The sequence below is a fragment of the Martes martes genome (assembly GCF_963455335.1).
Source record: "Martes martes genome assembly, chromosome: 12".
Classification (NCBI taxonomy): domain Eukaryota; kingdom Metazoa; phylum Chordata; class Mammalia; order Carnivora; family Mustelidae; genus Martes; species Martes martes.
The window spans coordinates 23,543,237-23,615,325 of record NC_137900.1 but is presented as its reverse complement, the minus strand read 5'-3'; positions in this window follow the sequence as shown (position 1 = coordinate 23,615,325).

Sequence of the window (72,089 nt, the reverse complement as noted above, 5' to 3'; positions counted from 1 at the left end):
TAAGTATAATGATTTATTCTTTTTTTAACATTTTATTCTTAAGTAATCTCTACACCCAATGTGGAGTTTGAATTCATAGCCCCAAGATCAAGAGTCGCATGCTCCACTAACTGAGTCAGCCAGTCACCCCTGATTTATTCTTAATTAAACAAAATTAAGTCTGTGTTTCGGTGAAATGTGAACTATTTTACTAATTACAGCTCTTATTATGTGAACAAATAATAAAATTTGCTCTATGGATTCCCTTTTACTATCATGCTGATGAATTCTAGTTATGAGTATAAAGATAACATAGAATAATAGAATATTTGAGTTAGGGAGGAAATTTTAGAGCTCATTTATCCAACTCTCTCTTTCAAGGTGCATGAAAACAAGTCTGAGAGAAGTAAAGTGACTTACACAAGGCCTTAGTGCTATTAAAGTGAAGGAGAAATAAGCAAAGTAGGAGTGAACCACAGCTAGATGATAACCATTATCATATACTAATAAAGCAGCTAATTTTGTGAGGACTTACTATGGTTCTAGTATGTTTTCTGATCATAACGCAATTAAGGTAGAAATTCACTGCAAAAGGATAAGTTAAAAAAGTGACCACATATTTAGAACTTACACAGTATAGTTATAAATAACCTATTTGCCAAAGAAGAAGTCAGCTGAAAAGAGAATACTTTGAACTAAATGAAGCCTTTTTTAAAAGATGTTTGAAAACTTACAGAATTCAGCTAAAGCCTATGTTAAAAGAAAAAAAAAAAAAACACTTAACGATCTATTACCTAAATTACCTCCCCAAAAGCTATAAAAAGAATAATAAATTAAATACCTCAAAAAAGCAGAAGGAAGACAATAATAAGGATAAAAGAGGAAATGAAGTAGAAAATAAACATATAATAGAAAAGTCCAGAAAACCAATTGTTTGATTCTATAAAAAGAAAAATAAGATTTATAAATATCTTATCAAAAGTGAAGATAAAGAAAGAAGGTAGAAAAGAACCATTACCAGAAATGAAGAGTGGAGCATCATTACAGTCCCTACAGAATTAAAAAGAAAAAAAATATTATCAAAAATTTTATGCCAATAAATTTGAATATTTAGATGCAATCAAAAAATTCCCATGAAACAAAACACAGCTCTGACATATAAAAAAAGAAAATCTGGATAGTTCTATATTTATGCAAGAAATTGAATCTGTCATAAAAATTCTTCCTAATACTTATTTTTAAAAAACACCTATTTTATGAAAATTTTTCCAGAGACAAGAAAAAAAGGAAACATTTCCCACCCCAGGATAATTTGATTATCAAAATCTGAGAGGAACAAGACAATAAGCTTGCTCTCCAGTCTCTTTCTGGAGTATAGATACAAAATCCTAATCAAAATAATAGCAAATTAAGTCCAGTAATATAAAGATATATAATATATTACAATGAATTCAAGGTTGGTTAATATATATACATATATATATATAAAGACAGATCAGATAATTAATTTTTAAATTTTTTCTAAAGAATTTCATTAGGTACTTTACAAAAGATGATAGCCGATACACATATGAAAAGGTTCCTGACATAATTAGTTATTAGGGAAATGCAGATTAAAACCACATGAGTTATCTCAACACTCCCAGAACGGCAAAAACTAAAAGGAAATATGAAGAGCTGGTGAGAATATGGAGCAATTGGAACTCTTTTACACTGCTGGTAGAAGCATAAATTGTTACAAAAACGTTAGAAAACTGTTTAGCTGTATGTACTAAAGTAGAGCAAGTGCACACTCTGTGATCCAACAATTCCACTTCTAGGTATATATGCAAAGAAATTCATTATATTCACCAAAAAGGTACACAGCATTGTTCATAGAAGCATTACTCATAATAGCCCCAAACTGGAAACAACCCAAATACCCATCAGCAGTAGAAGAGATAAAGAAATGACAGTGTTTTTATACAATGGAATATGATGACTCAATAAACTTTTGAATATTACAAACATTATGTGGAACAAAGGAAGCCAAATGCTTAAAAAAATGTGCAATGCAATTTATACAAAGTTTAAAAATAGCTCAAACTCCTAGAACTGATAGAAGTGATAGAATTCAGAACAGAGATTATCTTTGGGTAAATGAAGGCAAGGCTCCAGAAGTGTTAATAATGTTACATGAGTGTGTTCACATTGTAAAAATTCATCGAATATACACTTGTAATTTATGTGCTTTTCACTGCATATATTATCCTTCAATTAAAAAAAAAAGGAAAGAAGAGGGGAGAAAATAACAAACTTTGGGAGGCTGGAGAAGAATTGGCTGAGTCATAATTAGAAAGACCTGAGATATAAGGGAATGATATAGAGTAAAAGTCAGCTGAGAATCTAGATAAAGATCACTTTCTTTAAAGACAGCAAAAAAAGGAAAGAGAGACAACCCTGACATAATGAAAGACTGATCATTTTAATTGTCTTTGTCTGTGGCTGAGCAAAATGAAGAAAACCCATGGAATTATCAGGAATTCATAGTTGAATTAGCATCTTTGCCCTTGGAGAGCACATTGTATGACTTTACACACTTCTTCATTCCCCAAGTCTGAAGCCATGTCTCTGCTTAGATGAAGCACGGACTTGGCATTGCAGCATCCTGTATTATGCTGTCTGAATATACACAGGCTATCAGACACTCGATCTGAGAGCCACAAAGCATCTAGACAGACCGAACACTTTCACCTGTTTCTAATCAAACCATTCCCAAATATCTAATCAAAACCATTTCATCTTTCAGCACAATCAGGCAAGCCTCTTGGCATTTAAAATTTGGGGTTTTTCCACATCAGCATAAATGGCACTACACCATCATTTTAGTTGGTATTATTATCATCCTCTCGCTTACAAATGGCTCATGTTATATATATTCTCAAAAAAAAAAAAAAATCCGACAGAAATAAAGAATGAGGTAAGGGGTCAGCAGGACTCAGAAGGAAAAAAGCAATGAGAAGGCTATGTTTGAGTGACCATGAAATTTGATCTGACCCTGTAGATGTTTCTCAGTTGTTATAAAAGAACTCACAGCAATCCTTGGGACTCCTAGGGGCCTTTTGATCTGTAATTACATTCCTCTAAACTACTATTATGCTTCTGCCTTGTGGGGCCATTCTTTTGATGGTTCTTATGAGAGGTCTGAGTCTTCACAGCACCCCATTTTGGAGAGGTTTTGGATTTCTAATATAAAATAACTGGAAACTAAAAACAAAAAAAACCCTGAGATAGAGCATTCTACACCATCAATGGAGAAAGCCAGGTCCAATAGGCCCAACAACTGGCAACATCATCGAAAGTTAGGGTGAGGAGCATGGTCTAATAAGAAGAAACCTACTACAACCTTATTGAAAGTTCTCTCTCTGGCCCCGTTCCATCTCCATTTTACACTATCCCACCTTGGGAGAAGACAGAAATTTATTTTCTGGAAAGATGTTGGGGCATGTCATTGAAAAAATGTGACTGCCAACTGACCTGTGAGCTGGACCTAGGCACTCTGAGGCTCCTCACTCTTTTCCTGTCCTAGAATGTGGGTTCCAGGTGGGTTCCACCTGCCTTTCCCACTCCTAGAGGTTGCTCCAGGGACACAGCCTTGAGATAGTGATGTGGTGTAGAGAACACCAATGTGGTGTTCTGAACTCAGTTAAGGTCTCTTCACCAACTTTTCAGATTTGATGGGCAGATGTGGGGATCCATCCCTCTTGCTGCTGGCCAAGTCAAGCCTCATATGGAAGTTCCTTTTGTTTATTAAAACTGCCCACTTACTAACCTGGAGTGGCCTGTGTCTTACTGAAAGACTTTCTTCAGTCTTTCTTGCCCTCTTGAACTTGAGACATTGTTTGCTGACTTCACAGTATGGAAGGTAAACATTTGGTTTTCCCCTGCTGCTATTCTACCCTCTGCTACTCATGGTATGAATGGCAAATGTTTATGGTGTCAGTGTGGTAAAATTATAGTTTGGGCTGGTAAATTTAGTATTTACATTTCTATTACATCATTCAGACGTGAGTCATATAGTGAACTATGATCATGTTTCCTTACCTATGCTGCCTTTTTTTTTTCTTGGATATAATAATTTCCCTTTTTTGTTTGTTAATTTTTAAATATACTTTATTTTTTTAAGATTTATTTTAAATCTTGTGTCTTACTGAAAGACTTTCTTCAGTCTTTCTTGCCCTCTGAGTACAGGGACCAGTTTCAAATTACACCAGGGGAAGTTGCCTGGAGGGTTGTAAGCCCACAAAAGGACAAAACAGATGGTATCTAGAACTAGGGGAACCAATTAGGGGCAGGTATGCTTTAGTAAAAATGAAAATTTAATACATACAAACTTTAGTCTGCTTCCTCCACTCAGCTTCCAAGTGTCGGCTGCTGGGCCTTCACCCTCCAGGCAGGAGATCGCAAGAGTCTCTTCTAGAGAAACTGTTCAGCCAATGAGAAGAGACAAAACAATACTGAAATCAGTTCTCCAACATCAACGTAACCAGCTCACCCTACAGTGATACTTCTGTCAACTAGTTCCATTCACTTGTAAGCAGACATCCAGGATTATTAAATATCCTAGGGCTATGAATAGAAAAAAGCACCTTGCAGGAAACAGAGATAATGTAAGAAAAAGAAAGTCTCGAAATATTTATCTTTAAAGCCTTCTGAGTAACATGAGAGGTTAATTCAACCTTGAAAACAAGAGTAAGGAGACTGACTACAGATCAGATGCAAAGAGCATCTCCAGGATGGTGGCAAATGGGAATCCAGAGTAACAACCGTGCACCAGGTCTAGAGGGCAAACTGTATACACAGGAGCAGGTCAGAATGCTCTGAGAGGGATCAGAGGACAAAACTATTAGAATAAGCATGTGAATGAAAGTACTGAAAGGAGATTAAGGCATCTGGCAGTGTTCATGGCTGGCCTCTTTAAAGTATATTAAAGGGGCACCTGGGTGGCTCAGTTGGTTAAGCAACTGCCCTCGGCTCAGGTCATGATCCCGGGGTCCTGGGATCGAGCCCCACATCAGACTCGATGTGGGAAGCCTGTTTCTTCCTCTGATCTCTTCTCTCTCATGCTCTCTCTCTTTCTCTCAAATAAATAAGATAAAATAAATCTTTTTTTAAACATTTTTTAAAGATTTTATTTATTTATTTGACAGAGAGAGAAATCACAAGTAGGCAGAGAGGCAGGCAGAGAGAGAGGAGGAAGCAGGCTCCCTGCTGAGCAGAGAGCCCAATGCAGGGCTCGATCCCAGGACCCTGAAATCATGACCTGAGCCGAAGGCAGAGGCTTTAACCCACTGAGACACCCAGGCGCCCCAAGATAAAATAAATCTTAAAAAAATAAAGTATGTTTAAAAATTAACAAACAAAAAAGGGAAATTCTTATATCCAAGAAAAAAAAAAGGCAGCATAGGTAAGGAAACATGATCATAGTTCACTATATGACTCACGTCTGAATGATGTAATAGAAATGTAAATACTAAATTTACCAGCCCAAACTATAATTTTACCACACTGACACCATAAACATTTGCCATTCATACCATGAGTAGCAGAGGGTAGAATAGCAGCAGGGGAAAACCAAATGTTTACCTTCCATACTGTGAAGTCAGCAAACAATGTCTCAAGTTCAAATACCAAAAAATAAGGCAAAAGAGTAGAAAGTGATTGCCTCTAGGTAGGGGACTCAGGAAAAGGAGACTCAGGGCTGTTAATGGCCTTAAAATACCTGGTGGAATTAGCTGACCTTTTGAAATAAGTACGTGTTGATTTGATAAAAATGAAAACTATCTTGAAACAACGAATGAGTAGGAGTTAGTTGCCATATTAAGTTAAGAGGAAGGGCGTTACTTTCAGAGGGTTGTCATGGACAAAGGCTACAAGGTGGGTAGCCACAGAATAACATAATAAGGGGCTACAAGCAGAAGCATGTTGCTAAAGCATCATGTTTGACTTACTGGGAGATCTCTAGGTTTCTTCTTATATATAACTTCCACTTCTTCATCCATCATGGAGGTGCTGGAAAGCGAGGAAGTGCCAAGCATGCTGACAAACAGGGTCACCAAGAGTGTGCATAGTGCTTCCCTAGCACGACTTGAATCAAAACTGGACTGTTCAACCTAGTAAGAAACCTCTAGTGTTTTGAATGAGGTGCAAGGTTTACAAAGTACTTATCAGTCGAGTTACAGAGAATCTGTGAGAATCTTGCTCAGACCAAGCAACCCCAGAACTAAGCAAGCCAGAGTAAGCCCTCAGAGAGAAGACTCCCAAGTATGTGGGAATGCTGTTTTTGGGAAAGCCAGGCAGGCAGCCAGCACACTCAGCATACTCAGGCTGGCAGAGATGAATGAGAAGGGAAAGAAGTTCCCCTAGCGCCTTGGAATTCTGTGCTTTTGCTGGTCACTTGGAAGGAGGCTTCCAAGGGGACTGAAATTAAGACAAAAACTGCTGAAGTTAAAATGAAATAGGAGAGGTGTTTTGTTCCTTTCATCTGGATATTGAATAAGTCATAGTGCAAGAGGTAAAAAAGCAAAACCTCAGTCATTAAGGTAAAAGGAGAAAGTCTGGCTTACAAAAGGGAAAACTGCAAGCAAGTAATCAAAAATTAAAGGATGAAAATTAAATAGTAAGCACTAGAAAAAGCAGAACATTTTAGCCAAGAATTAAAAAAAAAAAAAGTTTTGTAAGCACTATGGGTTTTTAAGAGGACGGACATCAAGGAAAGATTGTGTGCACTTATAATAATTAGAGACAATGCAAAAGGAAATAACAGAGACAGTAAACAATTACTTGCAGCTGTCTTTACAAATATAAAAGACTAGAGATTTGTCCCATTTATGGATCAGATTTCTTCCACTGAAAGCATGAGAATTTGGAAGTGGGTAGATAATAGTGATACTGCTGATAAAGATAGAATATCTGTCATCTGATAAATCCAGACAAGAAGTAGCAAAGGGCAATGGGGAAAAAAAAGAGCCAAGGTTTTTAAGAGATTCATTTTAAAATTTTGTTATTTTCATTAAAAGCAAGAGGTTTAGATAGTGACGACAATGTTTGCTTGGGATTATCCTCTGCTTTGAGAAAAGTATTAAACAAATAGGCAGTATAATTTTGGTGAAAGAAAAACATTCAGAAAAGATGTAATCAGAAAGGAAATATACGCACTGTGCCTTTTGATATATGAAATAAGCTTAGATTAGAATCTACTCCCAAATTCCTAACTGAAGATGGTGAAAACACACAGGCATAATTGCAACTGAGCAAAGATAAAGAGGATACTCCTGGCACTATCCCATAGTTCTGAAGCTTCAATTTGATTTACTTAAAATTTCTCTGATTTAATAATCTCTAAAGGATTCTTTTACCTGAAGATGAATGCTAGAAGTAAAATTAGACCATTTGGGGAGGCTTTGCTGAAGGTTTAACAGAGTCTCCCTATCAGCTGCAATCTCTAAATTTCTTTCCTTTAACAACAAGAAAAAATGAAAGCCAAACAAGTGTCCAGTCATGCTTTTCTCAATCAGAATATCTGTAGAGAGTACTCATCTCTTTGAGGCTTTGTTTCCAGTCCCTGTAGTAATTCATTTTTGGTTTTAATCAGATTTCCTTTTTACCTTTTTCCACTCATCTTTAAATAGGAACATGCAAGACTGGCTCACTGCACAAAATTTCAGGAGGTTCATGGTGTAAATTGCATTGACTTTGCTGTCTCCAGTTTATGAATGAAAATATTATCTATTTTTACAGAGTGGATATTACTTTTTATTTTTACTTTAATTTTTAGAACTACAGCAACCTGACAATAAAATTACCTATGTTGTTGAGAGCTAAGGCCTGGAATGTGTATGAATAATCAGTTTTACTATTCCTCCCTTTTTTTTTTTTTAAAGATTTTATTTATTTTTTTGACAGAGAGAAAGACACAGTGAGAGAGGGAACAGAAGCAGAGGTAGTGGGAGAGGGAGACACAGGCTTCCTGGAAGCAGTGAGCCCAAGGCGGGGCTCGATCCCAGGATGCCAGGATCATGACCCGAACTGAAGGCAGAGGCTCTAACCCACTGAGCCACTCAGGCACCCCATCCCTTCCTTTTAACTGCAAATGGTAAAGTCCTTATATAAATGAAATGACAATATCTTCTCTCTCTCCATGTTCCCCCAACCTCTCTCTCTCTCTCTCAGATACCTATATATGCATACGTGCATACAATTTCCTATTCCAATAATTATGCAAACATTTGAATAGTAAATTGGTAGGCTTAAAATTTTAATCTGAAAATAACGTATATAAAATATAGTTTATTCTATTAAAATGTTATTCCATTCCTGGGAAATCCAATCTAGGAAAATGACAAAAATTGCTATGAATTGGAATATACAAACTAATTGAAGAGAGAATTCTGATATAGAACCAAACACATATGGGAAATTAATTTAAATGTGACATTTTTCATCAATGGAGGAAAGCAGGATTACCTATAAGTGAGGTTAAAACAATCAGAACATTGTTAGAAAAAATCAAAGTTAAATCCCTCTTTTAGTCTTTTTACCAAAATAAATTCCAGCCATATCAAAGGTTTAAATGTGAAAAAAAAAAATCTTTAAACATTCTCAACAAAAGCACAAATAAAATTATTATTGTTTTGAAATAGAGATGGTCTTTTTGACTAGGACATATGATTAAGAACACCATAAAAATAAAAGGTTAATACATTCAGCAGTACAAAATTTTTAATTTCATTATGACAAAATTAAACAGATGAGGGGCGCCTGGGTGGCTCAGTGGGTTAAAGCCTCTGCCTTCAGCTTAGGTCATGATCCCAGGGTCCTGGGATCAAGCTCCACGTTGGGCTCTCTGCTCAGCAGGGAGCCTGCTTCCCCACCCCTCTCTCTCTCTGCCTGCCTCTCTGCCCACTTGTGATCTGTCTGTCAAATAAATAAATAAAATCTTTAAGAAAAATAAAATAAACAGATGATAGGAAAATAGGAAACATTTTTACAATGTGTATGATACAAAAGTGTTTACCTTCAGTTTACACATTAAAAATATGGATAACTTTCTTAATATACAAAGAGCTTATACAAATCAATAATTGTTTTTTGAGTAGTTCAATAGAAAAATGAGCAAAATGAGCACACAGAAGAGAATACATGCAAATGAACCATATCATACGAAGAGAAGCTAAACCTTATTCAAAACTCAAAATGTTGGGGGAGCCAGGTGGTGGGTATTAAGGAGGGCATGTATTACATGGAGCACTGGGTGTGGTGCAAAAACAATGAATTCTGTTATGTTGAAAAGAAATTAAAAAAAAAATTAAAAAAAACCTCAAAATGTAAATTCAAACAAATATGATGCCATTTTCATCCATTAGAATGGCAAAGACAGACAGATAGAAAAAGAGATAGATTACAGATTACTTTCTGTAAATAAGAGCATTACATTTTATATATAGAAACATACACATATATAGTCATATGCCCTGCCTGTATATTATATCTGAAAAAAAAAGGCAAGACTTGATTGCCTTTAAAAATGACCCCAATGTGGCAAAAGGAGACTTTTATTTTTTTAAATAGACTTTATTTTCATTTCACAGAAAAATTGAGTAGAAAACTAAGTTTCCAAATATATCCATTACCCCCATATGTATAGCCTTACCCACTATCCATATGTCATACCAGCTGATATTATGACTGAGGAATCCACAGTAACACATCATTATTACCCAAGTTTACATTAAGGTTCATTCCTGGTGTTGAAATTTTTATGGGTTTTGACAAATATTCAACATGATGTATCTACCATTATAGTATCATTCAGAATACTTTCACTGCCCTCAAAATCTTATGCTACATCAACCCTTCCTTCCTCCTCACTACCCCTGAAAACAGTGATCTTTTTATTATCTCCAAGTTTTGCCTTTTCCAGAATATCATATAGTGGCATTATATAGTATGTAGCCTTTTCAGAGTGCCTCTTTCAATGAGCAATATACATTTAAGACTCCTCCAAGTCTTTTCATGACTTGGTAGGTCATTTTTTTTTTTAAGCACTGAATAATATTCCATTGTCTACATATACCAGAATGTATCCATTCATCTGCTGTAGGATAACTTGGCTGCTTCTAATTTTTGACAATTACACAATTATGAATAAAGTTCCTAGGTACATCCATGTATAGGTTTCTGTGTGAACATAAGTTTTCAACTCCTCTGGGGGAAAAGAAAAAAACAACAACAACAAGGAGAATGAATGCCAGATGACATGGTAAGGATAGGTTTAGTTTTGTCAGAAACTACCAAACTCTCCTCCAACGTGACTGTGCCACTTTGCATTCTAAAATCAATGAAAAAGAATTCCTGTTGTTCCATATTTTGTCAGCACTTAGTATTGTCAGTAGTCTGGATTTTCATCATTCTAATTGGTACATACTGGGACTTTTGCTGTTTATATCTCATTTTCAATAGTACTTGAATTTCTTCATCATGAATTTTTTTAAACCCATGATTATCTACCCAGAAACCCACATAAATCCCCCCAGCTAAGGAACTACTCTGCACTGAATTCCTTTGCTCCATTTTCTTATTTTTAGAATAATTATATTCTAGGGAAAGTTGAAGTAATCACACTAGGATCAGAACCCAGGGTTGACGACCATAATTTGGCCTGAGGTCATAATTTGGAAATGATTAGATGATTGCATGGGATCAGCTATAACAAAATGCAATACTGTAATTCTCCCTGGTTCAAATTACCCTTCTTACAAATTATCTATATTTTCCGACATTGATAAACTTTTGAGGATTTGGCCATATCTGAGAAATTCAGATCAGCCATGTAATTCAAGCAGTCCCCAACTTGTCCTTATACTCAACTCTAACCCTAATATGCTCTCAGGTCCCACCCAAAGGTATCCGATACCTCTGTAGCAAAACAGAGAGCAAAAAAGAGGACAGAGAGGGAAGAGATCTGACCATTACTTTGAATTCCCTTGCTTGTGTGGGTTTTGGTCAGATAAAACTCCAATTATTTTTGACTGCATTAATTTCCTTTCCAGTAAAGCACGTAAAGAATAGTATACTTCTAGTTAAAGTTTTTAGGGTAGACCATTGCTCAAGCCATTTTCAACGTCATTGGACAAAGCATTTGAAAATATACTATGGGTAGAAATTCAGATATGGCTTTTAGGGAAAAGCAAGATGACTTAATAGGTCTCCCTATCAATCCCCCCAACTTCTATGATTGAATTAATACAGAGGATAATGGGGGAGGAGGGATGGAAATGTGAGTTGTAACCACAATTTGAGCTGTGTACAGTTACATCATGGCATTAGTTCTTCCACTCAAACTGGTAAATGACTACAACCAGAGATATGTGAGCCCTTTCTGATGAAATATAAATCAATCCAAACAGTCATCCAATTCTCTCTTACAATGAATTTAAACCATATCTTACCCCTTCTTTTAGTCTTGGGCTCTCATTTCATTTCTAGTTCATTGTGGTCTAAGCTCAGTTTTTTAAGGGATTTGATCTAGTTGCCTACCCCGAAACTTGAAAATTTTTTAAAAATAAGTCCAAACTAGCAAATCCTAAGATCTGTTGGAGTGGAATTTGCCACAGGATAAACGAGTGCAGGAGTAGATCTCACCTAAGTGGCTCATAGAAATTTAAAGACTATATTTACCATTAGCTATTGCAGCATACCAAAACACCCTACATTTAATGGCCCAAAACATTTTGCATTTTTATTGCCCAGAAGTATCTGGGAAGGTTGGCTTTTGGGCCTTCTTGTTGGGGTAGTTATGCTGGTTTTAGCTAGGATCTCTCATACATCTGTGGTCCACTATGTGTTGGATAGGCACTGTGCCAATCTTGATTGGCTCATTACTAGGTGGTATAGGATGGTCTCATCAGAGATATCTCATCTCTGCACAATGTGGTTTCTTACTCCCCTGCCAGCTAGTCCAGGAAGAGGCAGGGTCCAGAAGAAAACAAAAGCAAACAGGCCTCTTGACTTAGAATTGGCACACCATTACTTTAATTCACATTCTGTTAGCCAAAGTAAGTCATAAGGATAGCCCAGATTCAAAAGATGGAGGATAGAATTCACCTCGTAAGACAAGCTTCAGAGGGTATTGACATAGAGAGGGTGAGCAGTTGGAGGCGTCATTACAGTAATTTATAATAGTATTTGATCTCTTTCTCCTTCTAGCTGAAACTTCAGACATTCTGGCACATCCGGAGGGGATCCCAGAATCCAGAGCAAGGGTATTTTTAGGTTGTTATTGTTGGTGGTGGATTTTTTGTTGTTGTTGGTGGTGGTGGTTTTTTATTTGTTTGTTTGTTTTGTTTTGTTTTGGGGAGGTGAGCTTTTTAATATCATAAATCAGTGTCCAGCTTGGCCTCCCACTGCCAGTCACCTTTCTGGGCTTCCTATCTTCATATTGCCTGGAAGGCTGCCTGCAGCCAGGGCTCCTTCCATCTTCTAGGAAGGATCCTGCACCAGCCTGAGAGGGGAGGCAATAACAGCTAACAGGGTGGGAAGGGGGAGAGACAAGCTTGTGCAGGTGTGTGTGTGTATATACTTGTGTGTGTGAACACATGTGGTGTTAAAGGTTTACAGACCCTGGCTCAGAGACAGTCTAGAATGGGAGAAGAGGTAGGGCAAAGAGAAGCACATCTTTTCTCCCTGGTACCTCAGCCTCACCCTTCCCCAGGGACAGACTCACAGGGTAAGTAGGAAATCCATCCCTGGACTGGAGCCCTTTTGAGTCTGGTGGAGTCACAGACCCAGTCTGTGGGATCACTGAGTCTGTCTCCTTTTGAAAGCACTGGAAGGGTGGGAGGTAAGAAGTAAAAGGTCTCTGCTAGAAGAACTTGATGCCTTGGCCATGGCTGACAGTGGCAATCTCAGTCTTGTGCTCCTGCTGTAGGGCCTGTAGAGCCTGAAGTAGGGTTTCTTCATCCAGACCATGGAACTCATCCTCTGTGTCATCCCCATTTGTCAGTTCGTACAGGGTGAACATAGAACATGCCATCACACACATCTTCACCATTAGTAGTGCTCAACAACAGTGACTCCTCCTCAAATTATGCAAACTTCAGAAAGACAGGTAGGCTCCTACAGGCAAACACTGGCATGCACTCTCTCTCTCTCAATCTCTCTCTCTGTGTCTCTCCCCTCCGTTCCTCCCACTCACTCTCACTCCCATCTTATCATATACTATATTCCTGTATTTCTAGGACATTAAACAACGCCTAGCTCAAATGCTCAATAAATATTTGTGAATGAATAAATGAATGAGTGAAAGGAAGCATTATATAAGAGGCTCTATTAACAGAGTCAGATGGAGAAAGTGAACCAAACAATAGAGACTGGGGAAAGCAGTCATGGAGTGATGCAAAGCAGATAAGAGAAATCAACCCTAGAGAAGATTTCAGGACTGAAGTAAAATGACAGTGGTGACGGTGTTTTTGAAGTTCCTGCTGCTGCTGCGAGCTTGGCCATGCTGATCGTACTTAAACAGGCCACAGCACAGTAGACAGGGAGCAATGAATCTGCCTCAGGGATCAAGTGGAGCAGGAAAAACAGGAGATTACACAGCTCGTTGTCCTGGAAAGCTGATTTCAGGTAACTGAGGATGAAGGGAAAGGGTGACCCTCTCTGGAGTGGATCTGGGGTAGATTCTACTCACTGGCCTGGGAGGTCTGGGAAACCCACAATGACATGGACATCTGTCAGTAAATGTCAGGGACCCTCCCACCAGGTAGGGCTTAAAGACAGATCTGTGATAAACGACAACAGCCACTGGGAGGAAAGAAAGCTAAAATGACAAGATCTAGGCCCTGGGAATCTGAACATGGCAAAGAGAGAAGCTGATGGCATCCACCAAAGCAGGACCAAAGAGAAACAAGCGGTTAGTGCATCAGGGAATCCCCAGCTCCTCGAGGCCATGCACATATTTGACCTCGCTGTCCTCTAGCAAGCAGAGATGTGTTTTATCCCATCGGTAAAATCTGCATCGCTGGGATGACAGGACTCACTTTCTGCAGGGTGCATAACAACTTTCAGACATGTTGTCAGAATGTGTCAGGTCGAGTTACCGTGATTCTGTTTCGTGAGGATGTGATACACGGCACCATTGCTGGCGATTCAGACATTTCCTGTCAATGCCTGCCACTCACGAATGGATGTGTAATCAAATGCAAGTCACAGCTAGGCTTTTTGCATGAGAGTCACTTCCAAGTTTTACTTTTTTTTTTTTTAAGATTTATTTTATTTTATTTATTTGACAGAGAGAGACACAGAGAGAGACGGAACACAGCAGAGGGAGTGGGAGACGGAGAAGCAAGCTCCCTGTGGAGCAGTGAGCTGGATGTGGGGCTCGATCCCAGGACCCTGGGATCATGACCTGAGCCGAAGGCAGACGCTTAACGACTGAGCCACCCAGGCGCCCCAAGTTTTATTTTTAATACCTGAGGTTTTGTGTTACTGATATTAAATAAAAACTCTTTGCAATGAATTGTAAATGAGGTAAAAGCTCTTACCAGAGATTTGTTAAGAGCAGATGAACAGCTGTTCTCTCCCCCTCCCCCTTTTTAGTGGAAGGGCTTTAAATTATATATTAACCAAAAAGGTAAATAGAATAAAATGGGCAATTAAATATTAATGGAAGATGTAGTGGAATTGTCCTTGCTGCACTTAAAACAGCCTGAATGATTGAGCTGTGAATTGCTCTCCCCGAGGTATTGAAATATTCATCAGTGCTATTTAATAAATGTTCATATTCGAAGGCACTCATGTTTACACTACAGCACTTGCAAGAGAGTGCTTACTAAAGAAAACATGCTAATGGAAGGTGAACTTTCCTGTGCAGTGAGTCACCTTAAATTATAGAGTGTGCCGCTGAGGAGATGGGGAAATCTCTCCTCTGACAAACGAGAAGCTTGCATAAGAGAGAAACATCTTTTGTTAAGAGAAGGGCTGGGGATAGCATAGCGGTGTTGTGGCACCAAGACTCTTTTGAGGTTTTTAAAAATTTATCTGGTTTGCATTTTAAAAATGTTTAACCTTTCCTGCCTGAAGCAGAGCTTCATACCAGTGCTATTACTGCAAACAGCCTACCTTACAGGAAGGGATGTAAGAGATAGCAAAAAGAGACTGCGGCGGAAACCGTTCAGCAACCAAGGTACAAGCACTCTAGGTGACAGCAAAACCAACACGAATACACACACAGCATTTACAGGCAGAGGCAGACACTGCCACTTATCGCTTCTTCTCTGTGATATTTATTTAGTCATTCTTTCCCAAGAACTGCAGATACTATATCACCTCAAGTGGGAAGCCTGATTGTTCTCGTTAGTTAAACAGGATCAAGGCCAATCAATATCTTGGAATTGGCTGATCTCTAGGGAAGTCTTTAAGATTTACTAGAGCAGCGGAGGGAAGGGGCTGAAGCTGCGGCTGCTGGATTTCTGATGGGTAGTCTGACCTAAAAGGAACATGCCATCCAACTTAGATACCTGTTTACTGAAAAATACACAGTCACCTAAGTTCAGCAGCATCATGTTCACCTGTGCTAGAACAGGGTCTAATGGAGGCTTCCTTTGCGATGGCTCTTCATCATCTTTCACGATTAACCAGAAAAAATTTGAGTTAATATTTATTCAGGGAGAAAAAGGGATCTTGATTCCCAGAGTAACAAAAACAGCCATAGAGTATTTTAGATTGATTTTTTTTTTTTTTGGTCTCAATATTTCACTCATCTGTAATAGTATCATACCACCATACCTATGTCCTAGCTTAATAAGTGGTTAGAATATACTTCTCACTCCTTGAATGAGGGCTTAGCCAGGTAACTTGCTTTGGCTAATGAAATGGACAGGGCATGTAAAAATACCGAAATGTTGATGCACAACGGGCTCGCTCTCTTGAGCCCCAAACTTTGGCCATATGAAAATGCCTCCAGTAGCTGCTAGTCCAAGGAAGATGAGCCCAACTGAATCTACCTAGATCAGGCGAGCTCTACAATGCTAACATGATATGCCACTGAGTTTTGAGTTCATTATATAAAGTTCATACTTATGGCACTGTCAAGATCAGAGAGGATCATTCCAAGGCTTCCACAGACAGTGGCAACTACTGATTGTTGTTTTTCTCTTTATTAATATGCTTTAGAGAGAGTGTATTATATTACTAACACAACCTGTAAGTTCAGACATGAAGATGTGTTCCTTCAGGGAAGGACATCACCTTGCCTTATACCCACATTTGAAACACTGGAGGCTTCCTTGATTACTCTTTCTTCTTCAACATATTCCCTTCAAAAGGTCACCAAATCCTGTTGATTCAAATATATAAATGCATCTTCTTCTCTCCATTTGTACTGCCACTGCCTACTTCCGTGTTCTGTAATTTCGAATATCATAAATGGCCTATTCAGTTGTTTTCCAATGTTTACATTTCTATCAGTCATGTTTCTAACAGATCACGGACAACGTTCTATCTGAAGTTTCTATCTTCCTTCTTTAAATCACTTTAATAAACAAACCCCTATTAATGGTTGTCCATAGGTTCTAAATGCTTCAGAATGATTCTCTATGATCTTAAAAATCTGTTTCTAATTACCCTTCCATTTATAATGCTGTTCATCTCTCTTCACTTTCTCCTAGAATATGGCACCCCCACATAATTTTTACTCCCATGGCTTTTTTTATGTTGTCCCTTTTGCCTGGGATAATCTCCTCTCTGAATCTGTCTAGCATGCCCCAAGTTCCAATGTAATCATATGCTACTCTTTCCTCTAAACATCTGTAAGACTTTAAAGACCATTTTTCCCATTCTATTATAAACTTTCATTGCCAAATACATGTCTCCCATTATACTAGAAGTTATTTTAAAATAGAAGGAAATAAAAGGGCCTACTACAAAGTAGGTGTTTAATGAATGACTAAATTCAAATACTACAGCCAAGCAGCACTTCTTACACTAATTTTTTTGAATAGGAAATGCCTGAGAGTGGAGGAACATTTTTAACAATATAATAGATGAATAGGGAATTGCTTAGGGATAGGATAGAAATAAGTAAGTTCTTTGGAGTTTAAGATACATATACAAAGCAGTAAATAAGAGACTGGTTCTGCTTTTATATTTGTAGAAACGACCTGAGAAAAAGTGAACATAGTAAAATTTTGAAGTTTGCAGATATAATTTAAGTTCTTCTGGTCACAGGATTTCAAGCTGATAGGGATAAGTAGCACAAAGCACCATAAGCCTATTTGAGTAGGTATAAAAATTTCATGTGCAAGATGGAAACAATCCAACTGTTTATCAACTGATGAGTGGATAAACAAGATGTTTCCATTTTATATATCCACACAGTGGAATATTATTCACCCGTTTAAAAAATGTAGTGATAAATGCTACAATATGGGTAAACTTTGAAAGATTATGCAAAGCATTTTTAAAAAGTTGGTCATAAAGGACAATGTATTATAGGAGTCCATTTATATGAAATGTCCAAAATAAGTGAATATATGGAGACAAAAAGCAGATTAGTGGTTTCTTAAAGCTGGGAAAATAGGAATATTGACAGATGATAGTTCGGGAGTATAGGGTTACTTTTCTGAGGTAATGACTATCCACCAAAATTGACTATGGTAATGGTTTCACAACTGTGTGAATATACTAAGAAGTATACATGGAACACTGTAAATGGGTGAATTGTACGGTATGTGAATATATCTCAATAAAACCGTTACCCAAAAAAATTGTCTCTGAATGTCTTTAAAAAATAATTCAAATTTGGGGCACCTGGGTGGCTCAGTTGGTTACATAGCTGCCTACGGCTCAGGTCATGATCACAGGGCCTTGGGATCAAGCCCCACATCTGGCTCCCTGCTCATCAGGAAGTTTGCTTCTCCCTCTCCCTCTGTTCCCACCCTCCCCTCCAATTTATGCTCTGTCTCGCTCTCAAATAAATAAAATCTTCAAAAAAAGTAATAATTCCAATTTTATTTGTAAGAGAGTAGGCTCTAAGTTCCATTACAGCCTGATAAAAGGACTTCAATGGCGTAATTAGACATGGATTGGACCTTAGATGGGTTCTGAAATACTGCAATGAACAGCTACAGACCAAAAGTCCCACAAAATACTAAAGATAACCAGGAAGTGAACTGAAAGCCAAACCTAACACATTAAATGATTTATTGTGCTTCCATGGCTGCCATGATCACTCTAGTTGTCACACTAAAATCAACTGTTAACCACAGAGAATCTACTATGAGTTCAACTCTGAATAAAAATTTTAGGAACTATAAAATATAATTAAGACATAATTTCTACCCCCAATAAACATAACTTTAGTTGGAAAGACAAGAAAACACACATGAAATAATTGGCAAAGTGATATCATGAACTACTGTTTTAGTATTTAAAAGACATAAAGGAGATTACATGAGTTACTCATTAAGAATCTTTGAGCTATTTAATAATTTTTTTAAAGGAAACCTGGCTAGGATTTTTATAAGATCATTTATAAAATTGGATCCCTTGAAATGGCCCCCAAATCACAATTATGGCATTTCCACTCCATGAACAGTTTCATGCTACCATGTAAATTTTCTCTCCCCCCCCCCAGATTTTGGTAAGTTGAGTATATAGAAACTGACTCACTCTTGAGTGCAAGAACATAAGAAGAATTTTGAATTTTAGTAAGACCACCAGACAGTAGCCTGGTTAAGACTTTGGAGCATAATACAAACAGGGAGGGCTCTGACTTAATTCATAGATTCAGAATGAATTAAAGAAAGCACTACTACCACCAGGAGGAATCCCAGTTCAGTTAAAAAGTACTAAATTATATCTAAACATTTGTTTCCTTAATAGTTTCTTCTAGAACCCTTCTTAAATATATTTTTAGAACTAGGATGAGACTTAGTGGCTTATAAAAAGTTGTTTTTCTATAAAAGCAAAATTAGGGGGAGCCTAGGTGGTTCAGTCATTTAAGTGTCTGCTTTCAGCTCAGGTCGATCCCAGGGTCCTGGGATCAAGCCCCACATCAGGCTCCCTCTGATATGGGAGCCTGCTTCTCCCTCTCCTCCCTGCTCATGCTCTGTCTTGCTATCTCTGCCTCTGTATCTGTCTCTCTCTCTCTTGAATAGATAAATAAAATCTTTTTTTAAAAAAGCAAGATTAAATTTAAAATGTGCTTTATTTTAGGTGTGTCTGGGTGGCTCAGTTGGTTAAGCATCTTACTCTTGATTTTGATCAGGTCATGATCTCAGGATCATGACCCCGTGTTGGGCTCTGAGGTTAGTGGGGAGTCTGCTTGGGCTTCTCCCTCTTGCTCTGCCCCTCCCTACAATCCTTACAAATGCTATCTCTCTATATATAAGATAAATAAATAAATCTTTAAAAAAAAACAAAATGTGCCTTATGTATGTTGAGAAACTTCTAAGAATCCTTGTTTGTTAGATCACGAGACAATTGTCCAACTATTGCCAAAATATCCCAAGGAAGAATATCATGAGTATAAATTTACAAGGTAACAGCAAATATGACAGCCACACATAAGAATTTAACCTCTGACATTTGATCTAATGAGAACAAAGCCACCAATCAACACAGAAGAATTGGTACCTCCAATTTACTTTTATTTGCTGATTTCCTCCTAATATGCTTGTAGAAAACTTGGATACTGTGCGAAGACTGTTTTCAAAACCATTCTATAGATAAAAACATGTATGTTGAGTGTGATAACTCACCGAATGTCAATGTAAGTTCCGACAGTAAGGCAAAACTCTCAGGCCAATCATTCTACTGATTAAGCACCGAAGGCAAGATGATTACATTCTAGAGATGACACATTGAACTTTAGAAAGAACTATCTATTTTGAGTCTATTTGAGTTCTTGCTAAAACCAAGTGGAAGTATAAGGTAAAGGACAAGAGAAATGATGACAGAGAGAGAAAACAAGAATTGTAGGACCTTTAGCCCCTACCCCACAATACAACTAACTTGCCCTGCATGCACTATTTGTGCCTTGAAAATGTATCCAACATTTGACAGAGCTAGTCTGAAACCATAAGAGACTCTTAATCTCATGAAACAAACTGTGGGTTGCTGGGGGGTGGAGGGGTAGGGATAGGGTGGTTGGGTTACCGACATTGGGGAGGGTATGTGTTATGGTGAGTGCTGTGAAATGTGTAAGCCTGATGATTCACAGACCTGTACCCCTGGGGCAAATAATACAGTATATGTTAATTAAAAGAAAGAAAGAAAGAAAGAAAGAAAGAACGAGCGAGCTAGTCTGTCTTCTATATTTCACCCTAGGCCTTTGAACCAATCCAGACATCTAAACAAAAATACCTACTTCTAATAAAGTAGGATCTACCAAGCCTTATCCTATACAGAAGAGAAATTTATGGTCTTATTCAGGGGAGGAGAATGACCTTGTTAGCACAAGTACACTAATATGAATACATTGAGCAAAAGTATCAGTGTGAGTGCTGTAAAGCATCCAAGAGGAAATTAGCTGTTTTAAACCATGGAACTAATGTGAACCATTGCTAATAACTACTTATTTATCACCAGCATAAAAAGATAATTTGGCTCAGCTAATGAAGTAATTCTAAGCTTTTAAGTGAATGCCAGTTATTAATTGAATGTTACTGAAAAAAAAAAGGCAGGAAAACTATACGAAGGAATGAGTACAACCAGCTTCCATCTAGTATTTTGTATTTTCTTGATGTGTTTGGATAATATTCCAGCTGCCTACATTTAGGGGTATCAAACTATTTAAGCAGATGCCCATGAAGAGAAAACCTAGATTCAGCACTTTATCAGAATAACTTAAAATGGGTTGAGCAGAAGGAAGTGTGTGTGTGTGTGTGTGTGTGTGTGTGTGTGTGTGTGTGTTTTCCTTTGGTTTGTCCTTCCATCTCACTGCAGGTCAGAAAAGTATAAACATTGAACCTAGCCAGAGCAATATTTAATTCTGGCTAATACTTTCTATGGTATGACCTTAAATTTATTATTTAACTTTCTAAGCCATAACGTCAACCTTCTCTAAAATGGAATAATATCTAGTTTAAAAGTAAACTGGTTTAGAACGCCTGGGTGGCTCAGTCAATTAAGTGTCTGCCTTTGGCTCAGGTCATGATTCCAGAGTCCCAGGATCAAGTCCTGCATCGGGCTCAGCAGAGAATCTGCTTCTCCCTCTGCTTCACCCCACTCAAGCTCTCTCTCTCTCTAATAAATAAATAAAATCGTTTTTTTAAAAAATGAACTGGTTTAAAAATAAAAATAAAAAAAGTAAACTGGTTTATTGAGTTGTATTAATTTTCTGAGGTATTAACAATAAACAATTTTATGTTTTTTTCAATACATTCTTCCATAGCAAGTCAGCTATGGAGAACTAACCCTTCCTTCTGTGTAATGACTTCCTTCATAAAACTGTGGCAGATTTCATGAATTTTCAGTGAATTTTGATTATTAGAACAATCTTATTTCAGTACTGGAAGATACTGTTCTGATTCAACGTTCTCTCGGCCTCCAGGGTAGGACAGACTATGACTCAAGCAGTCTAGAGTTGAGTAGAGCTTTTCATGTGCACATCTACTCATTCACCCACCTTCATGAACTCTTCCCCTTTCTTGTGCTGATCTCTTAGGAGGTGTGCAAGGGTAAGAGAAAGAGGAGTAATAAATGTTCCCTTTTTGGCTATCAAGATTGTATTCCTCTCCTTGGCTGCAGTGACTGTTGCTTAGGTTAGTTTATGGACTCTTTGGGATAAGGACAACCACAGAAGGCTGCTGAGGAGTGAACTCTCCATCATACCACATCTCCCTGATAGGCATTGCACTCAGCCTCCTCATACTATGGCAAGACCGTGGCATCCAATCTCATTTACTCTCCATCGCCAACTCTCTGGCCTGAGTTCTCATGAAGCATTCAGGTAACCAAGTGTTTACTGAGTTCCTTCTATGTGCTCTCTTCTAAGCCTTCTTCTAAGCCCTGAAGATACATCAGGGATTAAAACAGGAAAAATACTTGCCCTCATGTAGTCTGAAATACCCTAGAGTCTAGTAGAGAAAGAAAGAAAAGAAAACACACTAAATAAAGAGAAATATACTTCTTTAGATGGGGATAAGTGATACAGAGAAAAATAAAGCAAGTAAGGAAGATGTGGCATGCAGAAGGATGGTAACAATTTTAAATGGTATGATAGGCCTGGATGAAATGGTGATGGTTGAGCAAAGAGTTAAAGAGGATGAGGAAGTGAATCATTTAGATATCTGGGGGAACTGGTTTCCATGTAGGGGGAAGAAGCAGTAAAAAGTTCTTGAGGTTGAACGGCGCTTTAAGATTCCAAAGGATAGTTAGGAGACTAGTGTGCTTAGAGTGGAGCAAACAAGTGCAGCCATGACATAAGGCAGTCCAGTTTACTAAGGGTTGGAGTGTATGCATACAAGCAGGCACCTATGTTTGTATGCACACACACACATGCATACACATCTGAGGCAAGGGTAGAAGTAGCAAATCCTAAGGAGCAGCATTCTTGATTTAAATTTAGTTATACATAAGACCATAATTTATATAACCTAACCAGAGACTATAGTGGAATATTTAAGATTGTAGATATTGAAATCAAACTGAGTGCAAATCCTGATTTTTCTACTTAATATTTTTGTGAATCTTGTAAACATAACATAACCTCCCTCCACCTCAGTTTCTTTTTCTATAAAATAAAGATGAAGGTTAAATCTTATCACTGCTGTGAGATAATAAAGTTGATGCCGAGAGCATACAGTACGCTGTCTGTCTATGGTGATTTTAATGGACAGCAAGGGTTAAGAATCACTATTTACAACTATGTTTGGTTCATTCTTGCTGGTCAAGCTGAACTATACTGTCACCTCCTCAGAAAAGCAATTTCTGATACTCGTTAGGAATGTTCATAAATATTCCAGTGATCCTTCTGGACACTTGGTATAATTGGATTTTCTTACCTCCTTTGAAGTTAGGCATGGCAACATGACTTGCTGTGCCAATGAAATTTAAGCAGAAGTTGCATGTAGAATGTTTACACAGAAGTGACACAGGTCAATTCCAGACAGAAGCTTTTAAGAGCCAGTGTTTGATTCACCACATGTCCTCTACCCTGCTATGATGATCATGAATATATATATATATATATATGTGCATGTGTATATATATATGTGTGTGTGTGTGTGTGTATGTACATATACACACACATATATAAATGGAGCCTCTGACATCCTGTGTTGCTCCAGACTTTGATGATCAGAGCACAACTTTCCTGCCACCTGACTATCTGCTCTAGAGAATCTTGATTGATATTATTTGACCACATTATATAAAGTAGTTTCCTCATCCCCCAGTCACACTTTAGCACATCTTCAGATTTAATTTTCATTATAGTACTATACCATTTTTTGAAATCACCTCATTCATGAATTGTATAAAAGAATGGAGTTTGTTTAAGTCATTTTCAACTGTATCCTCAGCACACAATAATGGCACCTAAAGGTTATTCAGAACTCAATAGATATTTGTTGAATTATTAAAATGCACAGCATATAAATCCTTTCATTTGGAGCTTTAAGGTGGACTAACTTTATGCTAACTTCTACTTTATATGGAATAATTGCAGTATATTGATATCAAAATTTAAAAATACATGATGTTCATTTTATTTAAGTCTAAGTCCTAGGATATAGACACAACTTTATTGTTTCACAGTCAAACTCTTCTCATGAATAAAGTTAAAATGTATTATCAGTGGTCTAAACACACCAATTAAAAAACAGAAATTGTCAGAGCAGATCAAAAAACACAACCCAACTATACTTCGTCTACAAGAAACTCACTTTAAACATTAACACACATATAAATTAAAAGTAAATGGATAGAGAAAATATACCATAGTAATATGAACCAAAAGAAAGCAGGAATAGCTGTATTAATTTCAGAGAAAGAAAACTTCAAATAAAGAAAGTTATCCATGATAAGGAAGGCATTACATAAGGATGAAGTAGTCAATTCTCCAAAAAGATGTAATAATGCTTAACATGTATACCCCTAACAACAGAGTCAAACTATGTAAGGCAAAAACTGATAGAAATGCAAGGAAAAATAGATGAATCCACTATCATAACTGGAGACATCAACATCTCTCTCAGATCAAGCAGACTAAATATCAGTAAGAACATAACACCATCAATCAACTGGATACAATGGGCATCTGTAGACTATTTCATCCAACAAAACCAGAATTCACATTTTTCTCAAGTTTCCATGGTACATTTGCTAAGATAGACCACATTCTGTGCCATAAAATACCCCTTAACAAATTTTTAAAAAATATCATACAATGTCTGCTCATAGACCACAGTGGAATTAAACTAGAAATCAGTGACAGAAAGACAGCTAAAAATCCCAAACTACACAGAGATTAGACAACACACTTACAAATAACACATGGGTTTAAAGAGGAAATCTCCAGAGGAATTTTAAAATATTTTGAACTATGGGGTGCCTGGGTGACTATTCCTTTCAACTTGGGTCATGAGATTGAGCCCTGAATTGGGCTCCACACTCAGCAGGGAGTCTCCTTGAGGATTCTCTCCCTATGCCCCTCCTCCCACTCTTTCTCTCTCTAAAATGAATAAATAAATCTTTAAAAAATAAAATATTTTGAACTAATGAAATTAAAAATACAACTCATCAAAAATTTGTGGGATACAGCAAAAGCAGTACATAGAGGGAAATCTATAACAGTGATTGCATATATTAGAAAAGAAGAAATATCTATAATAAGCAATTTAAGTTTCTACCTTAGGAAACTAGACAAGAAGAGCAAATTAAATCCAAACAAAAAAGAAGAAACTACTAAGAATTAGAGCAGAAATCAATGCAATTGAGAATAGGAAATCAATAGAGAAAAGCAAGCGGACCAAAAGCTGGTTCTTTGAAGAGATCAATAAAATTGGTAAGCCTCTAGCCAGGCAAACTAAGAAAATAAGAGAGAGGACACATACTACCAATATCAAAAATGAAAGAGAGAAATCACTATAGATTCCATGGAAATTTAAAAAATAAAAATAATAAAATACTATGAATAATTCCATGCCCACAATTTTGATAACCTAGATGAAATGAACCAATTCCTAGAAAGACACAATCTGCCGGAAGTCAAACAAAAATAAACAGATGATCTAAATAGGTCTATATGTATTAAAGAAATTGAATCAATAATTGATAATCTTACAAAACAGAAAGAACAAAGCAGATAGGTTAGGTTCACCAGTGAATTCTTTCAACCATTTAAGGAAGGAATTATACCAGTTCTCTATAATCTGTTTCAGAAGACAGAACAGAGGGAATACTCCCTAACTCATTCTATGGAGTTGCCATTACCCCAACACTAAAAACCAGATTAAAAAAAAAAAAAACACACAAAAAGAAAAGAAAATTATAGACCAATATCTTAAGAACATGGATGCAAAAATTCTCAAAAATATATTAGCAATTTGAACTCCCAAAAATAATAAAAAGAATTATATATCATGACCAAGGAGAGGTTATCCCTTATATACAAAGTTGGTTCAACATTTGAAAATCAAGTAATGTAATCTATTACATCATCAGACCAAAAAAGAAAAATCACAGGATCATATCATTTGAAAAAGCTGAAGAAGTATTTGACATACCCAACACCTACTCATGATAAAAACTTAGTAAACTAGGAATAGAGGGGAATGTCCTCATAGATAAAGACTATCTACAAAAAACCTACAGCTAACATCATACTTATTCATGAGAAACTCTAACCTTTTCCACTAAGATCAGGTACAAGGTAGAGACGTCCATCTCACCACTCTTTTTCAACACCATGTATGAAATCCTTGTTAATGAAATCAGGCAAGTAAAAGAATAAAAATGTATTCAGATTGGGAAGAACACAAAACTGACTTTAGCAGATGACATGATAGGTTGTATAGAAAATACAAAATGACAAAAATACTCCTGGAACTGATAAGCAATTATAGCAAGGTTGCAGGATATAAGGTTAATATACAAAAGTCAATGGTCTTCCTACAGACGAACAATGAACAAGTGGAATTTGAAATTAAAACACAATACCATTTACAATAGCACCCCCAAAACAAAATATTTAGGTATAAATATATCAAAATATGTATAAGATCTTTCTGAGGAAAACCACAAAACTCTGATGAATAAAATCAAAGAAGAACTAGATAGAAGGACAGATATTCCATGCTCATAGATAAAAGGACTTAACATTGTCAAGATGTTGGATCTTCCAAAATTAATCTATAGATTCAATGCAACCCCCCAAAAAACTCCAGCATGTTATTTTATGGATGTTGACAAACTGATACTGAAGTTTCTATGGAGAGAAAAAGACCCAGAAGAGTCAACACAATATTGAAAAAAAATTGGAGGGCTGACACTACCCAACTTTAGGATCTACTACAATGCTACAGTAATCAAGAAGAGTAATCAAGACAGTGTAGTAGAACACACTGAGAAAGAACAGACAAGTAGAACTTGTAGAACACAATACAGAGCCCAGAAATACACTCCTATAAATATAGTCTACTTATTTTTGACAAAGGAACAAAGGCAATTAAATGGAGCAAAGATAGTCTCTTCAACAAATGGTGCTGGAACAAGTAGATATCCATATACAAAAGTAAATAAATAAATAAATTTAGACACAGACTATACAACCTCACAAAAATTAACTGAAAATGAGTAAAAGACCTAAGGGTGAAATGCAAAGCTATAAACCTCCTAGAAGATAACAGGAGAAAACCCAGATGACCTTGGATATGGTGATGCCCTCTTAGATACAAATATGATCCATAAAAGAAATAATTGATAAGCTGGAATTCACTAAAATTAAAAATTCCTGCTCCGTGAAAGACAATGTCAAGAGAATTAGAAGACAAGCCATAGAGTAGGAGACAATATTTGCAAAAGACACACCTGATACAGCACTGTTATCCAAAATATACAAAGAAGTCTTAAAACTCTACAGTAAGAAAACACCCTGATTTTTAAGAATGGGCCAAAGACCTTAACAGACACCTTACCAAAGAAGATAACATATGGCAAAGAAGCATATGAAAAGATGCTCCACATCTTATGTCATCAGAAAAATGCATATTAACACAATGAAACACCACTGCATGTCCATTAGAATATCCAAAATCCAGAACACAGGCAATACCAAATGCTGGTGAGATGTGGAGCCAAAGTAATTCTTCATTGCTGGTGGAAATAAAAAATGGTACAACTACAATGGAAGACAGTTTGGCAGTTTCTTACAAAACAAAACATACTTTTACCATATAATTCAGCAATTTTGCTCCTTGATATATACCCAAAGGAGTTAAAAACTTACATCCATACAAAAACTTACATATAGATGTTTAGATGTTTATAGCAACTTTCTTCACAATTGCCAACACTTGGAAGCAACTGAGAAGTCTTTCAGTATGTGAATGGATAAATACACTGTGGTGCAGCAAGACAATGGAATATTAATCAATGTTGAAAAGAAATAGCAACTATGAAAAGGAATGCAGGAAACTTAAATGCATATTTCTAAGTAAAAGAAGCCAATCTGAAAAGGCTACATACTGTATGATTCCAACTAAATGATATTTTGGAAGAAGCAAAACTAGGGACACAATAAAAAGATTACTAAGGGCAGAGAGAGGGGGGAAGCGAAGAATATCCAGTACACAGAGGATAATTAAGGCAGTGAAAGTATTCTGTATGATGTTATAATGATAGATATATATCATCATACTTTTTTCTAAACCTACAAAATTCACATTAGTGAATAAGAGCAAACCCTAAGGTAAACTTCGGAGTTTGGGTGATTTTGATATCGATTAAATGTAGGTTCTTTCTTGATTTAAAAAAAAAAAAAAAAAAGGTACCAATCTGGTGACTGATGTTGATAATGCGGGAAGTAATGCATGTATAGGGTCAAGAAGTGTATAAGAAATCTCTATATCCTCCTTTCAATTTTGCTATAAACCTAAAACTGCTCCAAAAAATAAAATTTTAATTAAGAGAAAGTTAAAATTGATTAAATCACATGAGAAAAAGAAAGAAGACATCTATAACAATAATCATATATCTCTTGTTCACAACAGTAAAAGAGGCTTCTGGGGTTTTAAAGATGATATTGTTCACATTCTTCGATCCCATCTAAATTTCAAACCAATTGAGAAACTGAGAAATAAAAAGTCAGACTGATGGAAAGAAAGACATGATCTTTATTACTTAGACATGGGACCAAACTCTGGCCTCCTAATTTTCTTTCCTCATTCTCATCCCCATCCCGAGGTCTGGACCTTCAGAGATCTATTTAAAGAAGAACATAGGTCTAATTAGGGTAAAACTACTTAATCAGAATTGCAGTCCCACACCCTGGAACCATGAGAGGAGAGACAGAGATAGGTGTGGGCTCTGATTCACTCAATGAGACCCCAGACATGGAGGCAGGAGCAAGTATAGAATCCAAGCTCCCAGAACCATGCAGCTCTAAACCAGAGAAACACAATGTGTCTCCATATTATCACCCATCAGGGAAACTGCTCCTCCTAAAAGAAATACACAAGGGTGTGTAGGAACAGAGGCCATAAAACTACCTTCCATTCTCATCACTTCGGGACAGTGAAAATTTCAAACTTCATTGGAAATGTTAAAGAGTGTAGGAGAAGAGTAGAGAAGAGACAAGTGCACCTCAATCTATAGCCAAGGCAAATCTTAAGGGCCAAGAATTTCTTCTTTCTAAATGCCAAAGTCAAATTGACCACTTTCTTTTAACGGTAGTGGAGCACCGCTGGCTCTCTTCTCAAACACCCTTTCATATAAAGATACCTAATAAATAACAACATTGCTCTCTCTCCCCTTTTTCTTTCATAGCTCTCATTAGAATTCATTTATGGACATTCAACCAGTAGCTTACAATTATGATTAGAGGGACTTACCAATGAAATCTCTTCTCATTACAATAGTACTTCACTATCAATTCCACCAAAAAAAAAAAAAAAAAAGAAGAAGAAGAAAAGAAAAAGAAAAAGAAAAAAAAAAGAAAAAAGAAATCCTTTTTAAAAATGCAACTTAAAATACTGGCTAAAATAAACCTTTAATGAAAGGTTATAATGTCTTCTTACACCTTTCCTATAAATGCATATAAATGGAAAAGATTTTCAATGCTAATTCAGGCAGTGAATAAGTTATATCTTGTAGCTGATTCAGGCTGAGAATTTAGCTATATAGATCCCAAACTGCTCTATAGAGAGGCATCCTTAAGGCTGACTTCTGATGTCTGTATCTGACACACTAAAGAGAAAAATAAGTTATTTGTAATACAACAAAATGTGGCTTAACAACAGAAGCATCTGCCTGACAAGAGCACTGATCATTCTTAGATGAAAGTAATAGGAAATATAAGTGCTTGCCTAAAAAGATTGCATTGAACTCCTGAAGTTGGGGCACACAGAATTTGACTTCTGAGTGACCTTAGAGACAATCTAGTGATTCTCAACCTGGCAGGGATAGGGAGCACTTCCATTAAGAATCACTATATGGAATAAGAGATAATACTGAATGGAGACTGTTAGAAACAAGAAGGGCATCATCAGTGAAGAAAGAAAAACAATAAAAAATCCAATCCCCCATTTTTGAGATTAAAAGCCAAAGCACAGAGAAGTTAAGTTGCTGCTTCAAGACACAGAGCAAGCTAACTAAAGTCAGAACTAGCCTTATTCTCCATTAGGCCAATGATCTTTCCTCATGAGTCATTTATATTAAACACCAGCCATCCTATTATTGTGTGTTTTGGTAATATCTTTGCTTTGTCCAAACTAGTAAAGCTATGCATTTTTCATGAGAATAACTAAGAGTAAATCTTTTTAGAAGTATAATTCATATACAATATTATATTAGTTTCTGGTATACAACATAGTACTTCAACATTTACATACATTATGAAGTGATTACCATGATAAATCTAGCTACCATCTGTCACCATACAAAATTGTTACAATATTATTTTTTTATTTTTTTAAAGATTTTACTTATTTATTTGACAGACAGAGATCACAAGTAGGCAGAGAGGCAGGCAGAGAGGAGGAAGCAGGCTCCCTGCTGAGCAGAGAACCTGATGCGGGATTGGATCCCAGGACCCCGGGATCATGACCTGAGCCGAAGGCAGAGGCTTTAACCCACTGAGCCACCCAGGTGCCCCTGTTACAATATTATTAACTATGTTCTCTATGCTGTACATTATATCCCTTTGATTTATTTATGTTTTAACTGAAACTTTGTACCTTTTAATCCCCTTCCCCTATTTTGCCCATCCTTCCAACCCCCATCTGATTTTTCTCTGTATTTATGAGCCTCTTGCTGTTTTGTTTTGTTTATTCATTTGTTAGAATGAATTTTGATTAAAGAATTATGCCAAAGCCCCTTACAATGCCCAGGAGAGTCTTGGACTTGAAGAGAGAAAATTTCTCCAGATTTGTGCTCATCCCAATGTGATGGCAATATCTGTGTCTATTAATTCTAATTAAATTATTCCCATGGCATTTCTAGTATCTTGTCCTTTGAGAAACAGAGTTTTAATTTTTTTAAAGATTATTTATTTATTTATTTATTTATTTATTTGACAGACAGAGATCACAAGTAGGCAGAGAAGCAGGCAGAGAGAGAGGAAGGGAAGCAGGCTCCCCGCTGAGCAGAGAGCCCAACATGGGGCTCGATCCCAGGACCCTGAGACCATGACCTGAGCCGAAGGCAGAGGCTTTAACCCACTGAGCCACCCAGGCGCCCCCAGAGTTTTAATTTTATCTGAATTTCCCATCAGTGCACTTCTGTGAGGAAGACAGTAGATTCAATAGCAAGGCTATGATTTACAGCAAGGCCTTTGCATCAGGTAGTTTGTAGGGGAATCAAACATTTTAGTTTCTTGAATTCTTTTTTTTTTTTTTTTTTAACTTTTATCTGTAGATCGGATGTTTATGAAAAAAATAGGGCACCCAAGAAAACACCAAAATTTTTACAATTACAGTATAAGGATAGTGTTCATAATTCATTATTAAAAATAAAGATTACAGTTACCCTCTAGCCAAATCAAGAAGACACATTAGGCCAAGTTCAGCTGAAGACTGCAGTTATCTTTTGAAAGAGCACTTTCCTGTTTATATAAATTACAATTAAATGAATTAATTAAAAGAGACACCAAAACATTTTTCGATGAGGGAAACATGAGAGATTGTTTTTCTATGCCTTCCTCCGTCATTCTTCCTAAATTTAATAATTGAATAGGAGACCCATGATTAACTTGAATACGGCAGACTTTTACTTGAAATTTCTCATTCTATGGGAGTCTCCTTTTCTAATGTCTTTTCTTCGCCTCTCTTCAGCTTAAAGAATGATACAGAAGTACCTATTTAAGGATTAAAATAAATAAGTCACTCCAAAATTCATAGTACCAAACTGGTATTACAGTTGTTGGTATACTTTCTTTTGTTATTTATGTAGCAGTTAATCATTTATGAAATGCTTCCGTATATATTAACTTACCATGCAACACCTTCAAGAGCATTCATGTATAGGAACAACAGGTATTTATTATACACAATAGAGAAGGAAACTAAGACGTTGAAAGATCATAATGACTTGTCCAGAATCACCAAAGTGGTAACCAGTAATTCCTTACCTCCCATTCTTAAACATGAGGCTTTATGTACAACTTCCATAAATGACCCTATAATGTTAGCATTTTGCCAAATAAATCTTAGTAAAGACAGGAGAAGTTTTTCAGAGGTTAGGCAATGCCTTTACATTTCTCTTTTGTGGCCTATTCTAGACAAATGAAATCAACTCATAGAAGAATATTAGAAGTAATCAGTCACTCTGGAACTCCCAGGAGGAGTAATCACTCGGAGCTCTTCCTTGGACAATGCCAAACAAACACTCATGCTTGAACCTTCACAATGGTCTCTTTTGTTACATTTATGATTAGACTAATATTTGAAGCTTCAGAGCTATCACACAGTCTGATGCAGCTAATTTTAATCAACCAAAAATGGAAAGCTGAACAACGTTTATACATACAATTTACATCTGAAGGGCTAGCAGCTGATAACTTCCACACTTGGAGAAGAGGCATAGCATCATCCAGGAGAAAACCGTGAACATCACAGTTAAAACCTCATACACACACAAATCTCATTTAAAATGCCAGGAAAATGGCATCTAGTTTTTTAATAACACACTAAAGAATATTTTTAAGACCAAACTAACATATTATAAACTGAGACTTGAATATTAGGTTCTTGTTTTTTTTTTCACCACTTGATGGAGACCCTGACACTATGGAAGGAAGGAGCCTGCAGTTCAAGCAAGGGCTCTGCTCTGCCACATGCTAAACAGCCTTAGATAAGTCACTTCATTCACTTCTCCCAGTTTAGCTTCTTCTGTATAAATCAGAAATAAGAATCCTTGGGGCACCTGGGTGGCTCAGTGGGTTAAAACCTCTGCCTTCAGCTCAGGTCATGATCCCAGGGTCCTGGGATCAAGCCCCGCATTGGGTTCTCTGCTCAACAGGGAGCCTGCTTCCTCTTCTCTCTGCCTGCCTCTCTGCCTACTTGTAATCTCTGTCTGTCAAATAAAAGAAATAAAATCTTAAAAAAAAAAAAAAAGAAATAAGAATCCTTCATAAAAAATATATATACGGAAGAACATAAACTGCAGAAGTTAGGAGGTTGGTGTTAAGGAGGAGATTGTCTGAGGGTGCATTTTGGCTCTGCCACTTATAAGTCATATGATCTTAAATATATTACATAACTTCAGTGTGCTTTGGTTTTATCATGTGTAATATGGCAGTTGTTTTAACTAAAATAATATAGAGGTTATTTTGTCAAGTTCTAACATTTATATTTATGGTTATTATTTCTATGTAGCACCATGCCTCAATAAACACTTACTTGCTCTTTAACTTGAGATTTTACTCAGTAGAAAAAAGAAAAACTAATCATGTATGAGACTTTCTTGGCATTTATTGGCATTGCAAAAAATAATATGGTTTTGTGCATCTGGGGACCACTATACAATAGAAGATAATGGTATTCTGAAAAATAAGTTTTCTTTTTTGAAATGCAAAAGAGTTATTCATAAGAGTACTCTGAATGCACAATGTCACTTTCTAGGTGGGAAATCAAACTGCTAAAAGCAATTTCAATACATTGTGAATATTGGAACTAACAAAGTTAGGTAGGAACACCTTTTTAAACTAAGGTTTATTCTGAATACTGTTAGAAGACAGACATGTAGGGGCACCTGGCTGGCTTAGCCAGCAGAGCACGCAACGGTTGTAAGTTTGAGCCCCATGTTGGCTGTACAGATTACTTAAAAATAAAATCTTTTAAAAAATATAATATAATTATATTTTAAAAAGAGAACAGACAGGTAGAATGGTCATTCTGGTTATGATGAGTCAAATTCTAACTTTCTCTAGGGCTAGGAATGATATGAATCTAAAGGAACCCACAATGACCTACCTAATTTTTCCTAGATAATTGCATATGTTTTAATTTGTATTCTGTGTGCATGTGTAATTATTTTGTGTCAAGATACTATTGAACTTTCCACCACAACCAGAAAATCAAAACAAGTTTTTTGAAATGTACATTTTGCAAGTCCCAACATAGTATCTGCTCTAGAATTACTCAGATATCATTAAAATATTCTTAATTCCCCCAAAAAGAGAAAAAAATACAGAATTTAGTAAACTAGTAAGCAAATAAATATTTTTAAATACAATCTGGAGGCTAAACTTATGCTCAGTCTTCTACACAGATGGCACACTAGTGAGAATTTATAAAAGCAACCAAGTTTTTGGATGGAAAATCTATAGACGATGCTATTAGTTTCTGCTAACAACTCATTACAGAGCTAGTGGGTAAGATTTAGAAAATTTGTATATTTTTAAACATAAGGCAAGTACTCCTCTATTTCCAGAGTTTTCTTAGCAAGAGGATCTATCTTCAACTACACAGCTTGTCTTAAATGTTTGTTTACTATGGAGATTTATGTTTATTTCCATTGATCCATTTTAACAACCAACACTTTTAAGAGAAACTATTATTTTCAACATCCTCATATTGTTATTTTATAAGCATAACATATTTTACCTGATTATCTCTTTATATCTGTGTGATTCATAGAAGAATTGTTCAAAACATTGATTTGGGAATATATAGAATTAACCATATTTAGTTTTACAATAATTTATGAAAACCCAATATTTGTCAGGCAGGCCAGTACTTAGTGCTTCAACCTCCATAATCTCATTTAAGTCTCACAAAACCCTGACAGGGAAGTATATATTATAGAAACAGACATGGAACTCGCCCAAGACTGGATCAAATGGTCAAGCCAATGGGACAGTAAATGGCAGAGCTGATGATGTGTATGTCTTCAATCTTGAATTATCCTTTTACATCTCTTAAAAATTGGTCTTGTAAAGATTTTGATTTTTAAACATGGTAGACTAGACCCTCTTATATGAAAATAACAAAAATGCTGGGAAAAATGCAGAAGGCAAAAATAAGACAGTTGGCAAGGAAGTTAGGGAAACTTCAAAGATCAATAATAAAGTAAAATGTGTATCTGGAAAGACAAAAAAAAAAAAAAATCAAAGCAATTTTCACCCTGAGGACATGTACCCAACCCCAGGCACACTGAGTTTCTGTTCTGATAATTAAGTAGAGTGCTAGGAACAGGAGACAAATGGCAAGACCAATTCAAAATGGGAGTTCTACTAAGACACATCTACATAAACTAATTCTCTCAAAGGGCTATTAGACTCATGGTATAGGAGTGGGTCAGAAATAAATAAGTCCCTTAGAAAAAGTCAAGAAAGGAGCACTGGGTGGCTAAGTCGTTGGGCATCTGCCTTCAGCTCAGATCATGATCCAATGATCCCATCATCCCTGGTCCTGGGATCCAGTCCCACATTGGGCTCTCTGCTGGGTGGGAAGCCTGCTTCTCCCTCTCCCACTCCCCCTGCTTGTATTCCCTCTCTCACTGTCTCTCTGTCAAATAAATAAATAAAAATCTTAAAAAAAAAAAAAAAGTCAAGGGGATGCCTGGGTGACTCAGTGGGTTAAGCCTCTGCCTTAGGCTCAGGTGATGATCTCAGGGTCCTGGGATTGAGCCCTGCATGGGGCTCTCAGCTCAGCAGGGAGACTGCTTCCCCTCTCTCTCTGCCTGCCTCTCTGCCTACTTGTGATCTCTCTCTCTCTCTCTCTCTTTCAAATAAATAAAATCTTAAACAAAAAAAAAAGTCAAGAAAAATTTTCATTCTCAACCTTGGCATTGGATGGAGTAAATATCTCCTTTGAGAATTCATAATCATGAATCAGCCATATTTCAGGATAAACCCAAAGACCTTAGGCCAAGATTTATAATAATTTTGTCCTGAATTACTGGTCTACCTGGGCATCTGGCAGAAGAAATCCTCTGGATTTAACATATCTTCAAAAACACCTCTTAGAATTGATGTAAATGGAGTTCCACTGAATGGGAGCTCAGAGTCAAAAATATCTCAACAGATACAAGGAAGGAAGGCACAAAAAGAGAAAGCCAGCATAAAGAACAAAACTTAAAAAAAAAAAAGAACAAAACTTAGAAATGGAAAATATCAGGCTCATACTATAAAACCAAGTATATTCAACACATTTAAAGAAATAAGAGAGAAGAATGAGATATAAGAAAGTAATCTCATAAAATGACTAAGGTGATTTATTAAAGAAAGAGAGAACTTTTAGAAATACTACTGAAGAAGAAAAACATGGTGAAAGGACTAGAACTCCCCAGGTATCTAGAATCATAATAAATTATAATAATTAAATAAATGTATAATAATATAAGTTATAATAAAGTAAAAATTAAACATTTGTTATTAGTGCAAGATTAATCAAACAGATCAATGGGAAAGACCAAATATTCCAGAAAGGAGCTAGTATTATAAATAATTGGGAGGAAAGAGGAACTATTCAATAAATGTCACTAAAACAATTGGTAATCTATGGGGAAAAAATCAGATCCTTGGCTTAAATTAAAATTAAAATAAATTATAAGTGAATTAAATAATTAAATGTAAAAGATAAAACTATAAATCCTTTCAGAAGACCATAAAGAAGTATATTTTTAGGAACTCAGGGTGATGATTTTCTTAAATAGAACACAGACTGAACAAACCATAAAGGAAAGAAATTTATAAAATTAATTACATTAAAATTAATAACTGCTGTTCATCCAGCAATATTATAAAGAAAATGAATTATGGGGGTGCCTGGGTGGCTCAGTGGGTTAAAGCCTCTGCCTTCAGCTCAGGTGATGATCCCAGGGTCCTGGGATCGAGCCCCACATCAGGCTCTCTGCTCAGCAGGGAGCCTGCTTCCTCCTCTCTCTCTGCCTGCTTCTCTGCTTACTTGTGATCTCTGTCTGTCAAATAAATAAATAAAATCTTAAAAAAAAAAAAGAAAATGAATTATGAACCACAAACTAGAAGGAAATCACTATAACTAATCAACTGCTTTACTGTGCTTTACTGTTGTCTCTGGCTCATGGATCCTTTGCTGATATTCACTTTCTAGGAACTCCTTCTCAATGAATACTAATAATTTTTGCATTTTAATTGTCCCTAACACATTCTGAGAGTTACACTGAAAAGTTCTCCACTTTGTGGATCCACTGTAACGATTAACAGCACTAAAAGACATAAATTACACAACCAGTGTAGAGAGTGACTATAAAACCTACTGCCAAGATCCAAATTCATGAGTTTTATAAAAGGGATAGAAAAGTTGAAAATAAAGATATAGTGAAAGATACACGAGAAAGAAAGGAAGGAAGCAAAGAAAGAAGGAAGCAAGAGGGAGCTAGAAAGAGGGGGAAAAAGAAGACATGGCTAAGTAGAGCTCTGGGAAAAGAAGGCAAAGCCTAAGACCAGCCCAAAATAAGGGGTATCTTCACAGAAAACAACTCTGTACAAAGGTATTTCAAAGGACTTTACCCACAGAGCATTTCCTTTCACTGTCAGTGTGGCCATCAGCAGTGGCAGCAACTAGAGCATCTCAGGTGGAAAAGAGCCCGAGCTATTGGATCCATGAATAATAACCTCCATCTCTGACACAATGTTTCCTCTGTAGATGATCTTACTGTGCGACCATGGAGGGTGCCAAAGAGAGAGGCTGGTTTACTTTCTCAGAACATTGTTGAGACTCTCCTCTTTGGGAGTGGTTCTATGGTGCCACATGCTTTACACCCAAGCCCATGGTTCATCTTTTCCTAGTTGATTCCAGTAGCAGGAACTGGTTCCACTTTACACTTTTTCCACACAAGTACAGCTAGCTTTATCATGTTCTTTCAGAGTTAACAGCACTTCAGCTGGGGTCCCTTCCTCATGGTCTAAATCCCAGCTCCACAGGGTCCATCCACTGGGCTCATACAGCACTTATACCAGCCAAGCAGGACCCTCCACAGGAGCTGAGTCCCACCTTCACCAGGGCCCTTATTCAAGTCTCTAGATTTTAGTAATTCCAATATTTTCCCTTTTACACCCAACACTAGGAGGAATAAATGCTTCCTGTAGTTACTACTTTCTTTCCTTTCTGTCTTTTTGTTCCTTTCTGCCTTTCAGTTCTCTTATACCAGGTTAACAATTTTCTATATTAATATATCTGTGAAGTAATTGCTATGGTTTCTGTCTCATGAAGGGACAGTGACTGATAAATGATCAAAGCCCCTTATAACAGACAGCAGGAGAGTTAGTGAGACCTAAGGACAACAGTGCCAGTTTGTCACTGTCCTTACAATACAAAGATGAACTTATGTAATTCTTCGTACTGACTGCAATTCAGAACAAAGTGTCACCAAATCAACAGCCACATACTATATAATAGGGGCAGTGTTGATCTGATTCAGAAAAGAGACCACATTTAGCAAGGCAGCTTCAATTAGGGCACTACCTGGTTAAGTTTACAGTAGTCCCTTATCTGTTGTCATGAGCATTTTGTAGAGTTCAGGAAGGAAACAAAACAAGGAGCACCACTGCTACATCCTTCACACCTTTGATAGTGGTACTAATTTCCACAATTCTTTACAAAAGAGGTATTATTTCTGATTTATTATTGTGGCTGTGTGCCAGTTGTTGGGACAAGGGGCGTCTACAATGCTTTCTACCATAATGGGTCTTACTTTACAGATCAGGAAACGAATGTTAGTGTTCTGCCAGTTTTTTTGTATAGTATACATAATTATACCCTCTTGGACTGAGGAAATAATCATAGAATGGATCCTCAAACCCACTGGATCCACATAATGCCATTTATCATGAGGTTTCTATAAGTCTCAACTGTAATCAGACTGTAATAACATTTCTGGTGTCCTGGTATCAGTGTCCCCACAAACCTCACACTTGAGAATCCATGAGAGGTCTAGTATCATCTTTCCCCAGGGAGAAGTACTTTTTGGGGAATAATCAAAGAAATGTTTTTCCACATATACTTTTGGCAAAATTGTAGAGTCCTTTTAAAAGAGGCCCACTTTTCCCTTGAGTCAATGACCTATGAGTCAGCAAATTAATATAGATCTGAAAATAGAATGAAGAGCCACAGTTTTCCATTGTGGTGGTGGGTGTCGGCCTTGTACTCAACATTTTCAGGATTATTATTATTACCATTACTATTATTATAAAAATTGTGTAGTATTCTAGTCACTATCCATATGTCAAGGATACCACCATGGTCAATTACTCATTACCAAAGATTTCTTGTGGGTGAAGGCACCATGACTGCCACTCTGCATTTGCTGTCCATTACAGTAAGTACATATACTCTGCATGTGACAGTAAAGGATTGCCACTTGGACTATTTTGTTTTAGAATCTTATAATTCCCATTGATATTAGGGAGCCCAGGGCCATGGCAGCATTCTCCAACTAACATGCCTACCCTGCAGAGGACACCATCACTAGACGTCTCAAAATTCTGGTACCCTCCATCCTAGTACATTCTTTATTGCCTAAGTGAAGGTAATGTCCTCTGCCCCATTTCCAGGGTACATAGTCATGTGATGGATTATCAGATACTTTACAATAATACAGAAATATAGTCTCATTTTTCTGAGTTTTCTGATTCTCTTCTTCATATCATGCCAAGAAAGCTCCAGAAAGTTAACTCTGTTTAATGTAGCCATTATAAGATTCAGGAACCATCTTACTTACAAGATTCAAAGAAACACCTCAACAAATTATCACAACCAGCTCCAGGTATCCTAGCACACTGAATTCCAAGTCAAAGGTGAATCTCATGACAATGACTTTTCCCCATCTAGCTTTATATTCTTTCCCCTACCCCTGCAGGTGTAACACCCAGATGGCCACAACTTTTCAAGAAAACACAGCTGGTTTGCTCAGTTGCACAGGATATTTGCTATATGAAACCACTGCATCTTAAAAATCCACCTGGGGGAAAATGGGCCAGAAATTTGTTTATCATTTCCTGTCTCTCACTGGTTAAAGTTTAGTCCATGTTGAATTAACACTCTCTCATTTCTAGGTTGTGTTATTTCCTCCTCTGAGAGCTATTGGGATGGGAAGCCAGAGTTTCAATGGGTATAGAGAACTCACTGCAATCTACTTCCCCATCCCTCACCCTCATTCCTTCCTTGTAAATATCAGCTATAGAAATGACTTTGTGGGGGTGCCTGGGTGGCTCAGTGGGTTAAAGCCTCTGCCTTCGGCTCGGGTCATGGTCCCAGGATCCTGGGATCGAGCCCTGCATCGGGCTCTCTGCTCTGTGGAGAGCCTGCTTTCTCCTCTCTCTCTGCCTGCCTCTCTGCCTACTTGTGATCTCTGTCTGTCAAATAAATAAATAAATAAAATCTTAAAAAAAAAAAAAAAAAGAAATGACTTTGTGTATCACTTAAATGGGGGCAGCAGTGACGGAGAGTGAGAACAGACATCATCTTGCTAGATAACCGTTTTATATAAAACCACTGCAGTCTACAGACACTGTGGGGCCATTCTCCTCTAGAAAGAGAAAAGGGACTGTTTCTGATGGCCAGCAAGAGTCAGGGGAATGGAAGGGTTCAAGTTTCTTCAGCTTATCCACTTAAATTCTAGTCTCACTGTCTTACCCTTTCCTGTTCAGGACTCTGATTTTGACATGAAAGATCTAACAGATGTTTATTTTGTCTCCTTTACAGGTGTGTGTCACCTTTATAATCAGATCCTAAGCTTGATTTTTGTTTTGTTTTGTTCTGTTTTATTTTTTTTATTATTATTTTTTTTTAGCCTTCTTTAGGGCTGCTATAGAAGTCTTCTGGCATTCACAGCATACCTTATGTAAATAATTATTTCATCTATATATATCATGTTCTTTTTGGAAGCCCTCCAATGCCATTAAAAGCATCCACGTCATGCCACAATTCTTATATTATTTTTCTGTCATTCCAATCAAGTACAGTAGCCATTTCATTTCCAGTGACTTGCCTTTATCTGTACCTCATCTTAATTCATCACCAATGAAAACTTTAGTAATTATGAGGTCATGCATATCAGAGATGATTGCCACTCCTCACATTAGCAGTAATTAGCAGGTCTCTATTACTCTCTGTTAGTCACGCAATCCAACATCCTGAGGGTCTGCTTTCTATGGCCTCTCTTGGTATCAGGGTTCTAAGGAAATCTTTAGCCTGGGTTTCCTAGAAGAGAGAACCTAAGGCAAGTTTACTTGTTTAACTTTTGTGGGGGTTAGGAGTATTATTCCAGGGAAGTAAGAGTGAGGGGAAAATGGAATGAAGCACAGGAGGAAGACAATCGTTACAAGGTAGTACGTTACCCAGCAGACCACAGCCTTATAAAAACACAACCAGTTTGCTTAATCATGCAGGATGTTTGCTACATGGAACCACTACATCTCCAAATAGTCCACAGATTGGGGACTACATCTCTATGTAGTCCACAGTGATCTTTAGCTCCTTTTCATCTTTTGTCTAGCACCTACGTGGATTGTGTTAGTAGCCCCTCTAGGCAGCTACAGGGGAGGAAAGTCAGAGCGGTTAAGCGGGTCCAGTTGGGTTGAACCTGCATACTGGAGTTCCAGACATGGAAAACAACAGAATCTTTGCCACAGTTTAGCCCTTACTCTGGCCAAGAATCAGGGCAATGGTTGACACAGGCAGACAGGGCTGAACAGATCTGGGAGGTACAGAAATTGGTCCAGTACAGTATTGAGAACTTTTACTACCCTATATAAAAGGTTTCCAAAAGTAGGTCAGGTTCTAGGACTATTTAACTTAGCACTTCAAAACATTCATCAGGGTCCCAGACAGATTCTGTCTCTCCATTCTTACACACAGGCTTCCTTTCCTCCACTCAAGCTTGGTTCTCCTCATAGTAAGGAGATGGCTATCATCTGCCTAGAGAAAAAAATGCTTCCTTATGTGCATGAAACAGAAGACAGAAAAACTCTTCCCCATTCTTTAAGCTTTGGGAGATAAGAAAATAATATATTCTGTTAATAGAGAAGTATTTCTAGTTCAGTATAGTACAAAAATTATATACATAAAAATTTGTAATAATACTTAGACTGATTTCATTGGAGGGGGAGACAAACCATGAGAGACTGTGGACTATGAGAAACAAACTGAGGGTTTTGGAGGGGAGGGGGGTGGGGGGTTGGGTGAGCCTGGTGGTAGGCACATATTGGCACATATGTGCCACATTATGGCACATTATGGAGGGCAAATATTGCATGGAGCACTGGGTGCAGTGCTTAAACAATGAATTCTGGAACACCGAAAAGAAATAAAATAAAATGAAAAAAAAAAAAAGTAATACTCCTCTATTTTTAAACCTTGCACTAGGGAGTCAGAAGAAATAAGTGTATGGTGCAGAAAAACAAAGTTCACAGCTTTTCAACCTTGTCATTCTCCAATAACACTGAGCGCTCCTAGGCCTCTACAAGTGCAATATCACAAGCTATTTCATGAATCCCACTCATACTCCAAAATAATTCATTGACTTCCTTCCCACAGAAATAACTAGGACCTTCCTTTGGAGACTCTAAATACCCCAAATATCTAAAGAACAAGTTAGATATGAAAAATATGATTAACCTTTATATTTATGAAAAGGAGTTCTAACTCTAATATGCAATAAACTCAAGAGGAGACATAGGAGTAGTTTTCAAGTGGCATTGATAATCTAGAATTGAAATCTCAGCATCCTAGGGCTTATCCCCAAACTGTCAATCAGCCTCCTGACCTTTGACCAATCAGTCACCTTTCCAAGTCTGTTTTTTTCATCTATTAATTGGCTAACCTAGATGATCAGGAAAAATTCCTTTGTAACAAAAGAAAAACTTTGACTAACTTAAAATGTTGAAGGTACTGACTTGTTTATTGGCATCTGAAATCTGGAAATCTCAAAGCTCAATACTGATTAGATGTTACACTGGTTCTTCAAATAAACACCGACGTCAAGAAAGACATTAAATACCCCAAAATAAGACCATTGGTTTTATTTTGTCTTTGTTTTGTTTTTGTACATATTGAAAGTGAGGGATGAAATTAACTATAATTTCAAACTTTTCTTCCAAGAGAGAAGAAAGATATTTTAGTGGTAAAAATAAATTCTGAATGCTTAGAGCCTGCTTTGCACACTAATAAAAAATCAAATAAAAAAAAGCAATTTGATTAAATTATGTGTGCCTTTTCCTATGCCAATGGAGCTTAACTAAGCAAACAGAAGCAGTGAAGTAAATCAATGTTGGTTTATTAAAGATCAGAATTCAATATTACAATGGTTGAGGGGCTTATGCACCAGAGTGCTCACTGTTTAGCCTTTCTGTGCTGAGAAAGTAAACATGGCAGCACCAAGGAGAAACTTGTTGAGAGAATGACACTGTCAAGCTATGTTTCTCAAGGAGCTTACCCTGTAGGTTTCAGCAGATATTTTGTAAATAATAAATAAATTTTATCCTAGTGTTTCACATGTTTCAACTTCTCTTCAGAAGTATTTATTTGAACATTTTTTTGTAATTATTATTTCTTAGATATTTGTATTTTTCACCAGGGAAAGCACTTCCATCTCCCAATTAAGAAATGAAAGCTGAATGCCTTCACCTGTTCCATTATGACTCACCAAATATTTGTGAAGAAATCAGAGATTAATTTCTTATTTGGATCCATCCTACAATGAAGTCATAAATAATAGCAAATTTGTAACATCACATTAATATCCATGGCAACAGGCTTACTGCACAAACAGAGGATTATGACTTCATGAGAGAATGAAACAGAGTGGGTTGCAAGGAAGAAAGCTCATTTTCGAACTCACGTAATCTGCAGTAATTGTACTGGAAATACAGGCAAAACCTGGCAAAGCAAATTGCTTTTCATAGAAATATTTTGTTTTGTTTTTTTCAAGTTTGTGCCACAATGAAAATCTTTCTCTAAATTGCATGGAGTGTGTGACATAGGCAATTTTAATACACAACCAATGTGTGATAAACAATCTGAGATATAAAGGTTTGAACTGGGACTGACAGTATTGAGAGAGAAACACTATGCATCCAGAACAGCACTATGTATGACTGAAGAAACACAAAACACAAAATTGCTACTGATGTGTTTACTATCCAACCATCTAACATTTATAAAAGAATCAGACTCTTCATCTTTCCTTTTGTATTTTACTTTCTCTCAAACACAATTTATAAAAATTACAGTTCCCTTTTTTGGATTCACTTCTATTTTGGAGAGGTTGCAATACTCTTAAACCTAACTACCATCCTTGGGGATTATTCATATGCAAATTCTTTTAAAAGATTTCTCCAACTATTCTTTTTCTCCAACTGGTATTCTTTCCTATAATCTCCTTTCCTCTGTAAAAGAAAAATCCATTTGTATGTCTTCATTGGCGAAATGTCTGTTCATGTCTTCTGCCCGTTTTTTAATATGATTGTCTGTTTTGTGTGTGTTGAGTTTGAGGAGTTCTTTATAGATCCTGGATATCAACCTTTTGTCTGTACTGTCATTTGCAAATATCTTCTCCCATTCTGTGGGTTGCCTCTTTGTTTTGTTGACTGTTTCCTTTGCTGTGCAGAAGCTTTTGATCTTGATGAAGTCCCAAAAGTTCATTTTCGCTTTTGTTTCCTTCGCCTTGGAGACATATCTTGAAAGAAGTTGCTGTGGCTGATATCAAAGAGGTTACTGCCTATGTTCTCCTTGAGGATTCTGATGGATTCCTGTCTCACGTTGAGGTCTTTTATCCATTTCGAGTTTATCTTTGTGTACGGTGTAAGAGAATGGTCGAGTTTCATTCTTCTACATAAGGCTGTCCAGTTTTCCCAGCACCATTTATTGAAGAGACTGTCTTTTTTCCACTGGATATTTTTTCCTGTTTTGTCGAAGATTATTTGACCATGGAGTTGAGGGTCCATATCTGGGCTCTCTACTCTGTTCCACTCGTCCATGTGTCTGTTTTTATGCCAGTACCATGCTGTCTTGGTGATCACAGGTTTGTAGTAAAGCTTGAAATCAGGTAACGTGATATTCATATTCTCATTTACAATCTACAAATAATAATTTTATTTAGTGGTAAATTTACTTAGTTTTATTTTTATTTTTTAAAAGATTTTATTTATTTTTTGACAGAGAGACACAGCAAGAGAGTGACCACAAGCAGGGAGAGTGGGAAAGGGAGAATCAGGCTTCCCGCTGAGCAGGGAGCCCGACGAGGGGCTCAATCACAGGACCCTGGGATCATGACCTGAGTGGAAGGCAGACACTTAACGACTAAGCCACCCAGTGCCCCACATTTACCTAGTTTTAAATTTACTGCTGCTTTTCCTCAAAGTTGTTCATTTTCAATTCATCTTTCAGCTTTTGTTTCAGGAGGGGCTTCCACTGGTCAGAATCATTTTCATCTTTCCAGATATTATCTGTTACTCTGATCTATCTGTCATCTTTATAGATATTTTTGCTTTTTAAACCTGTCCTTCTGTATTCTAGTTGAGTTTACCAAGTTTGTTTTCCAAGCTGCTCATTTGATTTTCTGAAAACATTAATTCCAGTATGATACTTTATTTTCTCACCTTTCTAAAACTAATCTTACTAGCTCCTACTTAATTCTCCCTATCTCTTCTTCCCAATTCTTCATGCTAGTATGTTATCTCTCTTTTTAAACTTTATTACAAGTGCAAAGCAAGTGCCCACAATTACAACTGCAGGCAATATTTTTAAGGTATACTCCCTTCCTTTTCATTCAGGATGTCATGTTTTACTGCTCCTAAGCTGAAGAAAAATCTTTCCATAAACACTTATCCCTAGTTTCTAGGTGCATTTTATTTTTCTCTGGTCAATTTCATTTGGGAGTTTAGGTAAGAGAAAAAGATAGAAGAAATATCTTACTGAAAATTTTAGAACAAAAAAAAAAAAACAAAAATAATCACATCTATAAAAAGTATATAAATTCTATGCTAAATTAGGTTGTACTCTTATATTTTCACTGAGTGAACTGGTACAGAACTGGTTTTCAATGAGAAGCTTAGAATATATTATGTAAAATCAGTAAAAATTTGTTAAATTTAATAGACTTTGACTTCCTGAAATTTGGGGATACTGACATTGTCTTACGTGTAAAACCAACATGTTAAGTTCACAACATCATTAGGACATGGAGGGATAGCTCCATTCAAACTACAGATGGATAAAGGGAGGCTCAACTGACCAGTTGCTCAAGACATCATAAGTCAATAGAAAAGCTGGGTTCAGCGGGATGCCTGGGTGGCTCAGTTGGTTAAGTAGCTGCCTTCGGCTCAGGTCATGATCCCAGCGTCCTGGGATCGAGTCCCACATTGGGCTCCTTGCTCGGCAGGGAGCCTGCTTCTCACTCTGTCTGCCTGTGCTCGCTCTCGCTCTCTCGCTCTCTCTCTCTGACAAATAAATAAATAAATAAATCTTTAAAAAAAAAAAAAAGAAAGAAAAAGAAAAGCTGGGTTCAGAATCACAAAGCCTACCAATTCATGCAGTTAAAAAACAAAAGTCAATGAAGAAATTTAGTGATTTGAAAATTCGAACACCATGGTGTTATTTTTAAGAGCCGAAAGCAAAATATTGATTCAAGGATTTCCCTTTCTTTTGTACTCCTGTCAAATTGTTCCTTGTCCTAGTAACAACACATTCAGAAATGGAAAATGCTGAACTGCATTAGTCAAGAAAACCCAACTGAAAAGCACACGTTAATTTTGTGAATTTGTTCGAAATAATAATGATTTTGAGCATCACACATCATGTAAAATCAGACTTGTCTCTAAAGTCTGACATGTGCAAGAAGTCCCCTCAGAGTTCACTAATGAACAAAGCACCATGTAGTAACAGTAATTCTAGCGATAAATGGAGTAATTAGAATGTGCTTGGTAATAGCTGACACATAATTACGGCAATCACATCAAAACTGAATGAAAATAAGGGGAAAGAGAGCAGAGGTCTGATCTTCATATTAAAAAGAAATAAAATAATAACTTAAATCAAATGAGGCAGAAACTCTCCTCGTTCCAAATGCATACAGGCAGGCAGCTCAGACCAGCCCACTCACAGCTGTTTGTGGCTGGTTAACCACTTGACTGTCCTGGATAGAAAACCTTTTGCTTCCCAGCTCTGGGGAGATACAAGTCTTGGGGGACAAGGTTGGCTGTTTGGCTTCCTGCTTATTAACAGAATTTTCCTTCTCTGAGGCACATGGTCTGTCCAGGCTAATTTGGGATACATTACTTCCACAGGTGATCAGCTGTTCTTCATCTCCTCTGAGACCGGAGAAAGAAAGAAGAGCTTAACCATGAACATGTGGAATCTAAAGGGACTAAGAACCACTCTGCCAGGGAGCTGTCTGATCATTGGAATGGGTTGCTAAATTACATTGTGACACTAGAGAAATACTAAATGAACTGAACTGAACTTTATGAGGGTAGGTGTATATTCAGAAATTATCTTAATGTAAAACCGTTTGCCAAAAGAAAGCAGTTTTAATAATATATTGCTTAAAGGAGGTAGATGTTCTATAGTTGGGCACTACATATAGAAGTAATGACACTGGGTGAGAGAAAAAAAGACTCGGAGCTTTAAAATTTTCAATGGTGAGAATGATCCTTGTATTTTAACATCTTGCTACTCAGAGTGTGGTCTCCAAACCAACAGGATCAGGGTTCACTGGGAATTTGTCAAAAATACAGCATCTCAGGCCCCACCCACACTTGTTGAATCCAAATCTGCATTTTAACAAGATCCCCAAGAGTTCTGTCTGACATTAAGGTTCGAGATGCATTGATTTAACAGATTCACAGGCCACCAGAGAGAAGAGATCTTGGAAAAGGTCTAATCTCATTTTTCAAATTCAAAAACTCACTGGAATTGCATGGCTAAGAGGCAATAAATGTCAGAGGACCAATTAATGTTAGAGATAAAATCTAGATCCTAGACCAGTGCTCTTTCCATGAACTACGCTATCAACCAAGAATTTCCCAATACCCAATAAAGTGAAAAAAATAAAAGCCCTGCTCAATTACTGTTTCCTAATTCCTCCCTCATTGAGCTTTATATTAGTATTCGAGTACTGGACTTGATATTAAAACAAACAAACAACTTTTTCATAAATGAATGCCCTGCCAAAGAATAAACCCATTAACAGGACAGATTTACTGAACATCAAGGTTATGTATTTAAATATCTTCTCCCTTCCAGTCATTACTGACGCAATCAAAGGTACTATGAGAGATTGCTGGAAATGATAAAATGTGTCTGATTTTAGATTGATAACTCTGGTCAAATGGGTGAGGGGATACTGGAGAAGGAAGAAGGCAGGGAAAGCAGGGAAGGCGGGAGGAGAAAGCAGGAGTCGAGTGGTGGCACTGCTGTGGCATGCCTATCTGCCATCACTGGCTTAACATTTGTATTTCAGTCCATTGCCTGACTAATAACACCATGTAGTGAAATAAAGCACCCATTCTGGAGGTAATTGTTATGTGGTGGAGTATAAACAAGCCCCATTCTGCAGTATATTTACCACAGTGCATATTTACGAGTTGGGTTTAATTAAAAGTCGGGAACACTAGAACTGTTTTTTAACTAGATGCCTATTATCTAGTGTCAAATGCTTGGTTGTAATCATGCATTTTATATCATCGTGACCTAGATCACTGCCTCTGACATATGAGACAGTGTGTTGTCTTTCCTGAGAAGATGTAGCAGGGCCTAATGGATGTTTTCTCATTCCTAACCTCATTACTACCAGCTTCCCATCCATCTAATAAAATGCTATGATAGAGAGTGGGAAGGTGCTATAAATCATAATATTCCAGCCACTTCCAGCAGATTCATTAGAAATGCTGACTATATATCTCACAAACAGAAAGTCAACACACAAAGTAGGTTGCTGCTTCTCCCTAGGATCAAGACACCCTGTTCCTTGCCTCTCCCTCTCCCAGTGGAACAGAGGTTCCTTTTAAACGGCAAAAACTGCCATTTAGTGAATGACTACATAGCCCTCTGTCCTAATGTGCTTTACCCAATACAGAGTTGATAGCCACAGTTTCAGTCTTGTTATATACAATCTGATCATTATCCACCTGACTGGAAGGGCTGTCGACTTTTAAGTGTCAAGAAGATGGATTCAGTTAAGAGATTAAGTCTTAGAGATTCCATCCTTATTGTTTTTGTCCTGACAAAGACAAGGCCCCGTGTGTCCCCTTACAATCAAGGAGGAAGCTGTTGAGGAGGTAAGTGAAAGCTCTGACATCACCTTCATATAATCAAGCATGAAACCTTGGTGATATCCTTGGCCTTTCCCTCTTTTTCAATCACTCATTTTGTTCATTTATTCAGCAAACATGTCATGAGGACCTACTGTGGTAGGCACAATATCAGATGCTGGGTTTTATTCAGACATGGCCTTCCCTCAAGGATCTTACACATTAAACTCAAAAACAGAATACAGTGAAAACATACAAAAGGAAGTCTGAATCCAACAGGCAGTCTGGTGGTGGTCAAGGAAGGCTTCCTGGAGAACATGAAACCTAAGCTTACCAGACAAGAAGGAAAGGAAACTGTTCTAGAGAGAACAGATCATGTGCAAAGATTCGGAGCTATAAAGAAGCTATGATCCAAGTTTAGTATACTGAGACCAAGAGGTGCAGGGAGCAGTGAGAGAGAAGGAGTTGAGAAGCAAACAGGCCAGACCATGAAAGACCTTACATGCTTTATAAATAAATTTTAGCTATCTTGAGAGCAATAGCTAACCATTAAACACTTTCTAGCAGAACAATGACATGGGGAGTATTGCATTTGAGAAAAAACACTCTTGGGGCGCCTGAGTGGCTCAGTGAGTTAAGCCTCTGCCTTCAACTCAGGTCATGATCCCAGGGGCCTGGGATCGAGCCCCGCATCGGGCTCTCTGCTTGGCGGGGAGCCTGCTTCCCCCTCTCTCTCTGCCTGCCTCTCCGCCTACTTGTGACCTCTCTCTGCCAAAAAAAAAAAAAAAAAAAAAAAAAAAAAAAATCCTTTAAAAAAAAAAAGAAAAGGAAAAACACTCTCACAAGGTAGAGAATGGAGAACAGATGGATGGGTAGAAGATAAGGAGTAAGGCAGCAAAACTAGCAAGAAGGCCGTGGCAGTAACAACATGAGATGTGAGAATTGAGAAAGCTGGAAATAGTTGAGAACTATTTGTGAGGTAGAGACAATAGGCCTAATGATTGATTGGATGGGTCTAACCTAGCTGGTCACCAAGTCTATTGGTTCTTCTTTCAAATTAAGCCTTATTCAGCTGTTCCCTTTTGTACAGCCACTACAGGCTCTTTCCAAGATGATAAGTCCTGTGCGATACCGTAACTGACATCCAAATCTAGGCTAATCCCTCTGGTCTCTAATTCATGTTCTACAACTTAATAAATCCTCATAGTCCTCTTCTCTGTTCTGAACTCTCTAGTGTCTGTCATGTACCTGATTCCCAGAGTCCACAGCAATAGTCTTCAGACTTCAGTTACTATCTGAATCACTAGGATTTTGGAATGGGGGCTTCCAGGGTTGGGGGGGGGATGCTAAAGCCCAGCTCCTATCAAGATAAAACTTTCTGATTTAGATAGGGCATGGTATCTAGAGATACATCTTTTAAACATTTAAGATACTAAGATAGGAAATATACTTTGAGATAAAGTTCAGAGATATAGCCTGGAATTCATGGATTGCATAATTTCTGCACCCTACACTGTCTTGATGTCCACTGTAACTTACCTCTCTCTCTCCAAATCGTTTCCTATTGTCCTCTGGCTTGATTTCTTACTATGAAAATGACTATGCTATGATCATTCTCACATCTGTGCCTCCAATCATGTTGTTATGCTTCTACTCTCTGCTTGTCTGAATTCAGTCCATGTACGAGGGCTGTAAAGGGTGTGGGAGATTCTAAGTTACATCAGAACCTTACTATTCTATGACTCATTTGAAATCCCACCTCTTCATGAGCTCATCTCTGATCATTCCAGCCTTCATTGACTCCTCTTTCTGAACTTGATCAGGTCCTCTTCTTCTTTTTTTCACATTTAATTCTATGAACTATTTTATAGCTTACTGGAAGCTCTATAGAATTGAGACTAAGGTATGGAAACAAGTCAAATACACCTGGATATGGTCCTGACTTGAAATATTTACTAGCCATATGATATTGGGCAAGTTTCTAACCTTATCTTCCTTACCTATAAATTGGAAATAATAAAAGTTTCTGCCTGTAGAACTGTTGCAAAGATTAAAAGAGATAATCTACTAATAAGAATCAGTATAGTGCTTATAATTCATTAAGGTATTTTATAAAAGTTAATACAAATGAGTATGATAGGGATGCCTGGGTGGCTCAGTGGGTTTAGTCTCTACCTTCAGCTAGGGTCATGATCTCAGGGTCCTGGGATCAAGCCCCACATGGGGCTCTCTGCTCAGTGGGGAGCCTGCTCCCCCTTATCTCTCTCTGCCTGCCTCTCTGCCTACTTGTGATCTCTCTCTATCTCTGTCAAATAAGTAAATTTTAAAAAATGAGTATAATAGCTTTTGCCTCTGGCTACTTGAAAACAGAGCTGGAAACTTCTTTTACATCATTAACCACTTCCCCCACTCTAGAACCCAACACAGAATAGCATCACCGAGGGGATGTCTATGGACTGATGCTCATGGTACACTAAAAGAAAAATAACTGAGCATAGCAGAAATGAATCTGAATATACAAATTTGAGTATTCCAGAATCATCACATGCCCACATTTTCTTTAAATCATTTTAAATCTAACTTCAGCTCCATCCTACTATAGTGAAGGAAATTCAGTGCTAGTCATGATTATCTGACCTAGGACGGAATACCAGGGCCTTGCTTAGCATTAGAACATCAGGAAATTCTCACACTGTTCTACACTGATCACTACTAAGATAGATGCCCTGTGACCCAGCCTGTATGGCTCCTGTAGGTCAAAGCAAGCTTAACTGCTTCCCTGGCTTGCATGGGATATAGGCAACTAGACTAGGTTTGGAGCTCATGAATTCAAGGCTCAGTTTCCAGTGCTTTACTTGGCCATGATTTCTGAGATTTTGTCATCTCCCTATGACTTTGCTTGGAGAAAATATGAGCCCAGAAGGACTAAATCATTCTCTTTCCTCATCTTAGTGAAAGGAATAACCTCCCTGAACACCCTGCCTTAGAAGCTATTACCCTCTCTTACTCTCTAGGGGACTTACAAATGAGCTTAATGGAGTACCTACATAACAGCTTTAATATGTTTAGGGTTCTGCTCTTAGTCCTACCAAAACAAAAATTATCTGAAGCAGGAAATTTTTAAGGGTTTGAATCCTGTGTGAAATAAAGAAAGAAAAATAAATGAAAGTATAGCAAGAACAAATTAATATTTTAATAAACAATCCTTCCAAACAAGAGGAATCGATTTGCCTAAACACGGAAGATCAAAGTACAAAAGAAAGGGATGCTGGAATGTTGACAGCATATTACCTTCTTGAGTCAGACCAGACTTTTTCCCATGATTTTGGCACTGGGAAAAAGAATGGGCCCTTGGTCAAGGTTAGGATTCACTCTGTCTCATTTCCAAATTTTAGGAAACTTCTGGATTGTTACAGCGAGAGTGCCATCTATGCAGGCAAAGTACATCTTGCCTCTTGAAAGAACAAAGGCATAAAGAAGCCGTAAAAATTGCTCATAAGTCTTCTTAGACATCAAAGGACTCTTAGCAACAACAAGCAGATGACTTAGTGAAAGTAAATCGGGAACATATGGATTAGGATTCTCTTAAAATATACATGGGTTTAGAAACTAGGTGAGGAGGGAACTGCTTAGGGCCAAATAGATTTTGGATTTTCTAAACACATGTGTGTGGCTATCACCACTAACACCCTGCTCCCCCACCCACACATACACACATACAAACAGTCTTTCACTGAACGACCTAAAGACCTAGAGATGGTAAGTAAGAGTCCTAGAGACCACACACCATGGGAGAGTCAGAGCTATTTACCCAAGGTTAGATTAATTAAACAGATGATGTTTCTAATGTTTTCAGAAAAGGGGGAAAAGGAAGGAAAAGTCAACTGATGATTCCAGATAAAACTAATAGACTTTTGATTTTGATTTCTGCTTGTAAGAATAAACACATGTCTATTTTGTTGGCATCAGTTTTCTCTTCTATTAAATGTAGGAAATGGACTGACTGATCTCAGAAATGCTCAAAAATGTCTTTACCCTTGGACCAGTTTTTTCATCTGCTACTCCCCCTTGTCCTTTCTTTTCTAATTTGGAAATATGCAAATTTTTCCAACAATAATAAAATAAGATCTGAAAGCTGAGCTTAATCCCAACCCAAGTCTGAGCCCAGGAAAAACTCAAAGCAAATGAAAATGAGTCTCAAGTATCCATCAATTCACTTTTTCTGCCCCTCTTCTCTCCCTGGAACACCACCACAAAGCACCTCTGTCCTGATCCTCATCCCAATAGCCTAAAGCAGCCCATCAGAGAACTCATACTCAGGGCTGACCTAAAGGATATGAGGAATTTTTTTTGTAAATAGAAATTAGTCTGGGCCTTAAAAAAACTGATAAATGACAATCAGAAAGCTACAAGAGTTAAGTCTAAAATTATAAAACTAGAAATTGAAAGGAATGAGGTAAGACATTTTATTACAAATTTAAATCCTCATTAATAAAGTGAGAGAAATAGTTACTATCAGTATCATCAGCACTAGGCAGATTAAATGTCTACTAAAGACTTCTTTCTATATTAGTTTCCTCATTCATAATATTCCTGCTATCCTGAACTTAAAGCAACTCATTCTAGGAAAACCTATTTGTTTTCTGGTAGAAGAAGTGAAGATATTTATGTCCTAAAACTTTTATTTCAGCAGCTCTCTATCTCTATGGTGACTGCTGTTGTATGGTCACAGTTAAGTTCATAATCACTCATTCCAAATTGTATGCAAAGTAGATAATGATTGATATTTGCATTTTTAAGAGAGGTCTTAAGTCCTCTCCCAAGAGCCACCAATATCATCAGTCCTTAAGGTAGAACTCAGTTTTGATTTAATGACGTAAGTGAACCCAGACACAGTACTGACATCAAAACCCTTGACTCTACCAAGATGCATAATTCTTTTCCTTACAACCGAGAAAACCGTTTCCAACATGGATGAAATATCAGGATATAATTATTCTAATTTGCTGGAAATAATCTCCCCTGTCACCTTGACCAGCCAGACCATGTTAGTTTCTACCATTATATGTTCCCATAGTACTTTATACTTCCTTATAATATATAGGATTGTGAGATTTGAAAGGGGAGGAATTGTGAATATCTTCTTGTCTTCAGAGCCTAAATAGTACATGGCATAAATAATAAGTATTTGCTGAATACACTCATAAATAAATGAATTTTATTCCAAAGCTCTATTTACGTAAGTTGATACTGAGCAATTTTTTCTGATTCTCTAAACAATCTAGCCATCTCTGTCTTCCTAGATTAGAACATCAAAGTTGGTCTTTTTGAGTCTTCAAGGAACAATTTAAGGCATTTATGGGCTACTCTCCCTATCTGATTTGAGAACACGATTAATTCCATTTCATGGATGACAAGGCTAAGGCAAAACCTTCTATATCTGGCCCTAAAAAATAAATGTAGTGCCTGATTAAGAGTGAAGGTGAACACTCAGAAAATCCTGATTTCAACTCCAGTTGTAATTCCTGAAAAGGAAGAGATCTTGAAATGTTCCTATAGAAATAAGGACTTTATAGGTGTGCTCTGTAGATGTGCTTTCATAGACACATGAGCAAAATTAAAATATGACAATAAAAATGTACTTAAGGAATCATTCAAAGTAAGAAATCATGCTGCGCCTGAAGAAACTTATACTGAAGTGACCCAGGTGGAGTTTATTAAAGCCTGTTCTGTTGGCACTCCAATGCATGTTATGTTGAGGGCACAGAGCTGAATAATAAAATTAGCATCCTTATGTTAAAAATCCTATCCAGATAAAAATTCAAAATGTACATGAAGAATTAATTTGAAGTCCCCATTACTGTATCTGTTTACAAATCAATTGGCCAAAGACAGAGATATTGCAGAGCTCTTCTTGCTCATTTTTTAATAAGGTCAGAGAAGAAAACATAGCAAAGATTTGTTATTTTGTAAAAATGCCGCACAAAAACACAATAGGAAAAGAATATTTTAAGCATTTAGACCCATTTTTGGCATAGCATGAATCTGAAAAATGATGTGACACCCGTACTGAGGGTGCAAAAGGAATGGCACGGACAAAACACACAGGAGCTCGGGCTCCTACTAAAAAGGTTGCTAACTTATGTTCAAAATATGTATTGGATCGATGAGCCCTGAGACTGAAACAATGCCCGGGCATTTCAAAACAAGAGTTGGACAAGCCACACAAACTTCAATGGCTATTCTGAACCAGAATAATATTAATTGTGTGAATGTTTTTTTAAAGATTTTATTTATTTATTGGACAGAGAGAAAGAGATCACAAACAAACAGAGAGGCAGGTAGAGAGAGAGGGGGAAGCAGGCTCCCTGCTGAGCAGAGAGCCCGATGCAGGGCTCGATCCCAGGACCCCGAGATCATGACCTGAGCTGAAGGTACAGGCTTATCCCACTGCACCACCCAAGTGCCCCAGCTGTGTGAATATTTCCAATGAAAATACATATGTCTATTTGCTTGTTGGTTTATAAGATAAACATCATTAACTAAATATGTTTCAAAAATAGTGTGATTTTACTACCTGATAGCTTTAATAAGTGGAACAAGTTCAGTTTGGTATGCTAGGGTTCTAGTGTCAGTGCGTTCACAGCTATAGATAGACTGTCAGTAGGGAAACAAACTAAATCTTTAAATTTAATATGCTAAGCAGAATAAACTTACAGATTTCATTTGTTGAAAATTTATGAATTTCTGACAATGGCAGGCACCAAAGTATCTAAAAGGTATTAAATTAAAATTTAAACATCTTTTTATGCTATATAGAGTGTTAGAAAATGAATATTTAGGCACATGAGTAAGAACTTCCTCCTTTTTTTTTTTGTTTTGTTTTCAATTTTATTTTATTTTTTCAGGGTTCCAAGATTCATTGTTTATGCACCACACCCAGTGCTCCATGCAACACATGCCCTCCTTAATACCCACCACCAGGCTCACCCATCCCCACTTCCTCTTACTCGAATGCTTACCCATGGTGATACATGAGCAGTTTTTATACATTGGCATTGATTTAACTTTGGTGCTAAAAGTTTCTACCACAACTTCTTTTAAAGTTCTGGTTCAGTTCAAGTGAAAATACTGCTGAAATTGCAAATATAACCATTTTAACACTGTTACTACTTTTAAGTATTTAATTGTATGACTCCATTGCTGTGGAACCAAACAAAATACAGAAATAAATTGGATGGATGATGAGGCTGATAGAAGACTCTGATTGCCATTCAAACCCTCAATTTTCAAATGTAGATGCTAGTCCAAATAACCAAGATGTTCTCACTGATTTCTTTTTAACAAATCAGTGTTATAAATTGTAAGCATAAACTAATGTTATACATGTAAGAAAAGACTTTTAATATTTTTTGGTAATCTGCAATTCCATATAAGGATTCAGCCTTTAAATTGTTTATACCGCTAACGATGATTGAAAACCAAGGACCTGATCCAAACTCCTCCCTTGACAAATGGCTGTAAGAAGGCTGGGAAGATTATGATGCTGACAAAGACTGGTCAGCCTTTCTGGGGTTCTCAGAGTCTTTAATATGCAACAGTAATTGTGAGTTTCCACAAAGGAAGCTATTCTGTGGTCTCAGTTTGGGATCCCCCAGAAGAGACCCCAGAAGAGGATTCAAATGCTAGTTGCATTTTGAGGAGGTGCAGAAAACATGGGTAGGGAATAAAAAAGTGAAAAAAGGAAGAGAAGTCAGCTAACCAAGACAGCTATACTGAAGGTAAAGGGAACATAATTCCACAGTAGAACCTACGCTGTAGAGGTTATACCTTAGAGAAAGGAAAGCTGCTGTCAGTCACTGGAAGAGGTTTATTCCAGAAGGTGTGAATTCTGGCATTTCTAATGCAGGGAAGTCAGGCCCATCATAGAAGTGGAAAGACCTGGGAATATGTGCAGAGCCCAAGTAGTTGCTATAAGTATATAGTGTTTACCAAACTAATTTGATCACAGAACTCCTTTTCTATGGAGCACTAAACAATTCCCCTTAGAACATTGTTTTGGAAACACTAAAATCATGAATACTATACAATAAACAATGCTTTCACATACACTACCTAATTTGAGTCTCAAAACCCTTTTATTATCATCTCCACTGTACCAGTGAGAAAAACTAAGATCTAGACAGGTTAATGGTTACTGGTAGACCCAGAAAGTAAATCAGGTTTCTGGTCCTAAGTACCTCAAAGTTCATATTCTTAAGTACCTCAAACTGCCTCTTTCAGAAAATGCATTTTCAACTAATATATAAAAGTTTAATATCAGAGTCATTTTTGCCTTTTTAATCCATGAAAACCCTTATAAAGACCTTTTATTCTATTAAAATGACCCACCACATCACATACACAGTTCTAAAAACTAGTAGATTTGACATTTTTTAAGATAACTTTAAATTCCATGGTTACTATAGAGATAGTGAAACTTGCTGTCACTTTAAGGTACTGCTCTGTCTGTAGCATTACTGATAGGTACCTGAGATAGCCTTATAAATTTTAAGCTTTTATGTGCCTTCTTTATTTCACAGTATAGGATCACAATTTATAATGATATGATGTACTGTTATAGAAACTGTCAGCCAGAAAAGTCTAAATATATTTTAAAAGATTTGCAGTTACTAACTGTTTTGCAGGAAAAAACAAAAAGTCTTCAAAAGTATATATACCTATGATTTGGGTGTGGTGGTTTTTTTTTTTTGAGCTAATATTTATTGTTTATTTATTATGTGCCTAGCACTGATCAAAGTAATTTATAGATATTAATTCACAAGTCTTTGGAACAGCCCTCTGTGGTAAAGTAATCTTATTACCCACCTTATTTGGTAAATGAGGAAACTGAGGCACAAAGAAGTTATATAACTTGCCCAACTTATAAAGCTTATAAACGGGAATGCCAAGATTTAAACCCATGAAATCTGGTTTCATAGGCTACACTCATAGACATTTTGCCACTCATAGACACTATGCCATACTAGACTTACCACAAAATGGCAAGTGCTATGTATTGTCCCGTTAGGAATTATTGAGGTTTGGGGACACCTGGATGGCTCAGCTGGTTGAGCATCTGACTTGATTTTGGCTCAGATCATGATCTCAGGGTCATGAAATAGAGCCCTGTATTGGGTTCCACACTGGGTGTGGAGCCTGCTTGAGATTCTCTCTCTCCCTCTTTCTCTGCCCTTCTCCCCGCCTCTGCTCACAGGCACACATGCACACTTTCTCTCTATTAAAAAAAATTAAAAATAAAAAGGATTATTGAGGGTTTAATTCTTATTTAATCAGAGTAAAAAAAAAAGTACTTTCAAAACTTCTAAACAATAATTGTCAGATAAAAGATCATTTAAACTGTGCCTACATTTTGCATAGTTACTTCCAACAGACCTGACCCAAACTATCTTAGGTAGAATTTAAATTCCTGAGTTGTCCCTGATATTTTGGCCTCAGGGTTTTTAAAAATTTTCATTTACTAAAATAAATAATACATAACTAGAGCCTGCAAATGGGAAATGAGGGATACAAAGGGATAGAGGATATAAATTCCTAGACTGAACCAGAAAACGTTAGTAAGTTAGAAAGTTACTTTCTTGCTATACTAAAGCAATGGATATTACTCTGAACAGAGGCATATCTTGATTTTTTAAACAGATGTTCTCCTGAAAGAGTTATATGTCCATTCAAAATATGTGAAACCACATATTAACTGACATCACTTTTATGTTGTTTGTTTTCCCATTGACCCAATCTTCCAAGGTTCTTTACCTCCTTTCTGAGTGATTGTGCAAGTAGCCAATAAATCTTAAATCTGGAAGTGCAGTAGTAAACCTTCTTTGTAAACAAAGCATCCTTATAGAATAATGATAACATTTTTAGTAGCGCAAAGCAGGGAATAAGCAAACTTTTTTTCTTGGTAAAAATCGACAACTTTATAACTCTGCATATGAGGAAAAAAAGGCAGCTAATAGAGACGTTTGGGGAAAATGAAGGCTTTTAAAAATATGGAAGGAAACACTGAATGAGAGACTCCAGATACCAGTGTATGAAAAGTCCATGACTCTAAAGCTTCTCAATTAAAATTACATTAATATCAAGGTAGAGCTGCACAACTGTAATAGAAAAGTCAATCTTAAGAGGATAAATGTTAATGCCAAGGTGGAGATATCAGCACCTATGCAGTGAAAGCATGCCAATAAGTAACTTCAGGATTAGAATAATGATCACAGTGGCATCCTACCTACCAGCTACATCCCATAATATAATAGCCCATAGACCCACCAGATTACTCACCACACTCATCAAAAGCCAGTGAGAGACAGCTTGGGATATTATCTACTTCTGACAAGCAGGGATGAAAGAAGTACTTCACTGTTTACTTATTGGGTTGAAACTCACTCTGCATCTCTTTAATTAAAAAAAAAATAACACTCAAGTTACCAACAGTCATCTAAATATGTAGATAATATAAAGTGATTACAAATATGAACAATTAGTGTATATGTTTACATGGCTTGATGTGAGATTTCAAGTTTATAAAGTACTCTGTATATGTGCATTTAAATACTTGTTGGTATTTTGTTTTTGTCTTCTCTTTCAGGAGGGCCAATGTAAAAATTTCTTTATTTTCTCTTATTCCTGAATGGAGCTTTTATCATATATATCCTAAACTATGGATATTTCTAGTTTCCAGCTTGGCATTTAAAAAGCTGTAACTCGTCACTCCCATCTACATAACCAAAAACAAAGCTGAAATAAAGAAAATCAACAAGTCTTCCTAAACCCATAAGATAACAAGATCACAGGGGAAAACACTGCCCCCAAAATTTAAGAGACAAATATTTAAGTGCAGAGAATCACAACTTACCAGTCAGAAACCTCTGCAGGAACTAGTACCAGGATAGCAAAACCTAAACAGTAATTAATGAATTGCTGGAGGCTCCAGGTGGACAAATTTAAGAGTTAAAAACTCAGGGAAGCCAGTCTTAGAGGGGTCCTCCACACTTCCATGAATTTATCTCCATATTCAGTACCAGGTTTCTCTCACAATGAAGAAAAATCCCATTGTATTTCCAGTAGTAGGAGGAAAAAAATAGTCATTTTGAAATCTGCCCAGAGCATTCTTTTCTTCTTAGTAAAACCTGCCCTCAAGAGAAACTTTTTGACCAGAACCTAATCAAATGGGGTTTTACCACAGACTAACCAACCTTGGGGGTTAGAAATCTCTAACTCCAACCCCTCAAACCTTCCTATCCCACCTACAGAGGGAAAAAACAAAAACAAAACAAAACAAAGCCAAAAGCCAAAAAGCACTTGTGAAGGTCACAGCCCTGAAACAGATTCACTAACAGACTGAAATCAAATAGGACTATAGAATGCTTCCCTGTCCCCTATACCTTATTACCATATCAGTAGGGTTCCTGTAATGATAACAAGAGAATACAAGTGAAAGAACCATGCATTAAATCATCCCAGGCATTATTTAAGAAGAAGTCCCTAGGGAAATCCTAAGACAACAAGTGAGACAAAAATAAGGGCATCAGGAAATTTGAGCTTCTGACACCTGCAGCTGCAGTGAACATAGCCTAACCCCTAGCCACGTAAACATAAAACTTCCCAAAAGACCTAATTACCTCAATTGCTTTTACCCACTATGCATGCCCTGTTTACAACAAAAAAAATTACAAGGCATATTAAAAGATAAAAACACAATTTGAAAAGACATCAGAACTTGGGACTCCTGTTTGTCTCAGATGGTAGAGCATGCAACTCTTGACCTCAGGGTCATGAGTTCTAGTCCTATGTTGGGTGTAGAGATTACTTTAAAAAAAAATTAGACTCAGAGACTTTGGAATTATCAGACCAAGAATTTAAAACAACTACTCTAAAGTGCCATTTGAATATGTTATTTCTTCGTTTTTGTACTTCATTGTGGTGGTTGTATATCCTTTCATCCTAAATATTATTTCTTTTGTATGTAATCTGTTTTTCTCTATAGTAGCTATTAAAATTATTTCTTCAGTTTTGATGTGCTGCAGTTTTTCCACGATATTGCCAAGTATGGGTTTATTTACATTGCTAGAATTTATGTTTCTTGAAATGATGTTATCTTTCCTCGGTTCTGGGAAATCCTAACCCAATACTCTTTGAATATTAGAATCTCAGATTACAAAACTATTTACATGTTCTTATTCTATCCATAATTCTTGTAAATCTCTTTCATATTTTCCAACTTTCTCATCTGAAAGGCAATTCATTTATTCTTCAAGTTGATCTTCCAGTCCATTTTCCCTTTAGTTATGACTAAACTTCTGTTTGATCTATTTAGTTTTAATTTCTTTTTTTTTTTTTTCTTTTAAGTAAGCTCCACACCTAGCATGGAGCCCAAGACAGGGCTTGAACTCACAACCCCGAGATCAAGACCTGGGCTTAGATCAAAAGTCAGATGCTAAGTCAACTGGCCACTCAGGCACTGCTTAATTTATTTCAATTTCAACGATTATATTTCATATTCTTAAAAGTTATATTTTTGATCTTTTGTGAACATACTACTTTTATATAATATCTTATTGTTAATAATTCAAAGATCCTAGACAAAGGCAAGCTTCTTTATTGTTTCTCTGTGTTATTGAGTAGAATCTTAAAACTTCAGTAGTTAGATATTACTAAGTACAATATATCTTTCTTTCTTCTTTCTCTAGGCCAAGACTGTGTGGCATTGGTTTATAGACTTACTACTTTTTTTCTGGCACCTGATTACTTTCCTTTCTTGCTTACTAGTTACACCATGAATTTTTAAATAAATTATTATATTTTTCTTATTGTGTCTAAGAGTTTACGGTAGCAGTGTGGTTATATTGGATTAGATCACATCTTTCCAAAACTGAAGTCCTTAAGTATTTTTTAATTCAAATCTCCAAACAGACTTTAATTTTCTACCATGTGCAAAGGAGAATAAACTTCAGAAAATATAGGTAAGATAGCTCTATGGCTATTTTTTCCATCTCTTCATATAATACAGATACAGAAACAGGAGGCATACATACTCCCCACCTCCTCTCCCTCATAGAATGTATCTGAATTGAGGGTGGCAGTGAGGGCAGAACAGGATTATTCAGAACTGTCAACTAAAAAGGGAAAATGTTTTATTCTATACTGACAATCCAAAGCCCAAAGATGGAGACCAAACCTATTTAGTCATTTATTCATTTATAAGCAAGTTGGTAGATGGATCAAGGGGTCTGGCACTAGACAAACTGCCAAAACTGGGGATGGGTTCCCTGGGCTAGAGGCTTGCACAGAGGCAGGGGCTGGCATGGGTAGGCAGTTACTACAAAAGTAAATTGTTACCAGTGGTGACAGGAGTAAACCAAATGAGAATCCATTAGAAACAAAGAAGCCCCAAATATCAGGGATCCCAAATATTACTACATCTCCTAATCTCTAAAATGGAAATAATAGTCACACCTGCCTTCTTAAAGCTGTGGTCAGTGATGATATGAAAAATATTAGTAACCAGTAGAGCACAGCAAAGACAAAAAAATCAGTCCAGCCACACCACCACCTGCATGTGACCATACCGGTTGTAGTATGTATAAGCAAAGCATTGCCCATTGTGCCAGATACAGATAGAGTACTCAATAACTATAAATTGTTATTATTAGCCAATTTTGAAAACAGAGACTAAATTTGGAGTCACATCTTTATGTGCAGTTAGATGAGATCAAATAAAAGCGAACTAGAAACGGGGAAGAATGAGGTTCTACATGAGGTTTTTCACACACATGACTAATGTTCTCAGCTAACTTCTATTAACTGGTAGGTACATGTAACAAAGGGGTTATACTGGGGAAGAGAACTAAAATTAGGTCAATGATGCCCAGAAAATATACCTGACTTGCCCTATGTCACATAGTAATTCTGAGACACAGCCAGAAACATTTGGGTTTCCTAATTCTTGTTCTACCATGTCAGAACACCTCCAAAACATAAAGATAATTTATATTTATATGGATTTTTATTTGAGAGTTTCCAAAACATTTTGACATGTATTTTCTCATTTTCAGTGATAATCATTGAATAAACAAATAGATGCATTAGCCTTCAGTAAAAAAAAAAAAAATAGAGAAATACAATTGGATTTCAAATCCACTTTAAGATAATCTAAATTTAAAGAATGTGTTGTACTAATGCCACAGTTCAAGACCTGGGCAAGCTCAATACATATCAATGCAAATATGTTAGATGCAGTGGAGATAGTTGCCATGGGAATCTCCATATGACGGATGGATGGATAGATTAAATTTTTGTTTTGAGTTTCTGAAAACAAAAATATAACACAAAGCAAAAATTGCATGAAATCATATCTCACTAAAGAATCTTTCCCTAGTAATACCCAAGACACAACAAAAAGAACCTTATATAATTATGGATTTGTCCATTAAAACTCTAACTTTGCTTTCTCCTTCTAGGAAATGGAAAAATTAGAAAATATGGTAGTTAAAAGCCTAGACTCTGGAACGTAGAATCCTGGCTCTATCCCCTTCTAACTGTGAGTCGTCAAGAAAGTTGCTTGACCTCACTATGCATCTGTTCCATTTATAAAATGGATATACAACAGAATCTATTTCATAAAGTTGTTGTGAAATTGAATGAGTTGGTACATGTAAGTTCCTACAAAGGTGCTTAACACAGAGTATATTCTCAATAAGTGCTGGGTTTATTATTGTACATCTCACTGTCACTTCTCTACATGACTTTTATTTTTTTAAGATTTATTAATTTATTTTAGAGGTGAAGAGGGACAGAGGGAGAGAGTCCTCAAGCAGACTCCCCACTGAGCATGGAACCAGAGGCAAGGCTTGATCTCATGATCCATGAGATCATGACCAAAGCCAAAACCAAGAGTCAGATGCTTAACTGACTGAGCCACCCAGGCACCCCTTCACATGACTTTTAAAAGGATTTTTAAAAGTTTTTGTTTTGTTTTAAATGTTGGGGCTGTAACAAGGGCTTTTTAGATTGGGCGCTATAGTTAAGGTATATACTCATCAGCAGGTAACAAAAGAAAATATGACCAGTGTTGACCTGAAAAAAAAATATAGAGGATTCTTTTTTATCAAATAAGAAGAAACACAAACTGCTGGCACTGATTCATTGGTTCACTGACGTCAGGGTCTGTATCTGTCCATGTCTTGATCTCTACGTGGAGCTACTTCAGCTCCGGACATTCAAGGTAGGGAGAAGGTAGAAAGTAGAAGAGTGACACCAGCGACATCTTCCCCCATTATTATGAAAACAGAAACATTCATAGAAGTGCCCAACAGTCCTCCTTTCATGTCTCATTGGCCAGAACTCTGCCACTTCCCCCATCCTGGCCAGACCCTCACCACCAGCCACCCCCTGCCCCCACCAAGCTACAAGAAAGGCTAAAGAAGCTATTATTTAACCAGGCATTCTGCCATCCTATTCAATATTGATAATCTGTTGGCAAGAAAGAGGAGGAATGGATAGTGTTTGCCACAGGTGCATGGGGGATCTTGCTGTATCTGATAAAAAGAATTCATTAGGTAATGCTCTCTGAACACTTTGGGAATAAAATGAACTATGTAATATCTAGGTAGTTTTAGCTGCCAGTTATAGCACATATTTTGCCTTCTTTTCCTTTCTGAATTTATTCACTCTGTTAGGACTCTCATTCTGCCTATAACCAAAATTTAGGAATTACTGTATGTGGGTTAATTTCCATTGCCATGGAAAGCAATCACCTCTAGGTTGTTGTGGTACCTCTGCAGGTGTATGTAAAGGTATCAGGAGCAAAAATCTAAAATACTCACAGACTCCCATTGCTTTGCTCCAGAATCCACACCTACTCTGTCTCTGCAATGTACATCATCAAAAGAGTGCAGGTGCTCAGCCTGATTGAAATGAGCCCTCTTCCCTCCAGACTACCACAATTCTCATTCAGGGGAGTTATACAGCGGATGTGATGAAAGAGACCTCTCCCTAATTATGGAGATTTGTCGTTGGTGTTGGAGGTTATTTTTAGTATTATTTACACTATTCTGTCTGGCGGTAATATTTCTCTCTGCCGGTGACAATTACATTGCTCTTGACTGGCGCAGATCAGCAGTTTGTGATAGCTCTGAAAAGCTAGCATACAGCACATGTCACTGGCAGACATATTAATGTTGGTGATGAAGAGTGCATGTGATGTAACACGATTAGATGGTGCTAAGATAAAGGACCATCCTGAAGTCCATGAATAACCAAGAAGCAGTGAGGTGACAACCATCAATCATTTATTGCCCTTGTCCAGTATATTATTAACAGCTCCAGGAAAGCACACAGTCTTCCTTTCCTGCTTTCTCCCTCATGTTAATGCTTGGCTCCTCAGCTTATGGGAAGTTACATCCTAAGGGAGACATTTTGCTGTCAGCTACCATTAGACAATCCAGAGGGAAAAAAGTGAAATTACCTCAAGGCATACTACATTCCGCTTCTCTTGGTTACCAGAAAAGATGCATTGCTTTCCTTTCTCCACTAGTGATTCTTCTTATGACCTTCACATGCAGAGCCTCCTCTTTACTTTTCTTCCCTCAAGTCCAGGGGACTGCTGATTTCACAACAGTTCACACTTTGATGAAAGATAGTGATGTTCTATGATTAAATCTTATGCATATACCTGCAAGTTCAGCCCTTGTTTCCTAGGGATATGGTTATAGGTTTTCATACTCATTCACTGCTGAGTCAGGAAAAGACTATTTTATAGCTTAGTTTATATGAAGCATAGAAAATTTATAAATAGGTACTCCTTAGGTTCCTTTCAGTTGTAAGTAAAAACCAATTTGTCTCAAAGTGATTTTAAACAGTAAGAAAATTATTTTGGGGGCACCTGGGTGGCTCAGTGGGTTAAGCCTCTGTCTTCGGCTCAGGTCATGATCCCAGGCTCCTGGGATAGAGTCTCGCATTGGGCTCTCTGCTCAGCAGGGAGTCTGCTTCCCTTCCTCTCTCTCTGCCTGCCTCTCTCCCTACCTGCGATCTCTGTCTGTCAAATAAATAAATAAAATATTAAAAAAAAGGAAGGAAATTATTTCGCCTATGCAGATACACACTAATGTCAAACATACAGTCTTTTCACTTGTCTGTACCACTAGCTGTGGCATTGGTTCCCCTGTCAGTTACATAGTGTTCCAAAATCAAATAAGGCTCTGTTCTTTCTCATTTCTATCCAGTAAGCAAGAAAGAGAGAACCTCTCCTCAACAAGAAGAAAAAGGACTTGCCTCCAGGCTGACTGAGGTCACGGGGGTCATGTGCTCATCACAAATAGTCGCCAGGGAAATATCATAAACTAATGAGTTCAGCTTGGTTTCCAGGGCCAATCCATAGCAAAGAGTATGGGGAATATATTGACTGGTTTAAACTCATCTGGAGCTGGAGATGACATGAGTGACCCCTGAATGACAGGAGCTATTAGGGGGTGAACACTTTAACAAAATCTGAGTTATGTGAAAGAGGAAGGAACTAATCAACCAACAGCACACAGTAGGGGAGATAAATGTTTATGAAACACTTCAGAGTTCTTCGCAATTGAGTGGACATATAACAAGATAATTTTATTAACATAAAACATATTGCTAATTCTAAGAAGTTATTCATTGAAGAGTCTTTATTAAAGACAAAGTTACTATCTATAACCATATAATTATTGCATATATTTATTATTTGTCTTATGTTTAATGATAAAGCTGCTATTATACTGGTACTATGTGGATCTTTTATATAAAAACAGAGTTGTGAAAACCTCGTCAAAAGTCATTTGAATTCTGTCCTCAGGTAAAATGTCATCTTCACTCTTCCTTGGGTATTTATTCATACATTTACTCATTGGCTCACTCACCAAATTTGTAAGATGACTAGAACATGGATAACACTGTACTAAGGTCCATTTTTTTAATAGAATTCAATTAAGAGCTATTTATTCTTTGTTAATCAGCACCAATTAAGTGCTAGCTACTAAGGACACCATTGTAGCCTTCCAGGAGCTTACAGTCCTGGGAAGAAGACCTACAAAAAAGAGAATGGAGCTCTAGAAAAACCAGAGATTTACACCAGTCCAGTGGCAGGAAAGATATGCTCAGAATCTTCCTGGGTGACAGGATTCAACTGAGACTCAAAGAACTAACCAGGTATAAAAGCAGGAAGAATGGAGCACAGAAAGCAGAAATTACCAACACGTCATGTTATTAAAATGAGACAGAGAGGCAGAAATTGAATCCACATTGGAAGAGAAGATCTGAAGCCTCTAATGGTGTGCTAACGAGCTTTGACTCTCTCATCCAATGGCAGGAAGCCACTGAAGTATAGAGAAGGAGCCCAGCCTGTTGGCCCTTCTGGTAGCCTACTCTGAAAGTTGTGTGGATGATGGAGTATAAGGGAGAATTGTGTGCAGAATTTTAAAGGATACTCACTGTGAGGAAAACAGAATGTAATATTTATTGAATAGCCACAAGACATGAGATGCTATCCTACTCCCACATAATAATCTTTTAACCCTTATAATAATTCTGAGATAGTTTTTAATAGGTTTCTAACAGAAGGAAACTGAGGTTTTTAAGGAGAAAACAGAAGAATGAACACAGCTTTCTCAGGATTGCAGATCTAGTAAATGTGGTCACTAAATTGAGTATTCAGTGGCAGTTATGAAAGCTGGATCCAATTCAGAAGCACAAAAGTGAAGTCAGGATTTGAAATATGGTGTCTGGGATTCATTTTTTTTTAATTTTTATTTCTTTTCAGCATAACAGTATTCATTGTTTTTTCACCACATCCAGTGCTCCATGCAATCCGTGCCCTCCCTAATACCCACCACCTGGTCCCCCCAACCTCCCACCCCCCGCCCCTTCAAAACCCTCAGGTTGTTTTTCAGAGTCTATAGTCTCTCATGGTTTACATTCTTCATATAACATGTACTTTTAAACATAATAATATTAATAATAATTATGACACATAGGGGTCACAAAGTATTTTCATATTTGCATCTTCATTATAACTAACTTAAGTCATTAATACTCTAGCCTACTTTATTTATAGAAAGAATAATATAATAACAACAACAACAACAACAACAGCACATGCCATGACCCAGCATGTATGCTAAGATCCTTATATGCATTTATCTCCTGTTGATACCTACCTCAATCATATCAGGTAGATATTATTCTTATCCCTCTGCTTATAGATAGATATACTCAAGTGAGAGAGGTTCAGTAACTAGTTTGCCAAAGATCATTCCAGACATCCACTGTTTAGGTGAAATAAAAACCTTATGAATATGACTTCAAAACTCAGACCCTTAACAATTTCACTTTGCAGCTTCCTGATTCCAGGCTTTTTTTTTTTTTTTTTTTTTTTTGAGACTCTACTGTGGTTCAACCCCCAGTTGCTTGTAGTTATAAAGGATGAATAATTTCTAACCACTCTTGCCTGCAAGATATGAGTACCATGTGGAAATAATTTTTAAAATGGCACTAAACAGAGTATAATACAGTAAAGAACAATGTAGTGCAGATTACATAGCTTTAGGAGTTCAAAGGATGAGATCAAAATGGTCTGAAGTAGTCAGGGCAAATTTTAGGGATGCAAGTCTTGAACTCACTCTTTGAAGAATGGTTAGGATTTCTTTAAATAAGTAAAGAAAAGGGTAGGGGGAGGCATTACATGATGAAAGGAAAGCATTAAGGGACACAAAGTTTTGTACTGTGAGGATAATTTCCCTAAAATACTGGTAGAAAACTTCCATGAAAAAACACAGAAGTAAATCTAGGTGATCAGTTTGGCAATTTCATTTCTGATACAACATCAAAATCATGCTCTTAAAAAAAAAAATCACAGTAAGTTGGGCTTCTTAAAATTAAAAACTATTTCTCTGTGAAAGAAACTGTTAACAGAGTGAAAGACAATCCACAGACTGGAAGAAAATATCTGCAAAACACATAATCTGATAAAGGACTTGTCCAAAATACACAAAGAACTCTTAAAATTTAACAGTAGGAAAACAACAACACAATTTAAAAACTGGAAAAAGATCCGAACAGACACCTAACCAAGAAGATCTACAGATGGCAAACAAGCATATAGAAAGAAGCTCAACACCCTATTCATTTGTGAATTGCAAATTAAACCCATTAGAATGGCTAAAATCCAAAACACTGACAACATCAAACACTGGTGAGGATATCAAACAACAGGGACTTTCATTCACTGAGTGAGAATGAGAAATAGTTTAGCTGCCTTAGAAGACAGTTTGGCAGTTTCCTACAAAGCTAAACACAGGCTTACCACAAGTTCCAGAAATCATACTGCTAGGTGTTTACCCACATGAATCGAAAACTTATTTCCACACAATAACCTGCACCTAATGTTTATAGCAGCTTCATTCATAATTGCCAAATCTTTCAAACAACCAGATGTCCTTTAATAGGTGAAGAGATAAACAAACTATGGTATATCCATACAATGGAATAATATTCAGTGCTGAAATCAAATGAACTATCAAGCTATTGTGGCGAGGGGCTGGGGGGAGGAGGAAACTTAAATGCATATTACTAAGTAAAAGAAGCCAGTCTGAAAAGGCTATATATTGTATGATTTCAACTATATGACATTCCAGAAAAGACAAAACTATGGAGACAGTAAAATGATCAGTACTTGCCAAGGGGTTCAGAGGGAAGGGGAGGAATGAATTAATGGAGTACAGGGCATTTTTAGGACAGAGAAACTATTCAGTATAATACTGTAATGGTGGATATATGACACTATACATGTGCCAAAACCTTAAAATGTACAAAGCCAAGAGTGTGCTCTAATGTAAATTAGAGCTTCAGTTTATAATAATATATCAATATTGGTTGTTCAATTATAACAAAAGCATCACCCTAATGCAACATGTTAATAATAGTAGGAACTGTGGGGATGGGAAGAAGTAGGAAGGGATATATGGCAACCCTCTATGAGCAATTTTTCTGTAAGCCTAAAACTGCTCCAAAAAATGAAATCTTCTTTAAACACAAATAGAAAAACTCTATGCTCAACTTTACCAAACTTGTTTTTAAGCCACCATGTCCATTCTCAGGGAGCACCCACAATATGGGATGAATTGGGAGATCTACATATATTCAACATTTACAACATTAGTTCTTGCATATGTTCCATCCTGCTTGTACTTCCCCCAGATGCCAACCATACTGTTTCTCCATTTTTTTTTACCTCATTTTGTCTTTTTTAACTTAACTTTTAGCCTTACTTCTCTTTTTTATAGTTCTATAGGGTTGGGTATGCATTTATCTATATGTACACATATTAAATTCAACAAATATATGTATATGTAGTATATAATATACTCAACATGAACGAACAAGACTAAAGTCCATGCAAACAATTTTAGTATATGTGCTACTGAAGCAAGCCCAAGTCCTTGCAAACAAAATAATAACAGCAAACACTATGTACCTGACACCCTTACAAACACTCTACATAGCCTAACAAATTTAATTATGACCCCATCAACATCAAATCATTGAAAAATTTAAATTGGTAACCACTAAGTTTTCAAGATTAACAAAACAGTCATAAGTTGAAGGTCATACTTAAAGAATATGTTTTCTGCTTTTCTGATTTCTGTTGACCCTTGATTATTAAACAGTACCTCAGTCTAATGTTAACATTAGCCCAGCATAGAATACTAACCTACACATACATAGTGCCAAGCACATTGGAGGTGCCCAAGACTCAAAAGCTTGATAGAAATTAGGCTGAATCAAAGACACTTGAAGTGACACTCAATGGAAATTTTCAACAACATATACAGTATGCATTACAAAAACCAGATATTTTTTTTCTCATAGACTATCATCAGATATATTTTTAACGATGGTAGTAAACAAACAAAAAAGGGGCTGGGGATATGTTCATGGTCAGGTAACATTATGTTACCCTGTTATCTATCTATCTGCCTATGTATATATTATTCATACCATTCTATATACTACCTCATACATTACATATTACAGTTATTAAATTATTATAGTTGGTGCATGGACATGTAAAATTATTTCTCTTGCATATGAAATATGACCAACTGGAACTAAGAACATAGAAAATGATAAAAATCTAATTATTCAAACACCTGTGTGTGTGTGTGTGTGTGTGTGTGTATGTGTGTGTATCTCACCTTCTCTATCACAGCTCTCTGATCATGTGAAATAGAATATAATGAGATTACTTGACCAGCTTCAACTATGCCAGTGTGAGTTTGTGAACATTGAAAGCTCTTCAAAATGGGGTATCAGGGAAAAGAATTGACTCTCTCACGAACTGGCTTGCTGTGCTAGTCAGTTTGATTTAAAATACACATATATACACACACTAATATATGCATAAGAAAAGGATTAGTAGCTTAATCTTATTCCCCAAATTACCCACAGCCTGTCTTGCTAGAATTTTTTACATATCTTTTATTCATAGGGAAAGGACCATTGTTTCAGGTATTGGTGAGTAATACAGCCTTTATCATCCTAGTTTTTGATGCCCCAAATGACACCTCAATTTCAACCTCTGGAACTCAGTTCTTAAAAAGTACTCCATTGCTTTACAGTTTAGAGATAGAGAAAAAGGTGAATTATCCATTTCATGGTTGGCAAACATTTTCTGTGAAGGTCCAGAGACTAATATTTTAGGCTTTTTGTGCCTTACTTTGTGTCTCTGTAGCAATTACTTAACCCTGCCAGTGGGGCACAAAAGAGCCATTGACAATATATAAATGAATAGGCATAGTTTTGTTTCCATAAAATTTGATTTACAAAACAGGTGGCAGGCTGAATTTGTCCCAGAGGCCATAGCTTGCCTACACCTGATCTGATCTAATATTCATTTCCTAAAAGATGAAAGGATTCTACGGATCTCTGTGTTAGTAATTATTGTTGTTACTCCTTTCCATAAGATTCCAGAGAATCATTCTTCTCTATATCTGTTCCCTGAGTAGTCCTCTCCCACAGTGACTTTGCTGAGTCATGTCACTTGTTGAGCCAATGATATAACAGCAAATATGATGCAAGCAAAAGATCCACAAAGGCT